The 60948-nt window shown below is 35.8% G+C and overlaps 1 protein-coding gene across 1 annotated transcript; it reads right to left on the minus strand.

Moving 5' to 3' along the window:
* Nucleotides 1-33872: 33872 nt before the first annotated feature.
* On the minus strand, nucleotides 33873-60650 carry Fh (fumarate hydratase). Its single transcript, XM_047520584.1, has 10 exons — nucleotides 60477-60650; nucleotides 56103-56237; nucleotides 53196-53306; nucleotides 50604-50780; nucleotides 48030-48212; nucleotides 45618-45783; nucleotides 40979-41182; nucleotides 39438-39565; nucleotides 36841-36994; nucleotides 33873-34256 (listed from the first exon to the last, which is right to left on the minus strand). The coding sequence occupies exons 1-10, from the start codon at nucleotides 60600-60602 to the stop codon at nucleotides 34114-34116; spliced, it is 1527 nt and encodes a 508-aa protein (XP_047376540.1). The 5' UTR covers nucleotides 60603-60650; the 3' UTR covers nucleotides 33873-34113.
* Between the last annotated feature and the right edge of the window lie 298 nt (nucleotides 60651-60948).

The following is a 60948-nucleotide window of genomic DNA, read 5'->3' on the forward strand; positions in this document are numbered from 1 at the left end:
TAATGGCACAAATCTCCTTCATTCTTCTAGGGTCCCTGAATTGTTGTCAGTTCTTCAAAAAAGCAGTCCCTTCTAAAATACTGTTTCAATGACTATCTTCTGGTTTCCTTTGTAGCATTTATTATTTAACTTTATATTATGTAATTATTTGTTCAAAGCATCTTCCCCACAAACTCATACTCTCATCTAGGGTAGGAACTTTCTCTGTTTACTCAGTTACATCCGCAGCCCCTAGCAAAATGCCTGGCCAATGTTCACTTTTATCTTGTGCATTGAACTCTTAAGAGAAACTAAGGCACAACTTGATTAAGTAACAGAGAATTTATTTGGGCTGATCAGAGTTATAGTCTGGGAGACACAGATTCAGGCAGACTGCAACATGTGCTCCAGGGTCTTACGGACTTTGAATAAATTTTAGAGGCAACCACCACAAGTAGGGAAGGGATTTACATCAGTTGTTTGTCAAGAATTTAGAATGGCATAGGCAAGGCAGTGAGTTGACTTGTAAGAAAGCAATTGGTTAACTTAAAGATAAACATGAGGCAGTTCTCCAAAAGGGAGAGTAGCAAGAACAAGAACAAAGAAATTTGGGGGAAAGGAAGGGAATTATGGACAAGATGAACCTGGTGGCTAATATAAGAATGGAATGTTCTGTTCTAATGAAAACAAGTCTCAGCATGTGAACTACAGGATGTGAGTTTTGGCCTGGTGGGGTTTCAATATCTGTTGGGAAAAGGATGCTTACCTCCACAGAACCAAAAGTTTATTTTAAGGCAGATGTGACTGAAGCCTGGTCTCTCATGTTCTCTCAGCCAGTATTTTAGGATACCTCAATCTGCCTTTATCTGTTTCATTTTAATATTTCCATTTTAATATTTATCTAATAAATCCTTGTGTTTATGTGTATCAGTTCATTTCCTTATTTAAGGTAAATTCCTTATAAGCACTGTAGTATGTACTCTGGGATTATTTGATTTTATTTATAATCAGTATGAAAAAAAAATTCACTTTTATCAGAAAATATAATTCACTTTCATTGTTTAAATGTTTAACTTATGCCAATTATTGTTTCTTTCTTTTTATTTTTAAAGATGTCCATATTCTTCTTGTCTTTTTCATATTTAGCTTATATGAACTGGATTTTGAAAACTGCTTTCCCCTCAACTGTTCTGTAGTTTTCTCTAATTCTATCAGAGATAAAAGATTAACTTGTTTTCTCTCCCTGTAATTTGCAATTAATAAATCAATAACTACTACTTTGCCTATGTCCTCACCTGACCATCTTCTAATTTTTAATATTTGTTTTTCGCCTCCATGTAATCTCTTCTGATCTACAGATATCTTCACTACACAAACACCATAAAATCATGTATGCAATAGACTCATAATTAGAATTTCCCTTCTCAATCAGGCAGAAAATCCATTGCAGAGGAAGACAGTAGAGGAATTATTTTGGAGTGCTATTTTCTAGGCCCATTAAACAGGATTGAACACAGAGAACTATGTTTATTGACACTGTCCAAGTCTGACTGATGGGGAATATGAATGGGAAGTCCACAACCCCAAAGCTCAGTCCTTCCTCCAACTCTTGTCAGAGGAACTCTTCAAAGCTTTCTACTCTGTCCACACTTCCATGACACTGATTTCTCAAAAATAATCATCCTAGCTTTCCTCCAAATGAAAGTTTAGAGTGTATAAATGGTATTTATCTCTAGTTTTCAAAATACTTTTATATATTTTATCAGTAATTTAAATAGAATTTGGAAGGAGGAACAAAAATTACTTTCCCTCATGGGACTATCTTGCTCAAAAGTAATTTCTTTGTATTTTACTCAGTAGTAAGCATGCTACAAAAATATCTAAGGAACAATTCTCTTAGCCAACTTGCTGGTTGGCACTTAATATAATTGAACACTGTATCAAATCAAATCAATTTTGGTTGTTCTGAATGCATAAAACATCATGACATGTATATCAAAATCTTTATAATTATCTAAATCTAAGGGAATGATGACAGATATGGGCCAGGTGATGTGGAAGAAAGGAAAAAAAATTAAAGCAAGATGAGTAACATTTTTTATTCAGTTAAACTACCAGGAGTGCAGGAAATCTGGTTATAGAAAAGAATTTTAACAATATCTATTGTACTCCCCAAACCAAGATACCTGTAAGCACAAGATTCATAAAAATAATAAATAACAATAAACTGAAGGAGAGGAAATCCTTTTATCAATTTTCAAGTTCTAATAAAAGAGCAATGGTAGGGTTTCACATCTCCATGACTTAAAAAATCTGCAAAGCAGAAATGGTTAAATTTAAATTGCCCTGAATTTCCCTTTATGATGCCTGTTCATTATGTCACTCATCTTCATTTCCAGCCAGACCTGTGGGGAGACAGCTTTTCAAGGAAGCAAACAACAGTTCTGTGTCAGACAGCTGTTAGGTTCCATGGTGGGTGGAATGACTGATTTATATAGCTCTCTTTGGTTTTTAACTAATAAATTTAAGCAATACTACAAGCCAGACTAATGCCTGTGTGAAGTTAACCTGAAAGAACAATAGATCATTACAATAACAAAAATATGTAATTGTGATTAACAGATAATGCAATTTCATTATTAGCAATATGCTCATACAGGAGAGTAGCTAAGATTAGTAGCCTTTCTGGGTTTGTTAATTTGCTCCCAAATTGCAACTATTGGAGACATAAAATCCAGGATTTCAAAATTGGTCCACTGGCTCACTGGCTTATGACAGTAACTATTACTGTGTTTGGAGAGTTATTGAGGCTTGAGGCTTGCCAGGGAGTGTTTAGGATGGAGTCCACATTCTAAAGTAACTTTGGTGTTGAAGACAATTTGTCGCCTGTAGACCTATATGCAGAGCCTACAGCCTAAGGTTGGGGGGGGGGCCCTGGGAACAATAAACAGTGGGCACTGGCGGTGGAACAGTAGTGCAGAAGTTGTTGGGGAGGCACGGGGGTGAGCCGACAGATGGAAGGTTGGAGGGTGACTTGGAGATTTAGCTTATTTTCCCCCTATTCCTAAGAATAATTCAGAAGCAAATCAAATTTAAATCTGAAGCATTTTATTTTTGAAAACTAAAAAGTTTTTCATTTCTATTCATGTGAAAGTCCGAGGTGGTGCCAAATATATAAAACGTGTGATTTCATGCCCTGAGTCCCACGATTCTGCTGCTATTTCCTCACTGAACTCAGCTAGAACATTTCTTGCTCACAACAATTACTAAGCTGCATTTTCCATTTGGAAACAGCCCAGGTGCTTCATAAGGAGAGCAGAGCAATTCAATTTCATTTATATTACACTGGCACCTTCCCTGGCCTATTCTAACAAGGGGGCCTAGGTTTAAATGTTGAGCTAGTGGGAACCTTAAGGATCTTTTAACAGACCATTTTATGGATGATGAAACTCAAGATCAAAAGAGTTAATGGACACCTCCAAGGTCAATACCTAGTTAATAACAAAGTCAAGACTAGAGCCCTGGTCTAGAGCTTTGAAGAGCTCCCTTTAAATTAGGTCACATAGCCTTCTTCTAAGAGACTACAAAGAAGCTGCCGTATTTTCAGGATGTCACATATTTACGTACACCAAGAGAAAAAAAAAGGCCCATCAATCATAAAGTGCTGCTGATTACAAAATGCATTCAGTTTAAGAGATACTAAATTTTTTTAAAGCATTGTAGAGTTGATAAAATATGTCAATAGAAATCTCCTCTGTTCCCAAATAAATCAGATGTTTGTGCAGGCTGAATAGTCCACTCTCACTCCCAGATAACAACGAGAACCACGCCAGGCCCAGTGGTTTGTTCACCAACTTCAGTCAGCTGCTTGTTTTATAGTAGACTTATTTAATAGTCAGTGACTCTATGGTATTTTCTTCATGAAAATTCATTAATATAGATTGCTTATATTTTATACACTTTTATGTATTTTAATACTTTTTAATTTTATACACTTTTATGTATTTTTAATACTTTTTAATTAGCTATTTTTAAAGCAGTTTTAGGTTTATAGAAAGATAGAGTAGAAAGTTCAGGACGTTTCCATTTATCCTCCACCCCTGTCTACAGTTTTCCTTATTATTCATATAGGCATTATTTATATAGAGGATTGTTATAATCAATAAGCCAATACTGAGACATTATTGTTAACTAAAGCCCATAGTTTACATTTGGGTTCACTCACTGCATTATATGGATATTAACAGATGCATGATGTCCTGTATTCATAGTTACAGTATCATGCATAATAATCTCACTGTCCTAAACATGCTTCTGCTCTGCCTATTCCTATTCACACCTCAGCCCTCAACCCCCCATACACACACACCCCTGTAAACCACTAATTTTTTTACTGTCCCCATAGTTTTGCCCTTTTTGGAATGTCATAGATAAATCACACATCACTAATTATGGGGGTATGTTTTATGAGCATCTTGTAATTACGCAAACTAAGATGGTTATGACACCACCAGGCAATATAACTTCTGGGACCACTGTTGTACATGTGGGCAATTGTTGACTGAAATGTCACACTGTAAGTATATACTTACAGTTGGATTCATATGGTATGTAGTCTTTTAAGATGAGCTTCTTTCATTTAGCAGTGTGCATTTAAGGTTTCTCTGTGCTTTTATGTGGCTTGATAATTCATTTCTTTTTGTCACTAAGTAATATTTCTACAAACAAAATTACTACATTTTGCTTATCCTAGTGAAAGATACCAATTAATGAACATCTTGGTTGTTTCACATTTTTGGAAATTATATATAAAGCTGCAATAAGCTTCGCATGCAAGTTTTGTGTAGGTATGCTTCCAATCCATTTGTTTAAACATCAAAGAGTGCAATTACTCAATCGTACGATAATGGTACGTTTTGGCAATGTGCTTCTGCATTCCCACAAGCAAATGAGAGTTCCTTTTGCTTCATATTCTCACCAGCATTTGGGATTGTCAATGTTTTGGAAATTCACCATTCTAGCAGGTGGGTAGTGCATTTCCTTGTTTCATCTGGCAATGTCCTAATGATGGTAATGTAGCTTCTTTCCATCAGTAGAAAAGCTAGTAAGCTTTCCATCATTATGTCTTCTTTGATGAAGTGTCTGTTCATTTGCTCACATTTTACTTGAGTTGTTTTCTTATTGCTGAATTTTAAGAGTTCCTTATATGTATTTTTTCAAAAATTTCATAGTAAAAATTATTAAAAATAATTTACAAATAAAGTGGTTTAAATAATTCACAAATGGAAAAGTATAAATAATTTTCATCAGAATTGGGAATTTTCTTCTAGCTGGGCAGAGTGGCACACACCTGTAATCTTAGTAACTCTGGATCTTGTGGCAGGAGAATCAAGTTCAAGACCATCCTCAGCAGCTTAGTGAGACCCTGTCTCAAAATAAAAAATAAAAATGACTGGAATGGAGCTTGGTGTTAAAGCACCCCTGGATTCAATCCCCAGTATGAAAAAAATAAATCAGAACTCTATGAGAAATAAATAAAGTGACCTCTTCATAAGTAAGTAAATTTCAGTTTTCTCTATAAAATGATGATTTTCTCAGGCTCTAAAAAGCTTCTTAAAATGTTGAGTCACTGACCAGCCAAATAAATGATATTCTTCCTTCCAAATTTACCTGCTGTGCTTAATAGGCAGAAACAAGTAAAAATATATTTGCTCATTAACAGTCAATCTAAACACAAAAATGGAAAGACTTACAAAAAGCACCTACAGATAAGCACTTGGAAATCTTCATAATGTGTGTCATCATGGTGGACCTATAAAAGGACAAAGCAAATGGCCGATTTGGTCAGTTTTCTCGAAAAACAATGAAAACAGATCAACACAACTAATTTTTAATCTAATTGGCCATTTCTTTCCACATACCCTGTTGAGGGTCTTTTTCAATCTATGTACAATTTGTATATAATAACAATAATAGTATTTTTATAGAACTTCTGTGAGGACTTAACAGTTTATAATGCTCTTCATTAACTTATAGTATTAGTTAATTCTAATGAAATAGACCCTAATAAACTAATGCCTGAATAACAGAATCTATGCTTCTTAATCCACTTAAAACTAAAATATACCCAAAATAATACCCAAAATAAGATTAATTCAAAGCCCAGTGTAATGTTCACCCAGACTCGTGACAGCCCATCATCTGCAGATGCAGGAGTAGCAATACAGCTCTTCTATTTCATGGAGCAAAATCAAGGGCAGATATGCCAGAGTGACTGACCAGCACCCTGGTAGAGAAGATTCCTGCTTGGAGGTGTGAGCTGCCTGGGAAAATAAAAAGTCTGAAAATAATCAGTAAGGAATAAAATACAAAGACAGAAGTTAGATTTTATAAGGGGGGGCACCTGCTGGGTCTTCCAGCCCTGATAGGAACTGGAACTGAACAACCAAAAAAAGGCCCCAATCCTGTATTTAAGGGGGAATATACATCATAGATTTCAGTGCAGCAGACTTCTGAGGTAAACAGAGTAAGAGTAGGGGAAACAGGTTGCTGGGTGCTTGGCAGGGTACGCCCATTCCTGAGGCTGTGAGCTAAAGCAGGGTGCCAGCATGATCTGGGCTTTCTCAAATCAGGGAATTTCACCCAGGAGTTCCCAGAAAAGCAGCTTCCCTGCCTTATGTTGACTCAAACAAACCCATAATTTATACACGGCTTCCAACAGGCAGGCTGTTCCCACTTTTTTCTTCCCACAGCCGCCCTGTCGATGGAGGTAGAGAAGGATGAGATGAGGTTTAGCTCTACACCTATTTCTTGATTATTAAATAAAATGAAGGACATATGATTAATTTCTCAGGCTACTTCAAATAACCTTTGAATCAAAACACTCTGTCAAATATATGCATGCATTAGTAAGACTATTTGAGATTACTTCACATTATTATAATTATTATTATTATTTTGGGCAGTACTGGGGATTGAACTCAGGGCCTTGTGCTTGCGAGGCACGCACTCTACCAGCTGAGCTATCTCCCCAGCCCATACTTCACATTCTTAACAAAAGGCAGTTAAATGAATTTAGTATACAGGGAGAAAAGTAAAGGAATCAAAATTATAATAGCTATGTTAACTTTTTTAAAGTTTGGAAAAATGGTAGTGAGCCCTGGTCCTCAACCTCGGGCCGTTGCCTCTTCTGTTCCCCTCTGACTCCAGGCTCCACCTGGCCCAAGCTCAGCCACTAAAATTCTCATCCAAGCTCTAGAGATTATTATTCCAGCTGACTACATTGCCTACATCCTTTCAGGAAACTGTTGCCTTTCTCTTTGACTCAATTTTTGCAGATTCAGTCACCTCTACATTGGAGGTGAGGTGTCTTTGTCTCCCAAAGCAGTAAACATCAATTTCCTTCCCCAAAGGACAAACAAGGTTAATTCTTCAATAGACTTAGATCATGGAGCCAGGCACAGTGCAGCATGCCTGTAATCCCAGTAACTCAGGAGGCCCAGGTGGGAGGATCTTGTTTGAGACCAGCCTCAACAAATTTGTGAGAATCTGTCTCAAAATAAATAACAAGGGCTAAGGATGTAACTCAGTGGCAGAGTGTCCCTGGGTTCAATTCCCAGTACCGCCAAAAGAAAAAAAACCAAGATCTTTGAAAACAAAGGTTTACTTAGTATTGAGATGACCCAGTCTCATCTATCTGCTTTTCTTTGTTTAACTTCAGTTTACAAAAAGACTATTCTAACTAACTGGGATCAGAAAGAGGCCAGAGTTAGAAAATACAATGCTAGCTACCTTTTCTTAGCAATGAAAAAAATCGATGAGATGGATTTTCTTAGTCACCTTATTGTACAACTTTGTACATTTGATATATCAAGAACCCTTTTGCTACCATCCCTACCAATACAAACTATCATCTAATATCATCAGTAACATTTTTTTAAAAAACAGCACCATATCACCACCAACCACCTATCACTACCCCTTCCCAATTACCACCATTAAAAGACTCAAGAAGTTTGAAAATGTAAGAATGGGGGGAAATGCCATGCAAATAATTAGAAACAAAGAATCTTATGAGATAAATGGGATGTTGATAATAACAACAGGGGAAATTTATCAAGAAGACATAGCATTAATGCACATAATATATAGCTTTAAAATTCATGAGAAAAAAAATCATGAAATTAAATGGAGAAATAGACAAATTCACAATCTGGGTTGGAAATTAAAATCTTCAACAAATTAACAGATAGACAGCAACAAATAGATGAAATTATCAATAGGACGTAAAAGATCTGAATAGTGCTATCAGCCAAGTTGACCTAACAACATTTACAAAACACTACATTTGATAATGATACTTTTTTTTTCAAGTGCAGATGGAAGTTCACTAAACTGACTATAAACTAAGCCATAAATTCCAAAAGATTGGAGGAAAAACAAGAAATTTTTCTTTTGTCTTGTCTTCTTTGTTTTTCTGTCTCTCAGAAGGACTAAAGGTAGACAGCTAGATTTGGACAGGTTATACTTTGTTCCAGTCATTAGTTGACCATTTCAAACCTCATAAATCTCAAGGGTCACTTCTGTGGAGCCCAATGACGCAAAACTGGTCTTTTTTTTTTTTTTTTTTTTTTTTTTTTTGCCAATCTTTGACCTTTCTTATTCATTATGGTATCCATAATATCTTGTCACATATTTTTGAACATTTGTCTGATTATTGATCTCCCTTTACTATTCCATCAGACCCCAAAACAGGAACCACAGATAATTTGTATTTGCAGAACCCATCCCTATCAAAGTTGATACTTAATAGTTGTTGTTCATCATTGAATGCTCTTTTTACCAATGATCAGGTCCATTTAATAACATGTTCCAAAAAGGAAAAGGTCCAGAGAAAATCAAAGGTATGAAAAATAGAACTGAAAAAAAATTAAGAGAACCACACTTTTAACTAATAAAAAGAAATCGTAGTTTAAGAATGACTTTTTTGTTCTAGCAAATGGCATTGTTTAGTGACAAAGTGAAAGTCAACAACTTTAAATACCCAAACAATTCAGAGCGAAATAAGGAAGCAAGTCCCATCCAAAATAAAGTATCAGACTCTGCCCAAAAGCTGTAGAACTCTGATACTTGATAGTTTAATAAACTCAACAAATGCCAATTATTTTGAATGGTTTAAATATGGGTCCCACTGAAGGATGACCTATTTGAAGATTTTTCCAAATCATAATTTTCCCATGAGTAAATGAAGCCACTAAAGGAAAATATGAAATATTTGTTAGTGTATATTTTCTAGAGATACTTGCCCATCACTGTGTTTGTCTCCCATGATTCCCTAAGACATTATGTATGTTTTAGGTTAATATTGATTTATTTGGCCTGGGGTTATAGCTCAGTGGTAGAGCACTTGCCTAGCATGCATGAAGCTCTGGGTGCAATCTCAAGTACTGCAAATAAAATAAAATTAAAAAGTAAATAAAAAGTGTTAATACTAATACTACTTAGTATCAGTATTAAAAAAAAAAAAAAAAAGACTGACTTTTAAACCTTAAGCTTAATGAAAAGCCAAGGACATGGTAAAGTTTAAACACGTATTTTGCATAAATGTTTGTTAAATAGCATAGGTATTCTTCACCAGTTTCTTAGAGTTTGAGTTTATTAATAAAACAGACAAATTTGTAGCATTCACTCTTCAGGTCTTCTGTCTTGTGCATTCTCAAATTCAAGACCACTCTGGTTCTGAGGTGTAGTGAAAAAGGAAGTTAATCCTACTTCTTGTTCCATTTGTGATTCACTGTCACATTGCAAAAATGGAAGTCACAATATTGTGTTATATTTTGATGTCTTGTAACATAACTAGGAAAGCTGTCTGGTTTAATTCTTACAAAAGAACTATTCCATCTATTTATCATATTTGCAAACAGCTCTTTTGTTTAGATTTTTCAACAGTATGCAATGCTTTAGTAATCCCCATGCTTTAGTAGTCAACCAATATTCAGTCTCTGTCTCCTCCATGTGAAAGTTCATAAGATCATTATTACTGTGAGTTTTATGCTCCAACCAGGGTCTGAACCAGAGAGCGTTTGGATGTGCTCTAGTATTATGCCTCTGAACATCTGGGCTTATGTTCAATTACCACACTTAGACTTTCTGGAGGATAATATTCTTAATCTTCATTTATCATACTTGTGAAAATTGAATTATGAAAGTATAGTGTTCATATCTCTTTGCAGCCACAGTGCTTTATTTGCCTGAGGTAACCTAGTAACAGGACAACTGAGTATTAGAGAATTTGGAAACTCACTTTAAAATAAATTTGCTTTAAAAATATTCGTAATGATTTCAGTTTAAGATTAAGCTAGTTTCTTCTCCTTGTGTGGACTTCTTCCCATATCCTTCCCCACCCCACCTACCACAGTGATGATTTTGTGACTAAGACTGGTGTCACCATCATGTTCTGGGGACAGAATGAAAGTCCAATGACTCATCGGGCGTGAAAAAGGAAAACTATTCAAGAAATTTAACATCACTGGTATTAGAAATATTTCAATACTGTGAATCTGTTCCTAAAAATAAGAACAACTAAATAACTTTATTCACTGACAAAAAGGCACAAATCAAAACAATTGTGACAGAATGCAGAACAAATTATAATTACTTAAAGAATCATCATGATTACTCATAAAAACCTTAACATTTGCCAACCAATTTTTCTTGTCAAAATGCATTGTTTCTTGTGGGGTTCATACCCTCAATTTGCCCAATTACTCTCCATAAATGTTCTTTTTGGTGGCTGAGAAACACAATAGTATTCAGATTCTAAAGACTTCTTTCTGTAGGAACAACATGTGAGAAGCAGATGAGTACCTTTCAAAGGCAATTGTGTTAAGATTTGTGAGTGAGAAGGAAAAGGGAAAAAAGATATCTGAAGACTTTGGCCTATTTCAAGAAATCATTGAGTAAAGCAGGAGATCTGGTTCCAAAGGCAGCAGCTCTACATTGTTGGCATCTCATTGTTCTCTCTCTCTTCTTTATGTTCCCCTGATTCTCCCTTCCTTCATTTGATCCATGTTTCTGTCACTTCTGTTTCCCACTCCTCTCCTCCATCTCCCTTTTCCTGTGCTTCTCTTTGTGCATAGCAACCTTCTGAAGTTTAGCCCTAGGAGATAACTGGGTTATGCAGCCTGTGAAAAGTGGGTGTCTGTTCCTTTCTACCGCTCCTCTAGGAAATGCTAACCATGTCCAAGATAAAATTAATTTCATAATATCTTATCCTCAGTGAGATAATCATACATACTCAAAAGTTGTATAGACATCAAACTCATCCCTGGGAAGTTGTCCATATTTGTATTAAGTGTTCATTTCATGAGCCCTCTCCTAGTTTTGAGTATTCCGCCAAAGCATTTAACCTCATCTGACTCCCTGCTGCCTGTTCAGCTGCCACCTATCCCACCTCCATACCATGCTTTCCTACCTCCACAACATCCCCAGACCTAGACTGCTGTGTCCAGTTCCTCGAGGATACTGCTAAGTGCCTGAAGCTAATTTGATTGGTTACTATAAGTCAAGACATTATTGACTTAATAGATATTTACATTTATCAAGGCCTTTTCATTATTATTTTCATTATGGTGCTGCGACTGCCACTATACTTTGGATTTTGAATGCATTTGAGAGCCCATGTATTAAAGGTTTGGTCCCCAGGATGAGCTATTGGGATGTCCTGGAAACTTTAAGAGGTGGAGCCTAGTGAGAAGTCTTTAGGTCATTGGCCCTTGAAAGGGAAGGTATGATCCTGGCCCAGTCCTCTTTTTGCTTTTTTTCTGGTCATGAGGCAAAAAGGTTTGCTCTACACACATTCCTGCCATGATGTGCTACCTCAGGACCAAAGTCCATTGATCACATGCTGAAGCCTCCAAAACTGTGAGCCAAAATAAACACTTTGATTTTGTAAGTTAGCTATCTCAGGTATTTTATTATATTGGTGAAAAGTTGACTAACACAAACACTTAACATAAAATCTTCCCCTTTAATAGATTTTCAACTATATAATACTCTATCATTAAGTACAGGCACTACGTTGTATAGTAGAGTTCTAGAACTTCCTCATCTTACGTAAATGTCTTAAATGGTGGTTTTCTCAAAAAGCGATTCAAATGATGTGGGGTTTTGTTTGTTTGTTTGTCTTTGTTTTATACTGGGTATGGAACACAGGACCTCACACATACTAGGTAAATGCACTGCCACTAATTTACATCTCCAGTCCTTCAAATGAGCATACTATAGGCATACAGTATCGCCTATATCTTAGGCATTGTGTAAAATGTTACATATTCAGAGGTAGACAGTTTGTACAGGGTAACTATTTTTGTGGGGCATTATAATGTCTTTAGGTCATCATTTTAGAGTGACTGTCTTCATACCCTCTGAATAACACGGCGGGGGACCATTTGCTCTGTCACCATATGAACTACAGACAATCTTTAGAAGGTCATCCTCTGTAGAATTTATTCTGGGACTTATTTCAGAACAAACAACAACTACATGTGTGCACTCTAATCCCATTTTTCAGAAGAAACTAGCTTTACAAAAGTCTTCCACCTATGGTCAGAGAACAGGCAAGGAACATTGTCAGAATCTGGAGGTAACTTTGAATTCCAAGTGCAGCACTGCCCCCTCTACCACAGGTGTTATCTCGGAACCTCCCCAAGGTCCCCTTGGATAGGTAGGGAACAGAGTATCAGGACTGCAGGATATCTTCAGTATCTAACTAGGTGTACAGATGGTAGGAAAATAAAGTTGCAATGCAGGTTTTAAAATATTATTTCAGTAGTTCCATGCTAATCATAACACTCAATAACACATCACTGTTATCGTGTTACTACTGGCTGGAGTCATCAGCTAGCACCCTCTATGCCCTTCGCCTCATTAATTTTTCCCCCAAAATGTCAGTGTGTCACTGGGGGTTGATTTCAATTAGTCTTTTCCTGTCTGGTGTTTTTGCTGTAGGCACAGTCTGTCATTCACTACTCACCCTCCTCTTATGTCACTTTGTTGACAGGCTGTTCAGCCCTCCAGTTCACCCTCAATCATCATTCCTTATATTCAGGGAATTAAGAGTTGACGTTGCATGAAAAGTGTGACATAAATAAACCAGTCATGGCTGTGTATTGGCCGTTGGTTTCTTTATTTCCTCACTGCAGGCAGAGACCCAGGAGCTCAAAAACCCACCAGCTCCAAACTCAAATTTCTACACATCCAGTTGTTAAATCAATCTAAATAAGCAGATCGTCCAAAATAAGAAGATTTTTAGTCATTTAAACACTGCTGTTCTGTGTAGCCTGTAAAAATGCAGCCAACATCTGTTAGCAATAGATAAAATAATCTCAGTCCATAAAGCCTTGAAGCTGCTGCTGCGCTCTGGAGTTCTCTGATGCAGAGATTGTTGCTGTGCTGCAAACTGACATATATGTTCTTCTCTGTCTCCCATCAACCCTGGGACTTCCATTGACCTCTTCCCTTTCTGAGGAGTGAACCCTGCGTCTTGGTCTCTAGGAGGTCTCATACTATGAAGGACTTCCACCTCATGCAGACCTGCCAAAGTAGCATCTGATAAAGCCTGAGTGTGTTATTGCCACTTTTTGCTTGATCAGCCCTCCATATGACCCAAAGCTCCTACAATTCCGAGGTTCACTAGACACAATGAAAATCTAATTCTCCCAAAAAAGCATGTATTCAGTTTACTGTTTTTCATTTATTGGTCAATATCCAGTTATGCACTAGTGTTATATGACAGTATTATCACTGAGGTACAGGTGATTATTATTTTAGAGTTGTATAACTTATGACATAGAAGTGAACTGATTCATACATAACTACCAGTTACCTTAACTCATCTTACCACTTTAAAGATAATATCATATCCTCAGAGGATCAGTCATATTATATTATAAAAGTGGAGATCATAAGCATATAAAGTAAAGAACATTTTGTGGTGCCAGGAAAATAAAGAAACACTCATAAAATTTCTGAGGGTTCTCAAAAGCACACTGAGTCCTACCTGAATGTCCACAACCAAAGCAAACTGAGTCATAAAGTAATGATAGTATTGGACATACAGATTAAAATAAATACCCATTGTTCCATACTGTTATAAACAAATAATGAAATGAGCAAGTAAATGGGGAGAGAAAACAGCTTTTCCTTATAGTAGAATTCCAATTTAAAAACATAGAAGGAAAGGAAACACTCATAGAGAATCAGTCTTAGACAACTATCACAGTGACAGCTGCAGACAAGATTCACCATGGATCAAATATTAATGAGTGAAAATTGGAGGAAAAGATTTATGTGTTTTCAATATATCTTTCCAAGATACTTATTAACTACAAAGAGAGAAATAGTAACTTTACAGTATAGAAACATGACAGACACCCTCTTAACCAAATGATGGAGGTAAATATCATCTGTAACAAGATATAAAGAGCACAAGCCCCTTACTATGATACACAGAGGATATTACAACATCATCCCCGTGGTATTCTTCCCAGAATGCATAACTTTACTCCAATTGTGAGAAAATCAAAATTCGATTGAAAGACAATCTATAAAATACCTGATGTGTATCCTGTATAACTATCACATGATTTAAAAAAATAACAAGGAGCTGAGAAATTGTTACAAGAAGAAACAAAGGAAAATTTACAACTGAATGTAATCCAGGGTGCTGGAGAGGATCCTGGAACAAAGAAAGAATAACAGTGGAAAATTTTGTGAAATTTGAGAAAAAAATCTATAGTTTAGCTAAAACTACCATACAGATGTGAATTTCCTGTTCTTGACCATTGTACTATGGTTATATAAGATGTTAACATTGGGGGAAGCTGGGTGAGAGATTTACAGGAATCTGTCCATTATTTTCTCAACCTTGCTATACGTCTAAAATAGTTCAAAGTAAAAAGCTTAATAAAATAAAGCAAAATAAAAACAGTGGGTGGTCAGTGTGGCAAACACTAGGATGCCAGTCTCACAGCTGGGAAAAATGAACTGAAGCTAGGTAACAGAAAGTCTTTGATCCAGTTTTTGAAGTTAAAAAAGATGAGAAACATAAAATTCCATAATTGAACCAAAGCAACCTAGACACAAACATCCTAATTTTCCACTGAGGCTTAACTGCCCATACTGTTTATTACTATCATAATGTAACAAGAAAGAAGTAAATTGCCAACTAAAAAGAATGCATTTTTTACAAAGGTGTCAATTACCAAGAAGAGTTATAAAGAATGAGAAAATTTTATGTGATATCTTCACTGTGTTCTACCTTTGGTGTTTCCAGATTGTCATTCAAGAATAAAATTAAGGGGCTGGGGATATAGCTCAGTTTATAGAGTGTTTGCCTATCAAGCACAAGGCCTTGGATTCAATCCTCAGCACTGCAAATAAATAAAACAAAATAAAATAAAATAAATCTAGTAGATCACAAAGAAAATTACATGTTTGGAGTTAATTAAGATCGCAATTTGGGAAAACACAGGTCCAAGCAGTCTTGAAAATGTGCTTCAAGGCTTTACAAAGTGGAGCTATATTTATAGCTTTAAACTGCAAGACGGTGATTACATCACTGGTTAGGAAGGATGATTGGTTTGTCTGGCAAAAGCTAAATCAGTCTATGGAAGTTTTCAAGATGGTGGAATTGAGGAGGTTGCTTTTCTGTCTGCTCCATGGAATGAAACCAAGAAAACAGGCAGGCAGCTTCTCAGCAAGGTGGGTGAACCAAAAAAGGAGGGGGGCTTTACTGGAATTTAAAACTGGACATTCAAAGCATACTGGGGACTCAGGAGGTTGGATATATTAAAATAAGGAAAAAATCAATGCAGCAGCTGGGGTGGAAGCACCAGCCAGAGTGGTCCCTCCTTGAGCATAGTGGAGGATAAAGGGAATTAAAGGAACCTGCATTTTGGGGAGGCCCAAGGCCCATCTGGGTACAGATCATATAGAGAGCAAGGGCATTGCCTGGCAAACCTGAAAGACATGCTGTACCATATCCCTGTGCAGAAAAAGTAGCCGCCATCTCTCCAGGGATGTGTGGAGGACGTAGGAAGGAACCATTCTGCAGCTGCTGCATGGAGACCGGCAGATAATGGGGCTAATTCATGGCAAACCTGAGTTTGACCTGAAATACAGGCCCAGTAAACACACACTGCACAACATACAGCATGTTTAAGTAATCAAGAGAAAATCAAACATGGAGAGAGGTTTACACAGGGGGCAACTGGTATGGAAACCCACCCAGCTTCACCCATCTCCCTCCAATCCAACAGCTTGCAGGACTAGCTGGGAGAGACACATCTATCTGGTGGGGGCAGGAGAAACTGCTTGGAGACTGAACCCAAGACCAGGAAACATGGGTTCAATGGTGATGTAGGGGACTAAGAATTGACTCTCCCACCACATAAGTGGAACCCAGGGCAGGTCCCTGGGGTACAGGCTTCCAGTGTGGACCAGCAAGTACTGGGTGTTGGATGTGCTCTGATTTAAATCTCAGGACCAAATGACATTCAGTAAAGAGCCTGGAGCCCACCTAAGCCTAAAATGTTTTCCAGAAATTCCACCTATGAGACTACCTCTCTCACTGTGGCAATCCAGAGGGTGGAACGTCATGATCCAGACCACCCCACCTCAATCTGCTGAGAAGAGAAACTGAGAATGTTTTGAATTCCAACAGAAAGGATTCTTTAACTTTTCTTCAAGATCGGTTTTTTATTCTTTTTCTCTGTTTAATTGTGACCTTAATGGTCATATTCATATGTATTCATATTTTTTTTTTGCTTATTTCTAGCACTTCTGAAGCCAGTTATTTTTCATGGATTAGTTTTTTGTGAACTAGAATATTCAATTAGTGTATTTAAGTTTTGTTTTATATTCTTTTACCCTTCTTTTTAATTTTTAAAATTTTTACTTTATAAATATATTTTTCCTCCTACCCATTTCCCTTGATTCTTTTCTTTTGCTAACAACCAATCTCTATTGTTCTCTCTTTCACTTTTCCTTGAATTTTTTACTTCTTCTCTCCTCCTCCCTCATAATCATCACATTCTATATCAGTTCTATTCTCTCCCTGTCCACCATTTGAAATTATAAACTCTTTTGCAAACTTGCTGTTTTTATTGTAGGCAAAAATGGAGCATATCATTTCTGTTTATTGTGATAATTAACATTGTAGATATCATAGTAGGAACTATTTGGTTTAATACTATACATTGTTTGCATTGGTTATTGTTATTATTTGTCTCCTCCTAAACAGGTACTGGAAAATCTTCAGGGACACTATTAGTCCACAGGGTGGAAACTCTACTGCCTCAGATCCATACTGTTAGATAGGTAGAGACATAAACAATGTGAAAAAGCAAGGGAACAAATTGTCCCAAGCAAACAAATATACTCCAATAACAGAATCTATTGACACCACAGGGGAAGAAATGTCAGACAAGGAGTTAAGAATGTACATAAACTGATCTGCGAAGTAAAGAGCAGTATAAGAAATGAAATCAGAGAGAAAATTCAGGAAGTGAAAGATCACTTAAAGAGGCAGAGATTCTGAAAAACAACAACAACAACAACAACAACAAAAACCAAGGAAATCCTTGAAATGAAGAAATATTAAACCAAATTAAAAATTCAATAGAAAGCATCACAAACACACTAGATCACTTGGAAGAGAAAACCTCAGGCAATGAAGATAAAATATAAAATCTTGAAAAATGGAGAGAAAAGGTAAAAAATCCATGAACAGAACTTCCAAGAATTATGGGATAACATGAAAAGACCAAATTTAAGATTTAACAGGATAGATGAAGACATGGAGATGCAAACCAAAAGAATGCACAATCTTTCAATGACATAATATCAAAAATTTCCCCAAACAAAAGAATGAAATGGAAAATAAAATACAAGAGACTTACAGGACCCCAAATGTACAAAATTACAACAGACTCATACCAAGGTATATTATAATGAAAATGCCTAGCATATAGAATAAGGATAGAATTTTAAAGACTGTGAGAGAAAAATATCAGACAACATGTTGGGGGAAATCAATTTGGATCTCAGCTGATTTCTCAACCCAGATCCTCAAAGCTAGGAGGTCTTGGAATAACATATACCAAGTTCTGGAAGAAAATGGATACCAACCAAGAATCCTATATTCAGAAAAATTAAGCTTCAGTTTTGAAGATGAAATAAAAATCTTGGCGATCCAATTTGGCGGCCTAGGCGATCCAAGATGGCGGCCTAGAGGGAGACTGCACCCCCAGTCGCTCCAGAACCCAGGAGTTAAGAAGGGGAGGCATTGAGAGACTCGGACTGAAATAGAGCCACAGGTGAGTCTGCCCACTGGGTAAAGCTCAGCCTGGGTGGCAGGCCCAGATAGAGGTGGCTTATCGGAGCAGGGCAGGGCAGCTAGAGTCTTCCCAAGGTAGCCTTCCACACTCCGGCAGTGGACTCCTCCCACACGGCCAGCTGCACGGTGCGGGCCCACAGTGAGAGCATTTCCGCACAGAACCAGCTCCAAACCGTGGAACCAGTAGGGGGCTAGGGGCAGTTTTCTTCGGATGCGCTGCTTTATCAGATTCCTCCAAGACATCAGGCTACTGAAGGCTGGGAGGTGATACACTGGAAATCTACCGGGACACTATAAGCCAATAGCGGAAAACTGCAATATCTCAGGGTCCCACTGACAGCTGACCAATATGAGAAAACAAGGGAAGAAAATGTCCCAAACAAACCTAGATACTACATCAATAAAACCCAATGACAGCACAGCAGAAGAAATGTCAGAAAGGGAGTTCAGAATGTACGTAATTAAAACGATCAGGGAAGCTAATGAGGACATGAAAGAGCAAATGCAGGCATTGAAGGAGGAGATGAAAGAGCAAATGCAGGCATTAAATGATTGCACCAATCAACAGTTAAAAGAGCAAATACGGGAAGCAAGAGATCATTTCAATAAAGAGTTAGAGATACTGAAAAAAAAAACAAACTGAAATACTTGAAATGAAGGAAACAATAAACCAAGTTAAAAACTCCATAGAAAGCATAACCAATAGGATAGAACACCTGGAAGACAGAACCTCAGACATTGAAGAGAAAGTATTTAATCTTGAAAGCAAAGTTGGCCAAACAGAAAAGATGGTAAGAAATCATGAACAGAAACTACAAGAATTATGGGATATCATGAAAAGGCCAAATTTAAGAATTATTGGGATTGAGGAAGGCTTAGAGAAACAAACCAAAGGAATGAACAATCTATTCAATGAAATAATAACAGAAAATTTCCCAAATCTGAAGAATGAAATGGAAAACCAAGTACAAGAGGCTTATAGAACTCCAAACATACAAAATTACAACAGACCCACACCAAGGCACATTATTATGAAAATACCTAACATACAAAATAAAGGCAGAATTTTAAAGGCCGCGAGAGAAAAGAATCAAATTACATTCAGAGGGAAACCAATAAGAATATCAGCAGATTTTTCAATCCAGACCCTGAAAGCTAGAAGGGCCTGGAACAACATATACCAAGCCCTGAAAGAAAACGGATGCCAACCAAGAATCTTATACCCAGCAAAACTTACCTTCAAATTTGACGATGAAATAAGATCCTTCCATGATAAACAAAAGCTAAAGGAATTTACAAAAAGAAAGCCAGCATTACAGAACATTCTCAGCAAAATATTCCATGAGGAAGAGATGAAAAACAACAATGCAAATCAGCAACAGGAGGTGCTAGCCTAAAGGAATAGCCAAATAAAGGAGAAACCAAATCATGTCAAAAACAAATATGAGTCAATTGACTGGGAATACAAATCATATCACAATAATAACCCTGAATGTTAATGGCCTGAATTCATCAATCAAAAGACACAGACTGGCAGATTGGATTAAAAAGAAAAATCCAACAATATGCTGCCTGCAAGAGACTCATCTCATAGAAAGAGACACCCATAGACTAAAGGTGAAAGGATGGGGAAAAACATACCATGCACATGGACACAGCAAAAAAGCTGGAGTATCCATCCTCATTTCAGATAATGTGGACTTCAAACCAAAACTAGTCAGAAGGGATAAAGAAGGACATTACATGCTGCTTAAGGGAAGCATAAATCAGCAAGACATAACAATCATAAATATCTATGCCCCGAACATTGGCTCATCCACATACGTCAAACAAATCCTTCTCAATTACAGAAATCAAATAGACCACAACACAATAATACTAGGCGATTTTAACACACCTCTCTCACCACTGGATAGATCGTCCAAACAAAAATTGAATAAAGAAACTATAGATCTCAACAACACAATCAACAATTTAGACTTAACGGACATATATAGAATATACCATCCAACAAAGAATGAATACACTTTCTTCTCAGCAGCACATGGATCCTTCTCTAAAATAGAACATATTTTATGCCACAAAGCTACTGTTAGCAAATACAAGAAGATAGAGATACTAACTTGTACTCTATCAGATCATAATGGATTGAAATTAGAAATAAATGACAGAATAAAAAACAGAAACTTCTCCAATACCTGGAGATTAAATAATACACTATTATATGATGAATGGATAACAGAAGACATCAGGAGGGAAATAAAAAAATTCTTAGAAGTAAATGAGAACAAAGACTCATCAAATCAAAATCTCTGGGGCACTATGAAAGCAGTACTTAGAGAAAGATTTATTTCATGGGGTGCATTCAAAAAAAGAAGTAGAAATCAACAAATAAACGACTTAACACTACAGCTCAAAGCGCTAGAAAAAGAAGAGCAGACCAATACCAAAAGTAGTAGAAGAACAGGAAATAGTTAAAATCAGAGCCGAAATCAACGAAATCGAAACAAAAGAAACAATTGGAAAAATTAACAAAATAAATAGTTGGTTCTTTGAAAAAATAAATAAAATTGATAAACCCTTAGCCACACTAACAAAGAGAAAGAGGGAGAAAACTCAAATTACTAAAATTCTGAATGAACAAGGAAACATCACAACAGATACTAGTGAAATACAAAACATAATTAGAAGCTATTTCGAAAATCTATACTCCAACAAAACAGAAAACCTCGAAGACATCAACAAATTTCTAGAGACATATGAATTACCTAAACTGAACGAGGAGGACATACACAACTTAAATAAACCAATTTCAAGCAATGAAATAGAAGAGGTCATCAAAAGCCTACCAACAAAGAAAAGTCCAGGACCAGATGGGTTCTCAGCCGAGTTCTACAAAACCTTCAAAGAAGAGCTCATTCCAATACTCCTCAAAGTATTCCATGAAATAGAAGAGGAGGGAACCCTCCCAAACTCATTCTATGAAGCCAATATCACCCTGATACCTAAACCAGACAGAGACACATCGAGGAAAGAAAATTTCAGACCAATATCCTTAATGAACATCGACGCAAAAATTCTCAACAAAATTTTAGCAAATCACATACAAATATATATTAAAAGATAGTGCACCACGATCAAGTGGGTTTTATCCCAGGGATGCAAGGTTGGTTCAACATTCGGAAATCAATAAATGTCATTCACCATATCAACAGACTTAAAGTTAAGAATCACATGATTATTTCAATAGATGCAGAAAAAGTATTTGATCAAATACAGCACCCCTTCCTGCTCAAAACACTAGAAAAAATAGGGATAGTGGGAACATTCCTTAACATTATAAAGGCCATCTACGCTAAGCCCATGGCTAATATCATTCTAAATGGTGAAAAACTGAAAGCGTTCCCCCTAGAAACTGGAACAAGGCAGGGATGCCCTCTTTCACCATTTCTATTCAACATCGTCCTTGAGACTCTAGCCAGAGCAATCAAACAAACCAAAGAAATTAAAGGGATACGAATAGGAAAAGAAGAACTCAAACTATCCCTGTTCGCTGATGACATGATTATATATTTAGAGGAACCTGGAAATTCCACCAGAAAACTTTTAGAACTCATAAGTGAATTCAGTAAAGTAGCAGGTTACAAGATCAATGCTCATAAATCCAATGCATTTTTATACATAAGTGATGAATCTTCAGAAAGAGAAATTAGGAAAACTACCCCATTCACAATAGCATCGAAAAAAATAAAATACTTGGGAATCAATCTCACAAAAGAGGTGAAAGACCTCTACAATGAGAACTACAGAACACTAAAGAAAGAAATTCAAGAAAACCTTAGAAGATGGAAAGATCTCCCATGTTCCTGGATAGGCAGAATTAATATTGTCAAAATGGCTATACTACCTAAAGTGCTATACAGATTCAATGCAATTCCAATTAAAATCCCAATGATGTACCTTGCAGAAATAGAGCAAGAAATTATGAAATTCATCTGGAAGAATAAAAAACCTAGAATAGCTAAAGCAATCCTCAGTAGCAAGAGCGAAGCAGGGGGTATTGCAATACCAGATCTTCAACTCTACTACAAAGCAATAGTAACAAAAACGGCATGGTATTGGTACCAAAATAGACAGGTAGATCAATGGTACAGAATAGAGGACATGGACACAAACCCAAATAAATACAATTTTCTCATACTAGACAAAGGTTCCAACAATATGCAATGGAGGAAAGATAGCCTCTTCAACAAATGGTGCTGGGAAAACTGGAAAACCGTATGCAATAGAATGAAATTAAACCCCTATCTCTCACCCTACACAAAATCAACTCAAAATGGATCAAGGACCTCGGAATCAGACCAGAGACCCTGCATCTTATAGAAGAAAAAGTAGGTCCAAATCTTCAACTTGTTGGCTTAGGATCAGACTTCCTTAACAGGACTCCCATAGCACAAGAAATAAAAGCAAGAATCAACAACTGGGATAGATTCAAACTAAAAAGCTTTCTCTCAGCAAAGGAAACTATCAGAAATGTGAAGAGAGAGCCTACAGAGTGGGAGAATATCTTTGCCAACCATACCTCAGATAGAGCGCTAATTTCCAGAATCTATAAAGAACTCAAAAAACTCTACACCAAGAATACAAATAATCCAATCAACAAATGGTCTAAGGAAATGAACAGACACTTCACAGAAGAAGATGTACAAGTAATCAACAGATATATGAAGAAATGTTCAACATCCCTAGTAATAAGGGAAATGCAAATCAAAACTACCCTAAGGTTTCATCTCACCCCAATTAGAATGGCGATTATCAAGAATACAAGCAACAATAGGTGTTGGCGAGGATGTGGTGAAAAAGGAACACTCATACATTGCTGGTGGGGTTGCAAATTAGTGCAGCCACTCTGGAAAGCAGTGTGGAGATTCCTCAGAAAGCTTGGAATGGAAACACCATTTGACCCAGCTATCCCACTCCTTGGCCTATACCCAAAGGACTTAAAATCAGCATACTACAGAGATACAGCCACATCAATGTTCATTGCTGCTCAATTCACCATAGCCAGATTTTGGAACCAACCTAGATGCCCTTCAGTTGATGAATGGATAAAGAAACTGTGGCATATTTATACAATGGAATATTACTCCGCAATGAAGAATGATAAAATTATGGCATTTGTAGGCAAATGGACGAAATTGGAGAATATCATGCTAAGTGAGATAAGCCAATCTCAAAAAACTAAAGGACGAATGATCTCGCTGATAAGCGGATGAGGACAGATAATGGGGGGTGGGAGGGGTTAGCATTAGGTTTAGGGTTAGGTTTAGGTTTAGGGATAAGGAGAGCGGTAAGAATGAAGGAAAGAAGGACTGTATAGAGGGAAAAGAGGGGTGGGAGGGGTGGGGGGGACGGGAAAAAAAAAATAAACATCATTGCCCTATGTAAACGTATGATTACACAAATGGTATGCCTTGACTCTATGTACAAATAGAGAAAAAACATGTTTCCCATTTGTATACAATTAAAAATAAAAACTGAAAAAAAAAATCTTCCATGAAAAACAAAACTTGAGAATTTGCAACTAGAAAGCCTGCACTACACAATATTCTCCACAAAATATTCCATGAAGATGAAATAAAGAATAAAAGTGAAAACCAATAAAGGGAGGAACTAAATAAATAATCAATCAAAGGAGAAACTAATTCAAATGAAAAATTAGAAGTAAACCCAAATGACGAGGAATACAAATCAAATCTCAGTAACAACCTTGAACATTAATGGCTTAAGCTCATCAATCAAAAGATATAGACTGGCAGATTGGATTAAAAAACAAGACCCAACAATATGCTCTCTTCAAGAGGCTCACCTCAGAAGCAAAAACATCCACAGACTGAAGGTGAAAGGATGGGAAAAAGCATATCACTCACATGAATCATGTAAACAAGCAGGGGTTCCTATCTTCATGTCAGAGAAAGTGGACTTTAAGTCAAAGTCAATCAGAAGGGACAAAGAAGGCCATTTCATACTGCTTATGGGAATTATACATCAATAAGACATAATCATAAATATTTATGCCCCCAACAAAGGAGTATCTATGTAGATAAAACAAACCCTCCTCAATTTCAAGAATCAAAGACCATAACACAATAATACTGTGTAACTTTAACATGCCCCTGTCACCACTGGATAGATCTATCAAACAAAAATGAAATAAAGAAGCTAGAGAAGTAAAAAATATAATTGATATTTTAGACTTACCAGACATATATAGAACATTTCATCCTTCAATGACTGAATACATTTTCTTCTCTGTAGCACACAGATCCTTCTTTAATATAGACCATATTAAGTAAGCCATCACATATGTTGGCATACAATTGTAATATTACCTTAATATATTATTAGTATCTGTAGGTTATTTTGATAGCCTCCTTTCTATTGATACTAATTTTTTGTGTTCTTGATTTTTTCTTGATGAGACGTTTATTTTTTATCAATTTTTAGCTGTATTATTTCTTCTGTATTTCATATATTTCTGCTCCTTCTCTTATTTTTTCCTTCTTACTACATAATTTGAGAATAATTTGATTGTTATTCTAACTTGTTTCTGATACAAGTACTTTAAGTTATAAATGTTTATCTGAGTATTGTTTCATCCCAGAGATCCTGATAGTTTAAACTTTTTATTATCACATAGTTCAGAGCACTTTTTTTTTTTTTTTTTTTTTTTTTTTTTTTTACTTTTCTTGTGCTTTCTTCCTTGGCCTTTGAGATATTTATAAATGTGCCATTTAATTTTGAAGTAGTTGACATGTGGGGGTGGGGTTCTATATAAAGGTGATTGTTTTCTAATGTGATAAATCATGCAGGAAACAGTCTGCATGATTTCAAATTTTAAAAAGGTAATGTAAATGCTTTTTATATGATTGTATTGGTTATATACATGTCAAAACTGATCAAATTGCATACTTCAAATATGTGCATTTTATTGTACTTAATTTTACCTCAATAAAACTATTGTGGAAAAAAAATACCATAAGTGAAAAGGAGGGAAAATCTAACCTTCTAATGTCACTTGCCTTTATCACCAATTTGAGAGGTCACTTAGCTAAGCAGCATGATCCCATCAGCTTTATTCTAGATAACACCTCTAACTCAATGGTCCCAATGGTAATGGCTGCCTACGTTGTTATTCATATCAGTTGAAATCACCAGGCCTTCACTGACTAACAAGTGTCCAGTGGGAGATGTTTTAACATCAGAGGGCCAAAAGCCTCACCCTCAGACCGACACTGCTGTTTTCCAAACACGCCACCAATGGAGAGCTATGAAGTTTGATTACATATGCATGCTACCAGTGGTTTCACTTTTCCTCAACTCCAATCACCTTGCCCTACTTGTCAGCCCTGCCTGTTTCTTTATTCCACAAATATCCCTAAATTCTGTCCTGGGTTAGATGGATTTGAGACTTGGGGCTCCTGCCTTCTCACATTAGGTCACCTCAGGAATAAACTCTTGCTTTTCAGTGATTGGCATATTGCACAGTAAATGGCTTCATTTGGAAACATAAGAAAGGGATTAAGTAAATTCTTATTCTCTGAAGGTCACCTGGAGTTAACATTGCCAACGTTAACTCACACGGTAGGTTTACAGCCCAGATTCAGAGCTCCAGCTGTGGACTGACATGTCTGACATCTGATTGACAGTGGCCCACAAATCCATGCTAAATGCCCTAAACCAATGTCACTCTATTTTGATTTTCTTTCTTTGACATGAGTTAGGTTAATTTTTTGGACAGTATGCTCATTTATGACTGGGGAGTGTTGAAAGAAAGAGTAAGGAATAATCAGTGAAATTATATCTAACGATTATGAAGTATAAAGTCAAATATTACTTAAATTAAAATTAAATACCAGTAGAGAAGACTTGCTAATTGTGTGTTGGTGTAGAGAGGTTTTTATTTTGGCCAAGAAATTCCAAGAACTATGATTTTATCATTCTTACTACAAGGCCATTAGTAATACAGACAAATAACTTTTTAAAAAATGTTTGATCATTAGGATAAAATTGCAATAAATTTTTTCTTCCTTCATAATTAAAGTCCTGCAAGACTTCAGAGAAATAAGAGAATTTAAAGTGAAATCCTTCCCAGGTGATCTAATTGGCTCTATAACTAAAATGTCACAATGAATGAACAATGACTATTTTACATTGGATATTCCCACTTGCTAATTTATATATTGAAAAGTTACCTCATGTTGTGTAGGCTGGTGGTTCTCAACTCTGGCTACACACAAAAATCACCTGGGGCACTTTTTATGAAAATGCCAATGCCTAGTCCCCTCCTTCAGAGATTCTGATTTAATTCATGAGGGGTGGAAATGAGCATTGACGTTTTGGATGTTCCCACAGAGATTCTACTGTGCCAAAAAACTAGGGTGAAAATAACTGTTACAGATGCCTTTGCCAAAATATTTGTCATTTTATATATAAGATAAACATCATAACTCAAAAATTACATTTTGGCAAGATATACCACAATTCAGTTTTCAAAGAAGTATTCTTGAACTTTAATACAAATAGCTATCATGAGATATGCTAAATAAATTGAATGTAAATAATAGTAAGTATAAACGTGACTGAAAATAAAATCAGAAGAATTAAGTATGTTATTGCCTCATCCCAGTAGAACTTAAGTTTTAAGATTATTTTGGTATGAGAATTGTTCTCAGTTTAATTTCTCTTCCCCTCCCCCAAAATTACTGTATGGTGTAAATCTAAACCATTATTTTTGTTTTGTGTGTCTATTCATATACTAAATTAAACCATACATTGTTACATAATCCAACATTCAAAAAGATTGTAAATTCCACTGATTAATTTTCTCTATTAATGAATCAATAATTTGAAAAACAAACAAGGAAGCAACGCTCTACTGCGTTAATCATTTCTAGAACACTTCTCACTGTGTAAGAACTATGAAATGTATTTGAAATAGCCTTAATTAAAATTAACACATCTTCAGCAAGTGCTGTGAGAAGGTGACTATTTTCATAATCTTTTCTGGTTGGTTTGACAATCAGAATGGGTTTCACTTATGCAAGCTTCTCTTTACTCATCTTCCTTGTACAAGTTAAAGGACCAGGTTGAAGTGACAAATCAATTTGACTTGACTCACAAGAATTCTGGGTGATGGTTTCTTGGTAATTCAGTCTTTGATACAGTTTTCAACCCTGGAAAGACAGTTAACATTCCACTAGTGAGCAGAGGTGGCCTAAATAGCAACATTTTCTTATCACTTTTGGTTTTTAAAGAAAGTTTGGGGGATGACCATGGAGACCAAGTTTCTTCATATCCCTGGGCTAAAGATACACCTTTCTATTGTGTTGTTTCACTCAGTAACACGCTCTTTCAAAGTATACTGGGTGGGCTGGGGTGTAGCTCAGTGGCAGAGCACTTGCCTAAGATGTATGAGGCCCTGGGTTCAATCACAAGCACATGCGTGCGCACTCCCACACACACACACACAGACACACAGTGTATGTGGTAAGACAGTACTCAAAACATCAGGAAGCTCATTGTAGTATATTTTTTAAATCAAAAATTAAAAAAAGGTGGAGCATTAATCCCAGCTATTTCTCCAACCTTCATTACTAACATATTTGTTGAGTACTCTCTAACCAGGTGCCAGGGCTTCTGAAATAGCACCAGAAAGAAAAAAAAATACCTCTCCTTAGGATTTTAACACCTCCAGTTTAAAATAAAAACTGAGTCCTATTTTTTGTCAACTTGAATCTAAGCTATCCATAATAATCATTCTTGTTTCTTCTGCATCATACTCTATCATACACACTTGTTTTGTCCCTTTGGTATATTTTCACTTTAAATCTATTTATTTATCAATAATAAGTTCAGATTTCAGCATCTTCAAATAGAAGACAGGGAAGGAAGGACTGGAGAGAGGGAAGGGATGTGGGAGGGAAGGGAAGAGACGGGAAAATGCATACTCCTTTTTTGGGAAAAAGTTTGGTAATAAAGCCAGTTCTCATTATTTTCAGATTCTATACTGGCAAAAATTTATTTGTAACCCCAAAATCAATACTGTGGCTCTTTCGTGGTCATTTGTAGACAAGTGCAGAGACATGCCATTCAATGTACACATTTCCACTTGAGATCAAACAGGGTAAGACTCTGTTTTCTTTTTTCAACCTTCAAACTGTAGATACATATTTTTCACAGCTTAATTCATGATGTTGGGTTAATTAACAGAAGAGTTAAATCATGTTATCTTTATACCAACCATTGGAGGTTTCAAATAGAAAATCAATTATTTCTTTTTGTTGAAGTACTGAAGGTGAAATGGTACTATGAATGTTATTGCAAATTCTATTAAAAACTTTGACTTTAAAGATAATTTGATTTGGCAGTAATATAAATATTTATTTTGTGGTATGAAGTTGGAGTAAAAACAGCATTTTTACTAATTTTAGAAGCCTGTGGAGCAAAAGTATACTTTGAAATAGTTGTGATACAAACACAGTTCAAACAGGCTGTGTGATGCTCCCATTAAGACAGAAATTGCCCTTGTCAGAGTGAATAGTTTTACATACAATTTTATAATAACAGTCTAAAAGTTTTGTGATGAGACTGATGAAACTTATGTAGAAAACAAAATAATTTAGGTTGTTGGTATACACACTTCCTCCAGCTTTTAGAATTGCTTCATAAATTATCTTAAGTTTCCTATAGTGTAATCAACTGTTTTGTGTGAATCTGTCTTCTAAACTTTAATTGCCTTTTTTTCAATACTATTTCAGGTACAGTAATAGACAACATAATGGCTGCTGAAGATATCTAGATCCCAACTCCTACAGCCTGTCTATCTTACTTTTTCTTGGCAAAAAGGATGTGATTAAGTTAAAGATCCTGTGATGAAGACATTGTCTTATAGTATCTAGTGGACCCTAAGTGCAACTGAGGCAGATGTAGAAGGGTGTAAGTGGCCAGGGAAAGTCAGGGGCAGGGTCATACCAAAATAACATGGAGAAGGTCTTCCAATGAGGTCAACTTTGCAGTTGACAAAAGTACTCATGGACACAAGCTGACACTTCCACACTCATGCTTCTAAGTGGGGATCCAACAGAAAAAGTAAAATAGATGTGTGGGCACGGGGTGGGGGGCACCAATAAACAGTAGTGAGGAGAATGTGGACGGGAAGAGATGAGGAGAGTGTGGACAGGGAAGAGATGAGGAAAAGAGGAAATTCCAGGGACCATAAATATAACAAGCCAAAGCTTCCCCAGTGGACTCCTTACTCCAGGGCCCCTTCTCTTTGGAGAAGTTTCTCTCTGTGGCTTTTGCAAGAAACCTGCTGTTTACTTGCTATCTGTGTCCTGTTCTTCAATATTTTGCTGAATGGAGAAAAGGAACCTGAGGCCCCCTGGACATTAACACAATCACAGGAAATTTTGATACAAGGAAAAGAGGAAGAGGACATTAGGACCAGGAGACAGAGATTGGAGTGGTGTGGCCATAGACCAAGGATTGCTGGCAATCACCAGTCCTGTTGTTATGGGAACAGAGATGTCTCCAAAGAAGGGTCCGAAGAGTTCCCAGACAGAAGGAACTCCGGACCAGCAGGGTTCTTGGCATACTTGATGGAAAAGAATCTCAGCATGTGCCAATTAGAGGTGCAGACAGGTTTATTTAGGAAAGTAGATACACATTCAAGGAGAATGGGGGTCAGAGTCCTTCGCTTCCTTTCTCATTGTTATATGAGCTCAGTTCTGGGCTAGTGGGTCACATGTATGGAGGAGCTTCTTTCTCCTCACCCAGATAATAGGTAGAAGTTCTAAGTCAATTGCTGAAGGTCTAATCAATGAAAATGGCTAAATATTTTTCACTTTAGTTTCCAGTTTTGTCTCTATAGACCCCCTTTAAAAAATCTGCATTTGTCTCAGATTTAGTCCTGCTGTAGTAGTTAGACAAAATGGACAGTAGAAGAGTAAGAGGCCTAACAGTCATACACAACACTATGATCTTCAAGATGTTTGAGTATGAAATACTTTCAAAAATTTTTTGAATATATACATGCGTGTGTAATACAGTTTTTATTTTTATTTTTTCTGTTCTGGGGATTGAACCTAAGGATGTTCTATCACTGAGCTACATCCCCATCTTTTTTCCTTTTTTATTTTTTGAGACAGGATCTTGTTAAGTTGATGAGCCACTGCAAGGCTGTAGTGTGCATGTGTGTGTGCGTGTGTGTGTGTATGTGTGTACAGATAATTTTTTTTTTTGAGCAGGGGGACCAGGGATTGAATTCAGGGGCACTTGACCAATGAGCCACATCCTCAGCCCTATTTTGTATTTTATTTAGAGACAGGGTCTCACTCAGTTGCTTAGCACTTCACCATAGCTGAGGCTGAGTTTAAACTATCGATCCTCCTACCTCAGCCTCCGAGCTGCTGGGATTACAGGCGTGCATCACTGCTCCTGGCCCAGATAATTTTTTTTAATGAAGGAATAAATTTAACATTACAAATGAAGCATTATCAATATATACAAAACTTAATCTAGTAGTTCTCAAAGTGAACTCCCCAAAACCTTTAAGGAGTCCTAAGGCATTCTCTTTTACAGTCATGTATCTATGGGAGGCCAGACTTTCTTTACATTCTTCATCTGAAACAACATATTACAACAGCTTAAACGTAGATGCAAATATGGGAATCCAGTTTTCTTGTAGTAAGCCAGATATTAAAGAGTTTTAAAAATGTGATAAAATTGCTACTCTTCTCACTACACTTTTTTTTACTATATTTTATGTTATGAAAAATATTTATGTTCATTAAAAATCTTGTTTTTGCTAACAAAATAATTTCTATGTGTATATAAATTTACACACACACATATAATTTTTTTCTTTCCTATCAGCTAAACCCAAAGGTAAGAAATGAGTAAATCTGGGGTGACTTTCTATGAATTTCTGTGTGGTTTTAGTTACAGGCTGAATAGTTCATCAGTCCCATGACTTTCCCTCTCTGAAATTTGTTCATTCGGGAAAGTTCCTTGTTCTTCTTTGTGTTTGCTTATAGGAATCAATGTATTGTTTCTGTCTCCATCTTGCACATATTTACCTGACATTTTCTCCAACTCTTTGACCCTGTTCATGTTTATCCAGCATGATTCTTTGGTGTTTTCACTGGGAATAGGTCATTCCAAGGCTTGAGCACCATGATCAGTTGCTATTTTATTCACACTTTGCTGCCTATGCTCACACACCCAAGATACCTTAGGGTTTCCATTAATAAAATCACAGCAACTCCAGGACACTCACACCCAAGTAGTGAAGCCTAACTAAAGAACAAATATTTCCAGAGACATGTTTTCAATTTTAAGTTTCTTAATCTCAGCAATTATTGACATTTCAGGTTGGACAATTCTTTGTTGGAAGGGGCTCATCTGTTTATTATGTTTGGCATCTCTGTCCTCTACCCCATGAGAAGCCAGTAGTACCCCCCGCCTCAGTGGACACCCAAAAATGTTCCTGGACATTGCCAGATGTCTCCCAGGGGACAAAATTACCCCCAGTGGCAAAAAGAAAAATTACTGATGTTGACTTTATTTTTTGTAGAGTCAAGCTTTTAAAATTTATTCACACTCTGAAAACATATTAATGGGAGCAAGTGCTAGTTCACATACAGATTAGGTTTCTCCCACCCCCCCTTTTTAAAAAACTTTCTGAAATAATTTTACAAATAATATAGGAAAATATCATGTACTGTTCATGATGCTGACTTTAAGTTACAAGGATTTAAACTGAAGGATTACATGATAGATCGACTTATGCTAGGACCTATCAGATAGGTGGGCCAAGATTCTGAGCCTAGGAACCTGATCTGCTGATATCTTTTACTATGAAAGTGGTGATTCATGTCTCCAGTCAAGCCCTCAACTGACAGCCTATGTAGACTGAGGATGCCTGCTAGGGCAAAACATCGGACATCCTAGTAGAGACATTGTTCTATAGCTATAGGTCAGGTCAAGTGAGTTTAATGGTTGAGTTTGATGGTTGAGTTTTAAGCACTGCTATGCAATCTAAATGACAATATTATTTTCCTTTTCCCAAATTAAAGGGACAAGGGCAAATCATGACATTATATTAATTTTGGTAGTGGGCATTGAATCCAAGGGTGCTCCATCACTGAGCCACATCCCCAGCCTGTTTAAGACAGGGTCTTACTAAATTGCTGAAGCTGGCCTCGAAATTGCAATCCTCCTCAGCCTTCCCAGTTGCCTGGCTTATTTTAATGCAAGCTGTACTAGCACTGTTATCAACATCTGACTAACACTTGCAAAAGCAGTGTTACATGTGCTAAAAAGTAGATTCTATAGGCACCCAGTATGATTAAAAAAAAAAAAAAAACTTTAAAAACATTTTACAATAAAAATGCCCGTGGCTTAAGAAAATAAATTTCATCTTCCATCACAATGTTGCTAGAACTTGTTTTAATTACGCATTTAAATGCTATATAAAGCAACTACTTTCAAACCACCACAGGGGAGTTGGTATTGTGATTAATTTTCCAAGAGTATTGGGGAAAGTATTCTAGTTTTAAAAAATATGACTGATAGAACCTCAGAACCTTACTTACAGATGATTCAGCTCATGGGCATTTCTCTCTTCATGACCCTGCTAATATATATGTGGAAGGGGGGGAAAAATGCCTGTTCCAAATCCCTACATAGCAGAGGTTGATTTAAATCCTTTAGCTTCAGATTTAGGTCAATCTATTCTGGATCTCTCTACAACTGCTAATTCAAAATCCTCTGAAGTTGTTTCAAAAGAGTTCCTGCTGAAAAATACTGGCCGGGGTGCAGAGAGAGATGATGGGCAAGACTCACTCACAAGACCTCTTTATCCTTCCTTTCTTTCTACTCCTCTTGCCAGCTTCCCTTATCCTTTCTAAGGTGCTAAAATCCTAAGGTGCTAAAATCCTTTACCCACCTCTTTCCAGTCTTTTTATAATAATTGAAGTAAGACTGGGGGAGGGTGTATGTGTGTATCATTAGTACATACAATACATATGTCCCAAGTTTTTTCCATCTACCCTATTTTCTAGCTTTTGAAATATATGTGCACGTACACATACACAAACACACACACACAACACACAATCACTACTAAGAAGGACCTTGTCAGTCCATGTTCCCAAATCATCAGAAACTTAAAGATGGGCATGATTTGGGAATCAAATAAAAAGTGCTTTTTCTACTATAGGAATTTTTAAAATAACCCAAACCAAAAAATTTACAACTCTTCAGGGTTAGGGATATGGCTCAGTCGTAAAGCAAATACCTAGCACATGTGAGGTCATGGGTTCCATCCCCAGTACTAGGAAAAAAACAAAAACAAACAAAATGATAGGACTTTTTAAGAAAACTTATAAAATGATGAACACACATGCACAACTATCAAAGAGTCAATATAATATTATTTAAGATTAAAAAAAAAAGTGTTTCCTTTTTTATTTTATATATTTTTTACTTATTCAATTTACTGTGGACCTAGTTAACCTGGAGTTTTATATACCACTCAAATGCTTTCCTAGAAATTCTCAAGTCCAACAGCAGTTTCCTTTTAAATGTATCCATTTTTGTTTAAGAAACAGACATAAGGGGTCTGTTTTTTGAGTTTTTTTTATCTGTTTATTTTTATTATAAATTTATTTCAATCACTTTGGACCCAGCATGTCCTTAGGCTTTACCCATTCGTCAAACTGCTCTGCTGTGAGATACCCAAGCTCAATAGCAGTTTCCTTTAAGGTTGATCCTTTTTTGTGTGCAGTCTTAGCAATCTTTGCTGCCTTGTCGTAACCTGAAGAAGAAATAAACAACACCAGAGTTAATGAAGTTTGTTTTTCTAAAGCAAAAAGTAATCACTGTTTACATGATATTGATGCTAGAAAGTTTGCTTAACTGATATATTCCAAAAATTTTTAAAAATATTTAAAGGGAGTATCTTGATAATTTACTTCTCATATAGAATAAAACCTTTACTTTTCTTAAGGTATAAAGACTTGAACATACCTTACTTTAAGTAGTACATGCCTTCCTAGAATGAAATTGCCCATTAACTCAGACATTTTCACAGGGAAATCAAAAAAGAAAATATAATTTATATCAAGACTTAAAGTACAATTCAGGTACATTTTTCCAAACAAGGTGTTTAACCAGCAACCATTACCTTCCCAAGGAAGCATTAATGGGTGAGATACTCCAGTCCTACAGAAAATGTATATAATACTGTACAACTGGTAACCATTGGTGACTAGCTCCGAGGGGTGAGAAGTCCCCTCGGTGAGGAGGAACAGCCAGTGTTCTGAAGAGAGACAAGCCTTCAGCAGCAGTTCTCTTCTGAGTTTCCACTGCAATGGCTTCCATTCCCTGGCCTCTCCTCAGACATTACAAGGATATAGGTGGGGAAGTACAGCAGAAATATATACCCATACAAATGATCACAGGTATATTGCTGACTTCAGAATTATTTGCTTTTTAAATTAATAAAGTTAGGGAATGGGCATTTGGCCTTTAGTCTTGACTTAATATAACTTTTTTTAAAAATCAGAAAAAAAGTAAATCAACAACAATAACAACAAAATCAGAAGGCAAAAGCAAGAATGAAAATTAAACCAAGGTAGAAGGAAAAGACCAAAAAGCAAAGATCAGGGGAATATGACCAAAGGGAAGAGGCCTGCTGAGGCAATATGATTATCAACCCAATAAGGTGTTATATGACTATATGCAATTAATCATCATCTACAAAACAAACTACTGGTATGGTTCATTTTATTACTGAACTGAATTTGTAAGTGGTCAACATGTTGTAAAGGGCATTATTTAGTGACCAGAGTAGCTTTGAGAAAGAATTCTCATGTGAAACTCAGAGGATGTCTAAGCATAAATGCTCACAACTTTCAGTTCTCAAGTTCCACAAGACAGTATTAATAACTGGTCTGTTACACATCTAGGCCACTGAGAAGCCACGGTTTGGAGGGCTGTATGGCTCATGCTCAGTCAACTAGTAAGGAGTATTTGCTCATCTCATCCTTGAATTACCTCTGATAAGTCTTTCTCTCTCACTTTAAACTGATTCCAAGAAAGATTTATCAGTCATTCAGTTTTAGGTGAAACCTCTAATTTAAAAGTTTTGGCAACATGTTCTGAAGTAAAGGTCTGCTAAAACATTTCTCACACAAACCTTTTGGTGATCCCTTTGCATATTTTCAGTTGAATGTTGACGTACAATTTTAATGGATCAAAATGTCATTACCAATACTATTCCAAAAAAACATCACATTGGGCTCATAGCTACCTAAAGCAGTTAAATGAGCTTGTAAAAGAGAAATTAGAGCTTTTTGAGGAGTCAAGATTAAGATCTAACTTGAAAGTTCAGAATTACAGAAGGTTTTGCAGTATCCACACAATAAAACAATATCATAACTTATTGTTCTAAAGTAGAAAATCAAAGACTATATTACATTAATTTCAGCAGAAAGAAGGGCTTGACATTTTTCTTTTTCTTTTTCTGTACTGGGAACTGAACCCAGAGGTACTTAACCACTAAGCCATATCCCCAGCTCTTTTTTTTTTTTTTATTTTTTTTATTTTGAGATGAGGTCTTGCTAAGTTGCTCATGGCCTCACTAAGTTGCTGAGGGTAGCCTCAAACTTACAATCCTCCTGCCTCAGCCTCCAGAGTTGCCCAGATTACAGGCATGCACCACCATGCCTGGTTGGGGTTTGGCTTTTAACAAGTCACAACATAAAGCAATGAATGCCTCAAAACCTACAAAATAGCCAATTCAACAGGGATCACTATGGTCAATATACCATCCAGGTCTGATTCTATACATAATGAAACAGATATAATTCTGGGAAAGTCTTGCAATACCAAAGCATGGTTTTATACACAATATTTTCATTTTCCTTCCATTCCCTATAAGCAATGAATACATAACCTTTTATCTTTTACTTGGTAGCTTTCCATATCTGAATTGGATAAAAACAACAAAATCAAAGTATTACAGAGTATCTGTGAAGGTAAGCAGATTCATTCAATGTGGGTAATCAGCCAGTGCCACCTAGTGACATTACCAGCTTAAGGTCTTATAGAGAGCCTTCCCCAAGTTCCTGCATATGGAGATTCTGAACTCCATTTAAATACATTTAAAATACTACTTCTGAATATTGTATATCAAATAAAATGAAGTATAATGGATCAAGTTTTTGAAAGAACTATGTCACCATAAAAGTATCTTTTAACACAAATTTCAATTATTTTAAGAGATTTTCTCAATGTCCAAAAGGAATGTGCTGTCCACAAACACTGATTCAGTATTCTCTAAAATGTTTCAGCTTTTGATTTTACATTCAAAATGGCATTACTCTTTGAATCCTTACCTATATGAGGATTAAGAGCAGTCACCAACATTAGAGACTCGTTCATTAGCTTGTTGATCCTGTCTGTGTTGGCCTGGATCCCAACCACACAGTTTTCTGTAAAGGAAACTGAAGCATCCCCCAGCAGCCTGGCTGAGTGTAATACATTTTTAATCTTTCAGAGAGACAGAGAGAGAAGAGGGAGAGACATTACTAGGCTTCTTTTTTTTCCCCTTTGGTCCAATGACACATATTGTTTGCTGGTTCATTCTCAATGTATAATTCGACAAATGTATAGCACTCCTAAAAATTGTAAGGCACTATACCCAAAAAAACAAATTCGAGGACCAGGCACATTGGCACACAACTGTAATCCCAGTGACTCAGGAGGCTGAGGCAGGAGGTTGAAAAGTTCAAGGCCAGCCTCAGAAATTTAGTGAGACCCTGTCTCACAACAGAAAAAGAAAAAGGACCAGGGATGTAGCTTAGTGGTAAGGTACCCTTGTACAAAAAAGGAAGAAAACAAATTGGAAAGAAATTATGAACATTTGAGGGCACAAAAATTGAAAAAAGGTGGAAAAGACATAAAAAATATAATCCATGTTAAGTATATAAAACAGGTATGAAGAGTTGGTGATCATGGTGAAAGAGGAATTAATCTAGCTATAAGAATTAATGAAGTCCTACTTGATACAGAGGACTGGCTAGCCAGAGATGGAGAAAATAATATTCCATGAAGGAAGAAGAGGAAAACAGATGTAGAAGTTAAAAAATGAAGTATGTGCTTGAAGCAACTGGTAAAGTCAAGGTTTCCCAGTTCTTTAAGATCACCAAGGGGGGTTTCTGGTTTGTTTGTTTTTTTTTTTTTTTAGTGGTTCTTTTTAGTTATGCATGACAGGAGAATTCATTTTGATATAATTTTACAAGCATGGAATATACCTGTTCTAATTAGGACCCCAATATCACCAAGGTTTTTATGCTTAACAAAACAAACATTCTAGTCCCCTTAATTCATACAATAAAATTAATTGGTATGTTTTACCATTTGCTTCTTTTTGGTAACATTTCCAATATAAACTAAGATGTATTGATATGTTAATAGCCTTTAGTCTAAAACCTCAGGGTACACTTCCAACAATAGACTCTAATAGAAGGCACTGAACTTTAGAAGTTAAATTTGATACTGTGACTTTATTATATGGCAAATGTTGATAATCTTGATTTGTTTGCTATTAAAATAAGAAAAAAATTCTGTTAAGATTACTAAGACAACATTTTCTCCTTAATTCTCTTCCTATTATTCCCTCTTAGGGTTTCCTTCATTGATTTTTACCTCTTCTACGTGCCTTGGAAACATTATGTGTACCAAAAATGTTTTTTCTTCATCTTAACAAAGGTGGAACAAGACAGCATTATCTTTCATCCATAATAAATGATAAAAAATCCAACCATGATTGCTATGTACATATATGTGATAGGGAGTTGCTATTAATTCTATGGTATCTGACCTGGAAGGAAAAGTTTATGTGTCTGAATTCTGCAGGCTTTTTATTTACCACTAGAACATACACTCCAGAAGGGGAAAATCTTTCTTGTTTACTATTTTATTGCAAGCACCCAGTACATGTGACATAGAGCAGGAGCTGATAGTGAAATCACTGAGTGAATATAATCAATAACTGTCATTTGCATATGCTCATCAAATTAAGATTAGACTTTACACTATATACTAATAGGAAATAGCCTTTAAAATATTTTAGATATAACAACATGTGATACAAATGAAGTTCTAGGGGCTGGGGATATAGCTCAGTTGGTAGAGTGCCACAAAACAAACAAACAAACAAACAAAAAAACCAAATGAAGTTCTAGATAATAATGCAGCTTTATTAAGCTTTATTATGTGAAGCAAGGGAAAAATGGTTTAAAGATGACACATCTTCTTGTATCTCTGGAGCGATGAAGGAAAAAAACAATTGATGGATACAATAATGATTCTACTGCATGTAGAAGAGGTAAAACGAATGAAAAAGAATTTGACAAAGGATAGGAAGAGAACTGGGAAGAAAGTGCTAAACATGGATGAAGACTGTCTCAAGGAGGGACAGTCAACAAGACAGTCAACATCAGATGATGCATGAGAAGAACTGTGGGATGTCTACTGAGTGGAAGAGGTCACTAATGTTGGGAGAAGCACTCAGGTGCAAGAAGGCGGCACTGAAACTGGATTTGTGGGGATCACAGCATAAATTAAAGTGACTGTGGGGTATTCTTTCAAGACTGAATTTAAAGGAAGAAGAAAGCAAAAGAACAGCCTGCAAAGGAGGTAGGGTTGTAGGGAAGGTTTTTACTTTAAACTGAGGAGACTTGAACTTATTTCTATATACTACTTCCAGAATTTTCTTCCTATTAAAAATGCAAATCATCAACTCACTTGAGTTAAAAGTCACCCAATTCCTAATATTTAGGGATACTCCTCTAACATAAGTGCTTGATTTCCAATTGCTACTAACATCATCTAATTATCTAATGTGGAAACTCTAGAAACCTTCAGAAAAGACAAAAACAATGACAATTAGCTTTAGACAAAATCATTAAAAACTGAATTTAAAGCTTACCATCATTGGCTTGAAAACATTCAACTCAAAATGTCCATTGCTGCCTCCAACAGTAACAGCGACATGATTCCCCATGACTTGGGCTGCAACCATGGTCATTGCTTCACACTGAGTAGGATTCACCTTGCCTTCAAGGAAACCACCAGTGACAGAATGCCCATCAAATAAGCTTATGACTGCATTTATTAGTTAAGATTAGATTTCAGGCAGAGGAAGAAATCTAATTTCATTAAATAAAAGATATACAAAAAAGACAGATCAACTTAATGAAACAAACTGACCAAAGAAAGGGAGATGAGCAGTCACAAAACTGAATCACTCAATGGCTAATGAGAAACTACATCTATACATTACAGTTCTCCTTTGTCATGGTTTTCATTCATTTTAATAAATACAGAATATACAATCACAATCAAATACATAGTACTCAATGAGACAGTTGAAGGCCCCACCTTCATAGAACTTGGCTATGAAGAGAGCTGGCAATTTCATAGTTAATGGGTAACTACAGAGAAGTGCAAGCTGCTATGGGAACACTTATAAAAGAAATATCACCAACACTTGGGAGGTTTCCTGTCAAGCTGGACTTTGCTCTCTAGCATATGAGTCTCTGGAATTCCACCACCCTGGTAATGTCCCTCCAACAAGTTTCTTCTAACCAATGCAAGGTAACACATTGGGAAATATATCCTTTATCTGTGACTCTCCATTTCTCTTATGTCACTTGTCAACATGAAATACTTAAAAACAAGATCTTCTCTTGATCTATATTGTATAGGTATAAAACAATCAACAGTCAGACCATTCTTTCTCACTATTAAAATTTACTTTGTTAGTTTTGGTCTGATGAAGGTTGGCCTACAGAAGATTTTATAAATCTTAATTCTGTCAAGTGATATATAGTGCCACCTCAACTTTGTTCCAGTATGATCAGCACGTATGTTTGGCCTTCACCCTCATCACTAGTACAGTGCTGAATGGGTAGTCCTACAGCTCGTTATCAAGATACTCCTCCAGACTAGACTCAACCCATTAGTCACTCCTTAAATGTCACTATTCATCCAGCTATATTCACTTACCAACACTGCCCACACTTCTTCACTGAAACCAATGATTATCATGTAAGTCTTACCAAATAACTTGCTGAAATCCAGATACTGAGAGTCCATATCACCTCCCTTAATCTAATAGTCCCATAACTCAATGCAAAACATGAAATAAGAGGAGTTTGGTGTGACTTTTTTATTCAACCCATGCCAATCATTTATAACAGCCTATTCTAGAATTCTTTTGGCTTTGGTCTGTGAAGGACAGAACTATTACATACTTTCAAATAAGAGAACTGAAATACAGCAGCTAACTTTTTCCTAACTTGTGGGGTGACATTCCTAGAAATCCTGATTCAAGATGGCCCACACAAACATTCTGAAATAAGTGTGTCTTATGTTTCCCTATCCAGTTATGGTATCACATTCTAAAGTTAAGAATGTCTGGGATTCTAATTGAATTGTAGTTCCAACATTTACTAGTTATGTGATTACCTGGCATGATACTGCTTCCTGGTTCATTTTCAGGCAAGATCAGTTCTCCAAGACCAGACCGAGGACCAGAACCCAGAAAACGAATATCATTTGCTATCTTCATCAAACTGCATGCAGTAGTGTTCATGGCTCCACTGAGCTCCACCAAAGCATCATGAGCAGCCAGAGCTTCAAATTTATTTGGAGCAGTAACAAAAGGTAAGCCTGAAGAAAAAAAAAACCAACCTGGGTGAACAAGTAAAATAAACATTTATCTGTCCACTTTCAACAAGCTAAACAAAGTTTCAGTATATGAAAAGCAAAAATAAAACCAAGGAGATAGACTTTTTAACAAATGGTGCTGAGAAAACTGGTTATCCATATGTAAAAGAATGAGATGAGGACTTCATCTCTCACCCTGAACAAAAATCAACTAAAAATGAATCAAAGACCTAGGAATTAGACCAGAAACTATGCAACTCCTAAAAGAAAACACAGGGTCAACACTCGAACAAATGGGCACAGGCAACAACTTTCTCAATAGGACTCCTAATACACAGGAAATAATGCCAAGAATTAATAAATGGGATGGCATCAAATTAAAAACCTTCTCTACATCAAAAGAAACAATTAGGAATGTGAATAGAGAACCTACAAAACAGGAAAAAAATCTTTGCTAGCTACTCTCTGACAAGGAATTAACTCAAAAAACTTAACACCAGTTGGGCACAGTGGTGCATACCTATAATTTTAGCAACTCAAGAGGCTGTGGCAGGAGGATTACAAATTCAAGGCCAGTTGATCACAGTTTGAGACCAATTCTCAAAAGAAATACAAAAGGCCAACAAATATTTAAGTATTCAACACCATTTACATTAGGGAAATGCAAATCAAAACTACCCTGAGATTTCATCTCACTCCAGTCAGACTGACAGCATCAAGAATTCAAATGGCACAGTGGTGCACGCCTGTAATCCCAGTAGCTCAGCCAATGCAGGAAATCAGAAGTTCAAAGCCAGCCTCAGCAATTTAGCAAGAATCTGTCTCAAAATTACAAAAAAGGGCTGGAGATGCCACTCAGTAGTTAAGTTCCCCTGGGTTCAAAAATGCACTGAGGATGGGATTGTACATAGTAAAACTACTATGGATATCAGCATGGAGGTTAATTAAAAGACAAGGCATGGAACTAACATATGATCCAGTTATACCACTTCTCACTATTTATCCTGAAGAATTAATATCATCATAGTATAGTGCTATATACAAACTTCTGTTTATAGCAGCACAATTCACAACAGTCAAATTATGGAACCAGCCTAGCTGCCGATCAACAGATGAATGGATAAAGAAAATGTAGTATATATACACACAATGGAGTTTTATTCAGTCATAAAGAAAAATGAAATTGTCATCTGCAGGAAAATGGATGAACTTGAGATCATCATGTTATGCAAAACAAGCCCAAACTCAGAAGGTGAAGGGCTGTATGTTTTCTCTCCTATGTGGAAGCTACGGAGAACAAAGGAAAAGAAGGGAAGTGAAGGGGTCTCATGAAAATTGAAGGGAGATCAGCAAAGCAGAAGAAAGGAATCAAGAAGAGGGAAGAGAGGGGGAAAGGGGAAAAATATTGGCCAAAAATTGTATTGTTATATTATGTGCACACATGAATATGTAATAACAAATCCCACCATTATGTATAACTATAATGCACAATAAAAAAATATGGAAGGAAAAAATACAACCAAGGGCTGGGGCTGCTGCTCAATGGTAAAATGCTTGCTCTAGCAAGTATAGGGTACTGGGTTTGATCCCCAGCACTGCAAACACAAAACGAAAGAAAAATTTTTTGTACTTTTTTGTGCTTCAGAAAAATACGTTTAAGGTTCAAGCTTTGTCTAGATTTGAGAAGCCCCAAAAGAGTACAGAGAGTCTAGCACCAGAACATTGAAAGGATGAAATAATAAGTACAATAAATAAACTAGAAGAAAAACAACTATCATACTGCCAACATGTGTATGATGCCTGACTACTTGAGTAAAAGTGAAAAGTGAGTGAAATTCACTCCACTTTACTCCACACTTTGATCCTAGAAAAATTTCTTTGTTCACTTTATTCTGTTCCATTTTTTCCTCTAGTCAGGGGTCACAAGATCTCCCTGAGAGAATAAGGAACAAAAATGAGTTAGATGTTTTCAGTCCTTCCCATGTTCAATTTCAAAAACCTACTTATTCTAAACTCTAAGAATACAGTTCCTTTTTATTAAAAAATGATTCAACAAAAACATCTAGTAAGCCTGAATATGTACTGTATAATGATCTCATCCTAACCCTCTGGTAACATCTATATCTTAATAAGACTTTTCTGGAGAGAACAACTTGGCTATAATAATAGTAATCATTATTCAGACCACAGTACTCTAAAAAAGGAAACAAAGAATTTAAAAGATTAATGATTCAAAGAAATATCACAACATGACATTTTAAAAAAGCAATTAAGCCTGTCTACAATATATCATTCAAATGCCTTTCTCAAAGTTATTTCTGCCAACTTTGAAAATTTTACTCTAAACAACATCAAAGAGAAAATAAGTGAATACCACCAGACAGTAAACAAAGCTAACACTAGTATTTTAACTGCATGCTGTATGAACTCCTACACAGAAAACCTTTAAAAAGTAAAAGGATTAACAACTTCTGAAATGAACATAAAACACATTGGATAGAAAAATATTTCTATTCCAAAAACTTCTTGGTGCATTTTAAACAGCTGGATTCATTATGCCATATTTGCACATGCACACAATTTGATCAATCACATTCCCCAGTACCTTCACTCCATCTTCCCCTTGATCCACCTGCTCTTCTCTACTGATCTCCCTATTACTACTATTTTAATTAGTGTATTATAATTACACATAAAAGTAGCATTGTGGTATAACTGTTCATGGACATGGCATAATTTTATAGATTTCATTTTCTAGTACTTCCTCAAACCTCCCCTATCCCTCTCTTCTCCTCTACTGATCTCCCTTCTATTTTTAGATTGTCTCTCTCCCTTTTAAAAGTTCTTTTCTTTCTCCAGCTTCCACATACAAGAGAAAACATTAAGCCCTTGACTTTCTAGCTCCTATTCACTTAGTATGATGTTATCCAGTTCCATCCATTTACTAACAAATGGCATGATTTCATTTTTCTTTATGACTGAGTAAAACTCCATTGTGTATACATACCACATTTTCTTTACTCACTTATCTGTAGATGAGGACCTGGGATGATTCCATAACTTCACTATTGTGAAACTGTGCTGCTATAAACATTACCATACATGTATCACTATCGTGTGCTGATTTTAGTTCTTTTGGAAAATACCAAGGAATGAGATGAACAGGTCATATGGTGAGTCCATTCCTAGTCCTTTGAGGAATTTCCATACTACTTTTCAAAGTGGTTATATTAATTTGCAGTACCACCAACAATGTATAAATGTACCTTTTCCCCCACATCCTCACTAGAAATTATTTGTATTATTGATGATTACCATTCTAACTGGGAGATAAAATTTAGTGTACTTTTGATTTGCATTTCCTTGATTGCTAAGGATGTTGAATATTTTTTCATGTTTTGTTGGTCATTAATGTTTCTTCTTTTGAGAAGGATGTCTGTTAAGATCATTTGCCCATTTATTCACTGGGTTGTTTTTTGGGTATTAAGTTTTTTGAATTCTTTGGAAGAGTAGTTGGCAAAGATTTTCTCCCATTCTATAGGCTCTCTCTTCACACTCTTTTTTCCTTTGCTGTGCAGAAGCTTTTTAATTTGAGGTCATCCCATTTATTGATTCTTGGTTTTATTTCTTGAGCTCTAGGAGTTTTATTAAGGCAGTCAGTGTCTGTGCCAGTTAGCTGGAACACTGAATCTGCTTTTTTTTAGCAGTTGCAGTATTTCTGGTCTGATTTCCAGGTCTTTGATCCACTTTGAGTTGATTTTTGTACAGAATGAGAGCGGGATCTAGTTTCATTATTCTACTTCTGAACATCTAGTTTTCCTAGCACCATTTGTTAAATGGCTCTTTTCTCCTACATATTTAGTACCTCTGTTAAGTATCAGATGATAGTTATCTATATCTGTCTATTCTATTCCATTGTAATTATGTCTGTTTTGATGCCAATATCATGCTGTTTTTGTTACTATAGTTCTGTAGTATAATTTGAGATCAGGTATTATTGATGCCTCCAGCATTGCTCTTATTGTTCAGCATTGCTTTGGGTATTCTAGGTCTTCTATTCTTCCACATGAATTTTAGGATTGTTTTTCCTAGTTCCGTGAAAAATGTCATTGGTATCTTGATGAAGATCACCTTTAATCTGTGGACACTTTTTGTAATATGGCCATTTTAACAATATTAATTCTGCCTACCCAAGAACATGGGAGGTTTTTCTGTCTTTTAATGTTTTCTTCAATTTCTTCAGTGCTCTACAGTTTTCACTATAGCGATCTTTCACCTCTTTGGTTATATTTATTCCCAAGGTGTTTTGTTTTTGTTTATTGAGACTATTGTGAAAAATTATTTCTAAGTTTAAACTCAGAAAAGTACAAGGCAAAGATACCTAAAAAATACCTGGACTAGTACAATGAAAATGAATACTAATTCATGGATCACTAACCTGTGAGTGCAGCTACTTTTGCAGCAACTTTTTCCGCAAAGCCAATTCTAGTATTTAAACCAGTACCAACAGCAGTGCCTCCAGCTGCAAGCTCATAGATTCTTGGCATGGCAGCTTTTATTCTGGTTATGGCATATTGTACTTGTTGAACATAACCACTAAATTCCTTAAAAGAGAAGAAAATTAAGGTGAGAATTTCCTAATGGCTTACAAGTTATATTCTAACTGCATTAAGTAGAAATCAAAAAAAGAAAAAAATTTCAGAATACTATATTATAAGGTACTCAAATGGCACTTAAACTGTGTCAATTCATATGATGAGTAAAGTACAGAGAAAGATGAGGATTTATAAACCTATTAGGAAGAACAACACAGGAAATAAACTTTAAAAAAACAATTTCACTATATTAAGTTATTGGTTTATATGCAATCTATTATATAAACTAATTTCACTTTTTTTGCTGTGTCCCAGATAACTGTGAGGAAAAGAACACTAATTATTCTCCAAAAATAAAATATAAACATCGCCATACAATCTCAATTTTAAAAATCTGAGAAGGAATGTAAAGACAATTTACAGGAACTTGAGAAGCTAAGTGACTCACTGAACAGCATGAGAAGGTAAGAGTAGAATTAAGACTATAGTGTCACTAGAAAATTTAAATCTACTATCAACATCACATTGGTTTTTGTACCATGAAGCACTTTAAATAAGACAAGCATAGAATTTATCATGTTTGAACACAGCAAGGGCCCTATTAATAATTATGCAGGGACACAAGGCATAAACTGGGCAAGCCAAAATATATAATTATCCTAAATCTTTTCTTTCCTGCCTGAAGACATTAAAAAATCATAAATATTTTTTATTAGTACTAGGATTTCACACTGTGTTAAAGAAAACATTTCAGAAGATAAAATTCTTTTCAGGGAAATCTGATCATGTGACATAATACCACATATGCACATGCATCTGCACACACACACACACACACACACACACACACAGAGGCTGGATTCACAAATGGAATATACTAGGATCAGGGAAAAATGCAAAAATGTACAAGACAATTTTAATAAAAGCAACTATAAATGCTTCTGATAAAGTCAAACAAAAATAGAATTTTCTGTCATGATAGGTAGAATGATGATTTTACACAGAAGATTTGAGGCAGGGCTCCAGTGAACATAGTTTTCAACATGAGATGCACCAAAAAAAAAAAAAAAAAAAAAGATGAAGCCAGAGGAAATATGTAGTTTCAAACACATATATTGTTCCTCCTTAGAATTTACACATGGTACTAAAAGTCATTGATGCAAAAAGAAATGAGACACAGCCTTAAGAGGCAACTTAGTCCAGTGAGTTCTATTTAGTTCCATCACTTGTATTTCAATGAATCATTTCAAACTTTTATCACTCCTTCTGTAATCAAATTAAGCTAAATGACTGAGCTTTTCTTCTATTTATCTATAGCCAAAGCTATAAATGGTGGGCTGAAAATGTTATCTCATAGTAGAGCATTTGCCTAGCATGTTGGTGCCCTGAGTTCAATACACAGTACCACAAACAAAAAACCAGAACACAAGTGAGAATCCATCCAAGTAAGCAGCAGCCAAACTGTCACTCTCCCCTCAATTTCCATTAAACTACTATTTCATAACTATCATTTGACACTTGGCACATATAACCATCTTCTGATAATATGTGTATGTCCTGATTCCCAAAGTGGAGTGTGAGCTTAGGCAAAAATCATTTCCTGAATTTATTTACTTTTCCTTCACAATACACACTAGTATATATTCTTCGAGCTGTTGATTAAGAAACACAAAAGTATTTTCTGCTATCTTAGTAATACCTCCTTCACATGTGGTCAAAGCAATTTTTTTTAAAAAGATCTGCCTTGTTTAATCACTTTAAAATTAAGTCTTAAATAACCTAATTTGGAGTAGAGAAAACAAAGAAATCATGACAATGACATTGATAAAGATAAAGACAATGATAGCCAACACTAATGGATACTTACTATGTGTCAGGCATGGTTCTAATGACTCTGCATAAGTCAGCTTACTAGACTCTCAGTCCTACCCTAAAAAGAGATATCATTTTCCTTATTGCACAGCTCAGAAAACCAAGCCATAGAAGGGATAATCACTTTTCCTAATGTCACATAGCTCACACAGAACAGAAACCTGAACCTGAGCAGTCTAACTAGAGTGTGGCTCAATGCCAGTACACTTTGCTCTTCTAAGGGAATGCCATTAAAAACTACTCATCAGTTAATAGAGAACAATCTCTGTCACTGAATTTAAATGTTAAAAATTTGGCCTTATCAATCAGTATGACTGTGAGGGTGATACACTGGTCATTTTTATCAATTCCTTAATTGAATAAAATGAGTCAAAATCCTATACCTGCCCAAGAGTAAGTGGAACAGCATCCTGAGTGTGAGTACGCCCAATTTTGATGATCTGTGCAAACTCTTTGGATTTTGCATTGAGAGCATCATGTAGTTTCTGCAGTCCTGGTAACAGTACTTCATGAACTTCAACTGCGGCTGCAATGTGCATTGCTGTGGGAAAAGTATCATTGGAGCTCTGTTGGAATTTTTCAAAAGGAACATAAAATGTTAACTTAGCAACAGAAAACAAATGAGTATCTCAAAAAAAAAAAAAACCTCACTAAATGACTATTCAGAACTGTCTATATGTAATAATTACATTTAATGTGGCAAGTCAGATCACTTAAGGTCAAAAAGAAGCAACCTGGTTTTCTCTGTGGAACATTCTGAGAATTGTATCATATATAAGAATACTGGGTAATACTATAACCAAGTATACTGAATGTGTTACATATTGTATCTATCCGCTAGTAAATGACAGCAAAACAGAGAAGTACAGTTAACAACTGCATTTGATGATAGTTAATAACCTACCTTATAATTAAATAGTACACCCAATCTTCCATAGGTATTTATAAACTTCAGGAAAGGAGTAGGTCACTACTTTAACAATAGGAAAGTCAAGCTCTCAAAGAAATGATATGACTTGCCAAAATACTTAGGAACTGGTAAAATAGACCTGACCAAGTAGTGTATGCTCAGTACTCTTTCCTCAACTGCTGAACCTGTACTTTAAAAATATGTTTTTTCTAATTATGGAGAATAGTAAAACACAATAGTAGGATAAACATTGCGAAGAATACTCAATGTTAAACTCAGCAATTATCAACATACTCAACATATTGTACATAGTTAATCTTGTATCATCTATAATTCTATCCCCAACCCTACTACACACACATTATACTATTCTGAAACAGATTTAAGACTGCAAAATATATAATAAATTCACATTTAAAGGTGAGTATTGAATCTGAAAAATCTTTTATCCAATGAACTTATGTAAAAAGCTTTCCTTTTAATACTTAAAAATAAATTATACTACACCTAACACTCAGATCCTGGTTTCTAAATATCATTTTTCAAGAAGGTTCTCCAAGAGTTCCTTGAAAATGTCTGTGTCTAGGGTTAGAGCAGGGAAAATCTAAGATGATGAGTCTGGAGTACCTTACAGTGCCAGAAAGTAAGAAAAAAAGTGACATGATTTAGAAGACACAAGAGTCAACTTGATAGGTTCCTAATACTGAGATAAATTAACCAATATTATAAATAACAAAAGTACTAGAATATAAACAACCCATGAATCCAAACTGAAAAACATAATTGAATAAGTAAATAAAATGAGGAAGGATAAATTTTTCTTACCAAAAAAAGGTTTGAATTAATATAGAAAGAAGAAAAACTGAAAATCACTTCTAAAATATCATGACGGTATTGCTGTAGGCAAGATTCACTGATGAAGGCTAAAATTAACAGGGCAAGTTTTAGGAGAAAGATATCTGCATAGTCTTGAAATATCTCTATTAATTACTGTGGTGATTCGAATACATGTCCAAAATTTCTTCAATATTCCTCCCTCTAGGAACTGAAGCTCAAGTGTAGTGCCTGGAATATAGGCAGGACTTAAAACCTCATTTTTAACAAATAAGGTATAGAATAGGAAAAACAGCAATTTAATGGTGGAAATCTTGTCAAGAATCATCTTAACCAAGTGACTAAGATTAATATCAACAGTATTAAGTCACGTTCCTATCTTGCACCTGCAACGTGATGCAATAAGAACAAGGATCCTTCACTTGCCCAAAATTCACAGCCTCAGTCTAAACACGAGAAAATAACAGACATACCAAAACTAAAGGACAATCCAAAAAATAACAGACTACTACTTTCACAAGTGTCAAGGGCACCACTATGGTCTAAATGTCAATGTTCCCCAAAAATTCTTCTGTTGAAATGCTAAATCCCAAAGTGATAATATTATTTGAGGATTTTGTAGGTTATTTTGTTATAGCAGCCTTAAGGGACTGAGGCAAAAGAACAAGAAATGGGCACAGATAAGAAAAACTGAAGGGATATGTGACTAAATGTAATATGTAGGCTGAAGTAGATCCTGGAAGAGAAAATAAGAACATTGGTGGAAAAATGGAAAACCCTAAAAAAAAAATCCCTTAAAAAAGTATGTTGTTTGAGAGTACTGTATTCATGTTAATTTCTTAGTTTTGATACAAACATCATGGTTATATAATGTAATATGTTTTAATATTAAGATTAGCTGGTGAGAATAAAGGAGTTCTTTGAATTATCTTTGCATTTCTTTTAATATAAATCTAAAATTATTTCAAAATAAAGAAGTTTTAAAACTAAATGGATCAATAAAAATTAATAAATATGCTACATATAATTGCATTAAAAGCAATTTTCATAAAGTTTGGGATAAAACCAGTTAAGGCCCTTAAAAGAAAGTCAAGAAACTTTAGAAGTCTTTTCCACTAAAGAATAAGGTAAATAAAAGACCTTATGCTTACCTTATAAAAAATAATCTCAGGCATACTTTTCAATTTGCAATGAAAAAAGAAAACATACTGACCTGGCTTTTATTAACGTGGTCATTGGGATGCACAGGGTTCTTGCTGCCAAGTTCACCTCCTAACATTTCAATTGCTCTATTGCTAATGACTTCATTTACATTCATATTTGTCTGAGTTCCTGATCCAGTCTGCCATACCACAAGGGGAAAATGATCATTTAATTTACCTTCAGCTACCTGCAGGAAAAAAATGTTAAAAATGGGCATTTTTAAAAGAGGAAATAATATTTATTTAGTGATTTTAAGCATCATGAAGAGAAGGGAGAGGGGATAGGAATAGAAAAGTCAGTAAAGTGAATTGGACATAACTTTCCTACGTTCATATATGAAGACCACCAGTGATTTAAGTCAGCTCCATTTACAGAAAACTATTTTAAAGATGTTCACTTGTTTTAATCTGTTAAATGAATTGCCGAGGGTTCCACAGTCTTTGAATGCAGATGTCCCATAATTCTAAGCTTCTGTAATATCACTTTCCAACTATGGATACTTTAAAAATAAAATGTTATATGTTTTGAATAGTATGACAATTCACTGACTTCAACTGAAAACTGAAGCAAATCCATCTTTCTTATTTTTTTTAACTACCTCCTCTAATGGAAGGCCACCTGTTAAGGCAGACAAATATGTTAAGTCTTTAGATACATTTATTGTTAAGAAGGAATATCCAACAGATGTTACCACCAGAGTCAGCAGGATAATGAATTAGGGACTTGAAAATGTGAGTTCACTAATAGCTACTTCATTGCACAGATGTCCAATGATTAGCAACTGCCAAATGTAGAAACAAGGACTGCCCAGATTTGCCCCTATTTTTGTCATATTTTTATATTCTCAGCTTATGTGTTAGTTTTCGGATTAAAAGCTTCATAAAAGAGTGGGTGCTTAATTTCATCTTCTGAAATGATTTTAACTTAAAACATCAGAATACACTTGAGAAATCTACTATGTTGAACAATGTGTTCATTTTTAAATAAAACCATTTCATGTTATATAAAAATAATAGGTGATTAGTACAGAAAATTCTGAATACTGAGGAAATAACAATAGTCATTTTAGTTATGCCTCCCAAAAATAATGGTTATTAGCTTGTTGGCATCTTCCAATGTCTACCTCACTCAATGGGTATGTGTGTATATAGTTGGCCCTCAATATCTGTGGGCTGTGCTATGCAGATTCAAACAACCACAGAATAAAAATATTCAAAAAAAAAGAAGAAAATTATGTTTGTACTAAACATGTAGACTTTTTAAAATATGTCTTATTCTCTAAACAATACAAAAAAATTATTTAAATAGTATTTACATTCTATTTAGGTATAACTGAGATGACTTAAAGTATATGGGACAATGAAGCTAGGTTATATATGTGACTTCATCATATGTGGAATTTGGTAAGCAGGGGAAGGTCCTATCTGTATGTATACATGAAAACACATTTTCTGTTCGTTTCTTTTTCTAAACAAAATTAGGATCATAAAATTAATTTTGCAAAATTTCCAGTTTCTCATAAGATAAGGCTTTGTTCTATGCCAATCTTTAAAGAATTAATTTTCTATGATTCATAATATAACAGTATAAATGCAACTTACATAAGCAGCTGTTATGATCAGACATTACTCAATTCATTTTTACGATTATGTAGCAGTATAATGAAAAACACTGCACATACAATTTTTGAACTGTTCTAATTCTTTCTTTAGACAATGTTATTAGGGAACTAGTAAGTTATATTCTTGATATGCATTATCAAATAAATTAGTTTTAAAAGGAATTATTTATTCATAAGATAAGAAATCAAACATAAGGCTTAATGTTTTTTCAAAAAATTTTTCTTTTTTTTTGCAGTCTCTGGGATTGAACCCAGGGGTACTCTACCACTGAGCTACATCCCCAGCCCTTTTTCACTGGTGCCACAGACTTCCAAGTACCTGGGATTATAGGCACACACCACCATATATATTAACAATTAAAGTCAAGATGCTTAAAGGACATGAAATAATCCAGAAATTCTGTCACAATATAATATTTTAAGCATCATATTAATATCCTCACCAAATAACATCCTATCTAGAAATTCATTAACTCAAAAATTCAGTGCCTTCATGCCAGTAAATGGATGGAAACTGAAGACTATCATGCTAAGTGAAATAAGCCAATCCCAAAAAACCAAAGGCTGAATTTTCTCTCTGATATGTGGATGCTAATATAAATAAGGGAGGAGTGGGGAGGGAAGAATAGAAGTTCACTGGATTAGACAGAGGGGATTGAAGAGAAGGGAGAGGGAATAGGAATAGAAAAGACAGTGAAGTGAATTGGACATAACTTTCCTATGTTCATATATGAAGACCATCAGTGAAATTCTACATCATGTACAACCACAAAAATAAGATCCTAATGAGAATAAGTTCTACTCCATGTATGTATGTCAAAATACACTCTATTGTCATGTATATCTAAAAAGTACAAATAAGAGGGGAAAAAAAGATTTTAAAAAATGAATTCAGTGCCCTTTCCTATTAGCAGGGCTTATCAATACCAATGTAAGATACAAGTCCCATGTCATTAAGCCAACATAGTTATCACCTCCTACCTCATCTGCTGCCTTCATTATTGCATTTGCAATCTTTGGATCAAGACCATAATCCTGATTTACTTCAGCAGCCGCTCGCTTCAAGATGCCAAATGCTTTAATAACTGGGATCTAAAAAATTAATCAGAAAAATACCTTAAATTTGCACTATTAAACGTGAACATTATTTTATGCAGATGCAAAATTGTACCTAAAACAATGACTCAATTAATATGATCCTCAAATGTTTAGAATACAGATAAAGATTACAGATAAATATACACTGAACCAAAAGAACCAAACAAAAACAAATAGTCTTCACATACGTATGTTTCACATACCCATATACATGCACTCGTAGTCACATACAATATTCATTTTACTTTTTTATATACGTACGTACTACAAAGTGTCTTATTTATTTCATACAGTTTATAGTCAAAACAAATGGTATTCACTCATTTCCCAGCAAGAGCCATTATTTTTCCTTACAAAATATGATACTACAGTATAACTGTTTCCTTTTTCTTAAAAAAAAAAAAAAAAAAAAATCAAAGATGCATTTAAAATCTAATCACTATGAGATAACCAGTTGCTGAATGGCTATCACCTTACCCCAAAGTCAATAAATTAACAACACAGTCTAGTTAGTAAAGATGTGACAGTCAGTAAGTCACTAGAAATTTCTCTCATAACTTTGTTTTCAAACCAAGGGTTCTTTAGACTTTAAGTTGAGAACTTTTGATATTTTATATATAAATATATATAAATATATAAATATATGTTCATACTTCGATTTGTTAGTATGCAAATCTTTTCATTTTCTTATACAAATTACTTCACCAAACTTGAAAAGGATACGTTGAATAACTTTAGATGGGATTTCAATGAAAAAGACTTGCTTTCTGTCAGAAAACTGATTCATGAGTTCTTGTCAAAATTAATAAAATAGACTGTGGCACAGATCCCAAGCCAGGTTTGAACACAGAAAGAAGGGGAAAAAGGAGGTGAGGAAAAGAACAATGAATTTTTAAAACAGACGCTATAATCCTTAGTAGAGACAGCAGAAAAAACAAAGGAAAGAATAAGATATATTAAATACATAAACCTGAACCACAGTGAAAATAAGCTAAGAAGCAAACAGAAAAGGAAAACTAGAAAATTTTTATTTTGAATTATAAATAAATAAAATTAAAATATTATGTTTTACTCAAACAAAATGAAGACAAATGGTTAACAGTATTAGAAACAAACATTTTAAACACGAAAACAAATGGTGATTTAATTTTTTACAAGAACAAACATTGTGATGGAGGGTCAAACCACCAACAAAGTTAGAACCAAATGCAAATAACACTTGACCATCTGAACAGACTGATTAATCCTAGTGTTAATGGACCCATCAAAATAAGAAAAGGTCATAGTAGAGAAAGTTTTACTAAATACAATAAGATAAAACAATACAATATATCACTGGGGAGAAAAGAAGAATCATGATAATCTACTCGCATTAGAAATTCATAATATCATCACTTCTGGGCCTTTTTGCTAAGATCAACTATAAAATTAATAATCTTTTTTGGGTTTGTTTTCCTTTTGGACCTCAGGTATAAAGAGCTGGGCTTAATCACACTATTAAGTTCAGGGCACACACGGTCTAATATTTAATAAAGTTCAGGAAATTAATATAGATGAAATCAAATGTGACTAAATTGATACCTCAGGCAACCATCTTTCTCAGACATAATCCAAATTTCTGCCCTTTCCCTCCACTAGAAGCAGCAACCAAGTACCACAAAACTTGCCAATTAAAGCAAGATAATCAAAATAAGAGCCATGCTCACTCCCACCAGTGTTAGCTGGGGTCGACCTCCTTAATCCCTAGAGTTGAATTTGTAAGAGTATATCAGGACTAGTAGCTACCTTTGCTACTTAAACATGTAGTCTGACCCTATTTACCTCATCACGAAACAGGTTATCTGTGGCAATGATGAAAAGATTTCTTCAAAGATTTAGTCCCCTCTCATAAAATTCTATAAACCCAGTCAAGAGTTGGTATTAAAGGCTTAATAGTGTTTTAAAATATGGAAGTTAAAATTATTCAGGATAAAAATTAGATTGAGAAGATAACTGGTAAACAATAGCTCACCGGATGAAGCCTGCTACTTCTAGGCTTACTAGCCTATCCTGCAATCCTGCATTGACTATTTTTCATACTCCGGTTGGGCTCCATTAGGATATGTAATGTATTTCATCAACTCTTTTCACACGTTAAAATCTCTGAAATCAAGATGCATCTCATAATCAATGACATATCACAACCTTAGCTTTTTCTTTTTTATGGTATATCTGGTCCATCTTCTACTTGATGGCATCTCACATTTAATGACATGTATCAGGAAGTTTTTTTAATCATTTGATCATTTGTGTGGCACTGAACAAATACATATTATCTATTATATGCTAGACATTGATGAGTAATAATGTTTTGGGGTACTAGTGTACTGTATACTTTTCAGAGAACAAAAACCAAGAGAGAAAGTATAAAATTGAAAAAAAATCCTAGTTTTATATCAGTAAAAAGAAAAAAGAGAAAAGAATTTGAATATCTAAAAAAATTATTTACAAACTATAAAATTCTAGCAAAAATCTATAAATATCCGGTAAGAATGAAAAAGATAATCACTTAATTCTATCAAGACGAATTTAAAATATTCCAAGTCATGGTTCAAAATAACAGCACACTAAAACTTCAAAAAGTTCTTTGCCATTTTAATGAAAGAAAACAATTTTTTACTCATGAAGCCAGCTTTCTTAAGTAACTTAAATTTTAACTCTGTAAAATATTTATTTTTAAGGTAAAGTGATTCATTTGAATATAGCCTAGTTCACCCCAAATAATCCAACATTTCCACACAAGCCACTTACTGGCATACGTTCTGTTACACCTCCAATCTTAAAGTTCATTGTAGATCTCACAGTCTGGGCGCCATAATACTTATCATTTGGGACCTTCAGTTCACCAAAGGTATCATATTCAATTCGGAAGGAATTTTGGCTTGCCTAAAGACAAGGAGAAGACATTGTTATAGGTTGAATGAAACCCAGTATCAAAAGCAATAGCATCTTATCAGCATAAGGAACAAGAAAAGAAATATCACAAGACAAAAAATTCTATTAGAATTCTCACTCCCGGCTTTCAGCTCTTTCCTTAAGAAATTGATAAATTTATTAATGCTGATAACAGAATTCAAATACGATGCAGATGATAAATACAGAAAGTCTTTGAACTACAATAGTAATTTTTTCCATTTAGGAGTGTGCCTATTATTGGTCAAAATTTGACCAATTCAAACCTAATCTAACTGAATGCTCATTTTACTGGGAACTTCTGCAGAATAACACTTTGTGAAACTTGTAAATATATTTAAGCGAAGCTCAGATATGGACTACAAACACTATGCCTGGGCATAGTATAATACAAATAGTTCAGGCCTTGCAGTCAGAGAGCCTGCCACTTAGTAGCTGTTTCACCTTCTGCAAATCAGCTTTTCTCAATTATAAATTAAAATAAATGTACAGACAAGAAGAGATGAGTCGATTACATGGACATCATTATACACCAACTTGTCTCACACCTGTAAACCACATGCACAAATAAAAATATTTTGCACTGCAATCTTGTTTTGGATACTATAGGTAGATATCTATGTATGTTAAAAGATACTTTGAAACAATAACATTAGCAATGACAGCAATGTCACCAAGAAAACTAGGTCCTTCTTTCTCTTCATTATCTTGTTAAAAAAGAGCACCAAGAGCCTGGCTCTAGAAAAGGAAGACTGGTTTTCATTATCAGTTTGCAAAATAAAGTTTGATTTCTTAAGTTTATATCATCACGTTTTATGTTCAAAATTATTAAATTTTAATTATAAAATAGCAATTATCCCCTAAAAAACAGGTTATGATGATATAAGCCCAGCACCACAAAAAAAATTGGCAGAACTTAGTAAGAAATTATCCCAAAAGCCAAAAGTTCTCTTTATTTAGCCTGAGGGAATATATAGGTTGTACCAATTGGTAGGACAGAAACAGAAGCAGTGCTGCAAAACAATCTTTAAGGTATGTATAACAAACCTAAGACAGAGGGTTGAATCCAATGCATAACAGAAAAACAGTATGTCCTACAACCATAGGGTTGAATGTTTCATGGAGTATGATAATTCTTTAACTGTGCTTCAATGATCTGAAGATGTTATTTTGAAAGACGGAAGGAGAACCTGAAGGGAACAGCAGAATGTATGTGATATTCCACTTAAGAAAGCAGTGGGTTTACACTAAGAAAATGGAATCATTTATATTCTATCAGAAAGTTGTACCAAGAATTAGGAAAAACTGTCAGAGGAGGTAACACTTATGTGGGTGATGCCTAGAATGTTAGAAAGGATACAAAAACAGAGGAACATTGAACTTGGTCAAGGCAATTACCAAGTTTCTTCAAACTTTTTTTTTTTTTTTTTGCAGTGTTGGGGATTATTGAACCCAGGACCTTGTGCTTGACAGGCAAGCACTCTACGAACTGAGTTATATCCCCAGCCCCCAAACATTCTTTTTAATGACCTACAGAAGAAAAAAAAACAAAAACAAAAAAAACTTTATATTATGATTAAGTATAAAAACATACATACACACACAAATCTTAAACAAAAATTCCATGAAACAATGTATGTCATGCACTCTCATTCTAATATCTTTTGTTATTCCTTTTAAAACAAAACAACAAAAACAAAACACTGGTCACTTATTCCCTATATTGATTTCACCAATTACTGAATTGACCTCAGGTTTGAAAATACACTTGTGTGGTTTTTAAAATCTTCCCACATTGTCACATGTATAACCTGTCCCCAGTGGCCTGGGTAACAGAAGTGCTCACCTCAATTTATGAGAAAATTATTAGCAATGAATAGCATCTCTAAAAATGTTTTTAGTTCATACAATATAATCCATTATTATAAAAAGCAGGTCTTTTTGGAAACTGTGCCTTCATATGCCATAATTTAGAGAGAATTTCAAGGAAAAGGCAGCTGCTGCTTTAAGAATTAATGCCATGAGTTTAAGAATTAAACCAGTAAGCACAGTGCAGGCACAAAAGTGGGAATTTCCGATTGTTTCTGGCATATCCCTGTTCATTTATAAAAAACCACTTCACTTCTGGGGAATGAGTGGGTGATGTGTCTAGCATTCACCGTAGTAAGATTGCTACTGGAGCCTAGAAATAACAAGTATTTGATAACAGTCACTAACCCCAGTCACCTCAGGTTCTCCCCTCAAAATCTGCATGCTAGGCTAATCTGAAAGGTCAGACAAAAAATATAGACCTAGGGCCTGTACAATGTCCCTATGCAAATTCATGGATAACATTTAACTAAACCATGGTATTTCCTGAAGACAATATAAAATGATTTTCAAGCTGGGGTTGGTGGCACTCACCTGTAATCCCAGTGCCTCAGAAGGCTGAGGCAGGAGGATCACAAGTTCAAAGCCAGCCTCAGCAACTCAGCAAGACCCTGTCTCTAAATAAAAATTATAAAGGGCTGGAGATGTGGCTCAGTGGTTAAGTACCTTGGTTTCAACTCCCAGTATCCCCCTCCCAAAAAAAAGGGGTGTAAATTATTCCTCATGCAAAAGAACTTCATAGATAAAAATTGAACATTTAACTTCATTGCTTTGAGTTTTCTGATTCTTTCTGAAAGTCTATCTGGTCTTAAAACATAGAGGACCAAGTCTCAAAAATAGGCAAATATATAACAAGTGGTTTACTGATACTATACGGTAATACAAGTAATGTTTATCTTTCAGATTTTATAGCCATCCTGAAAATCATCAATAACATGACCTTCAAAAAATGGAGAACATCCCTATCCACAATGTAAGATCACAGCTGGTATCCTTGCTAATATTCAAGACATTTTTTCTCCTTTGTAGTATTAGGACTTTGAAAATCCACCCTCATTACAGCTCTAAGAGCAAGGTAGTGCTATTTTTGATACTTGTTCAAAAAGGATAGATTCATAAGTTCTCCTGCTTTCCTTTACAAAAATTAAATAGGTAAGAAGTGAATAAAAAAAAATTTAAAGGTTCTAAAATGGACTAAAATTACTACAGCAGGTAGTTCCAGGAATACAAAAGCACCCTATACTTTGTAGTTTTTGGTACAGTGACTCCATCAAAGTATCTTCAAGTTTATTGTCCAAGAAATATCTTGGCCCTAGATGGAGCATATTTACTTAACACTCACTACATGGTACTTTCCCATGTACAATCTTGCCGAGTAGCTGTCATTATTTCAACTTTGTATACCTGTGGAAACAGGTGCAAAGACAATTTGCCCAAAGTCTCAACTTTTATACGCCTTAGTGTTGTAAAGAATTGTACTCTTCCTAAAGTATTAATAAATTCCGGAACTTTTGCTATCCAAAAAAACAAAACAAAACAAAAACCCAAACACACACACATACACACACACACACACTCTTAATGTTTTTTAAAGGCTGAATTACCTAGAGTGACACTCCAACGAGCAAAGAGCTTGTTAAAGTAAGTACGCCACACTTTGAACTTGGAACTTTTAAATTCCTTAGCTGTCTTTCTAAATTAAAAGTACTGATTCAGCTATAGAGAAGTCCTATCCTATCTCCTCAAACATGCTCATGTTTATGGATTTCTGGGTCTTACAAACATTGCGATTTCGGGAACCATATTCAGCCTACAAATTTAACAATCTCAAGAGAAAACTGTTAAGTTCCTAAGAACCTTGTACTTATTCCGGAGGGCCTAAAAGCAGTCCAATGCACGTGGCGGACCAAGAGGCCAATGGATGAGCACAGAGCCAGTGTCAGCTGGCCCTCTCCCCGCATCCTCCTCCTATCCCAGCACTGCCCGCGAGGCAGGGTCCAGGGGTCGGGACGCCAGCGAGGGCAGTAGAAGCGCAGCAAAGGCGGCTGAGGTGTTGTACCCCCAACCCCGCCCCCCCCCCCCAGCCTGAGCTCGGCCGAGAGGGCTTAGGGAAGAGGCCACGCTGGCCCTGCAGGACCTCACCGCCAGGTCCCCGGGAACTCGGGGCGGAGGTTCCTTCCCCGCGCTGAAGGAGCGTCAGAGGGGGAGGCGGCCACGCTGGCGCGGGCGCAGAACCCCCTTCCCCAAGGCAACCCTCCCGCCAGCCCGCGGGCGTCCCGGCCGTCCAGAGGGAAGGCTGAAGGTCACCGCTGCAAGGCCGACCCATGCGCCGCCTGCGCTCACCATTCGAGCGGCGTTCGGCGGCCAGAGTGGGAGGATCGCCAAGCCACCCAAGCCGGGAGCTAGGGCAGCAGCTGGATCCCGCAAGAAGCGACTAGAACGCGCGAGGAGACTGAGTGTTCGATACATGGTTGCGGCCGGAGCGTGGGCGGAATTTCTGTGCGCCCGTGGCCACGCCTCCGCGCCGGCTGTCAGAGCCTGGTCTGCTCGCAGGCTTGTCCAATCACCAGCCTGAAACCGAACTGGTGGGGATGGGACTAATCGTGGATGGCCAGTACAGAGTGAGGAGGCGGGTTAACTTCCGTAGTGTTGTAGTGCAGATGTTTTAAGCCTTCGGATTTGTGGGATCCTAATGAGGAAGGAATTATGGGAAAGGTGGTTCTGGTTATTCTTTTGGCCAATTTGATTGCTACGTGGGGCTGATGGTAGGCGAGAGTTGTAGCTGATGAATCAGTTAATGTTTGGTTGATAAAAT

The sequence above is a fragment of the Sciurus carolinensis genome, chromosome 12 (assembly GCF_902686445.1).
Source record: "Sciurus carolinensis chromosome 12, mSciCar1.2, whole genome shotgun sequence".
Taxonomy (NCBI): Eukaryota; Metazoa; Chordata; class Mammalia; order Rodentia; family Sciuridae; genus Sciurus; species Sciurus carolinensis.

Bases quoted from the DNA above. Each gene is read 5' to 3' on its own strand.
- Fh (XM_047520584.1), bottom strand. From the start codon at position 60,602: ATGTATCGAACACTCAGTCTCCTCGCGCGTTCTAGTCGCTTCTTGCGG. The intron at 56,238-60,476 runs GTGAGCGCAGGC...CCTTGTCTTTAG, and splicing joins CGCCGAACGCCGCTCGAATG to GCAAGCCAAAATTCCTTCCG. The intron at 45,784-48,029 runs GTATAGGATTTT...TTCTCTTTTAAG, and splicing joins TTCCACTTACTCTTGGGCAG to GAATTTAGTGGTTATGTTCA.